The following is a 72,089-nucleotide window of genomic DNA, read 5'->3' as shown; positions in this document are numbered from 1 at the left end:
AAATTGAGATTGCCCCATCTTTCAAGTGCAATCTAAGAGATTTGCCTCTTCCATGTACTTTTGATTAATCCCTCCAGTCTTATGCCATTCCTACTCCCTAAAATCACTTAACCAATTCCATTGCACATCTTTAATACTTCTATCATTTTAGGATGTATTTTTTATGTAACCTGGGTATTTCTGGGCATGCCCAGGTTGACTAACATGGAAGTCCCCTTTTAAGCATGTCTAGATTGCCCAACATGGCTGCCTCTTCATCCTCCCATATGAGTGGAGATAGTAGACTCCTTTGATTGACTATCTGAATCTTTAAAACTGGTGAAAACTGAATTGTTCGCTCTTTTTTGGCTGTACTTTTCTATCCTTTCTGTCTCACTCTTTTTATTTACTTTTTTATGCTGTGTTTAAGGGGTAGAGATGCCAGTTCATCAACAGCTTGTCAGTATGAATTGAAGGGGAAAAGGGATAGATTTGGTTTCTCCTCCTCACTTTTTTTTCACACTCTGAGAAATGGGCCTGAGGCTGTTTGTTTCTATTCTGTATTGTTTATCTGCAAATTCTTATAAAGGAGGTGATCTTCTTTGGGCTGAGGAATTCAAGACATGGAGCCAGGATTCCAAAGTGGAAAGGTACAGCCAACAAGCCCAGAAGCCCTGAGAAGCCAAGGGGGTCTAAGAACCAAGCCCAAAGGGAATTTCAATTTGGAACAGGGATTATGTTCTTTTCATTCTGAATTGAGCTATGTATCTAGTCCCCTTTTCCTCCCCAGAGACTTAAATGGTTTAGGGAGGAAAGAGGATTATACTTCTTAGATGTCTGGGGAGATAAGTGTGAGCATTTGTGATTATATCATCTGAAATAAATATACACTTGTAAAAGTAATGTGATTGTTAGTGGTTAAATGAAACTGGGGCTCATGGGACCATCCACTCTACTTGGTAGAACAAAAATATGTTGGGGCTGGAGCCAATTACAGAGAGCCTACCTCCCTTTCCCCCCCTTCCCCCCCCTCATTCCCATCTCTATTAAGGGTATAGGTAAGAGAACCCTGGTGGCCAGAGCTGATATGTAACATAGCTGCCCCTTCAGGGAGAGGAGACATGGTAGTATCTGTTACATTGCTATATGTGTTGAAATTTTGTCATTTTTTTCAGTATCTATTGTTGGAGTTCAAGCTTCTTGAATTAAGAATTATTTTCTTTTTCACTTTCATTTCCCCAGCACCTAGCCTTGTCCTTTTAAAAAAGCTGCTGAATTTTCTAATTAATTTTGAACTCTCAGTGTTGATCAAAGAAATTACCAGAGAGACTTGATGAACCTACAAGATAGTGAGCCTTCGTTTGATTTTTAATTTTAGCCTTCCTATAGAAAGTATGGACACATTATTTGGTGCCTATCATCAGTTAGAATGTGACCAGTGTCCTTGGAAGACACCATTAATGAGGTAAGGCACAGAAGAGTCACCTTGGTTTTTCTCTTTTCTTGCAAAAGAGAAACCACGTGGCCAATTCTCCCGAAATGACGGTTCCTCTGCCTAATAGATGGCAGCAGTTAGATGACAGTGTTAGAGTATGGATACTTCCTAGAGAAACACTGGGAAAGGTACACATACTTTCACTCACAAGGCAGCTATGAAAAGGAGAAACCATGTGATCTGAAGGGTGAGAGTTTAGGAACATCAACCTTCTACTGAGAAATAAGGGTAATCTTCTGAGCAGTAAGCCTCATGGTGAGATCAGAAAATAGTTGACGCACTCCCTGAAGCTGAATGAGTGACGGGGAAAGAAGACAATTTGGTAGAGCAAGGGACATAGATTTTTCACTCTGTTACTCTGAGTCATTCAGATAGTATGGATCCAATAAGAAAGTAGTTGTCTGTTTAGCAATGTCAAGAATGTTGCCTTGTACCTGATATACAATTGTTACTTTTCATGCTTGTTCAGGATCTGAGAGACCTTTTTTATGTACATGTATGTCAGGGATATTCTGGTAAATATATAATAACCAGCTCTCTGGAAAAATATTACACACACCTGGTACACTTTTAGGTTAAATCTGAATTATTAACATTTTCTCTATCAGTTTCTTAAGTCTAGAAAATCAACAAAACAATAAGTCAATCTCTGTTTTGTAGTATTTGCTGAATTTCAAAGTTTAAATGTTTACACTGAAAATTTACCAATCAGTTCTCAGATGGGTTTGAGCTGGCTTCAGCATACCCTTGAGGTACAGACCTAGACATGAGCTATATTCAGACTGCATAAAGCAAACTGAATGGATGCATGATAAGCCAAAAATTTAATGAATTTCAGTGTTATCTCCCCAAACCAGATCCAGCCCTTGTAAGCCCAGAGTTTGGGGCTTTCAAACTTGGGTTACATGTATGTCATTTCAAAGGAAAATAAAGAATTATGAATCATTTTAACCAAATTCACCCAAACATTATTTGATTATATGTGCTTAATATCCGAGAAACTTTACAAAGCACAATATTTTGCACGTAGTAGACACTTAGAAATAACAGTTGGTGAATTTAATTAATATCCAAAAAAAAAAAAATCTTCACATAAACTTTATAGATAATCTTATTTGATACTAGCATTCAACCTTATGACTGAAATAATTTTAAAACTTAGACTTTCTAAACTTTGCATTCTTATAATTTAGACCCAAAGAATTTATCATATGCCCCTAAATTTTTACAAACAAAAATACTCTTGGGTGATAGTGAGCCCTTGCTATATTTATGCTTATGTCTGTCAGGCATATTTGCTATCCAATATTATGTTTTTAGAAAGTGTGATGATCGAGTTAACAAAAACAAAAAGGCTCCTAAAGTAAAAAGGAACTGTGGTTTATTCGTTGTAGGTTCAGAGTTCTTAGGTTTGAATTCTGGCTCTGCTACTGTGTGACCTTAGACAAGTGACTTCTACTCTCTGAGATCCAGCTTCCTCATCAGTGAAATGAGAAGGCTAGACATCTCTGATGTCCTTTATAATTGCCATGATGAAAATCTAGAAAGTTTCTTCTTAAAAGCATTTGCAATGGCACATGTTCTTTATCTTTCATGATATGTACCCATAAAAGAGGTTTTATTTTATTTTATTTTTTAACTTTGGCTTTGGAACTAGGGCACCTTGCAAAGATTTGCAGCTGGCTGTTTCCCTAGCTTAATGAATATTCATCACCCTTGGCAAAGAAAAGGGAGCAGAGGAAACCTTCAGTTCTTTTAATATATAACAGTGTTTGGCCCACCCTTAACGATAGCTCTTTGTTTTTGCATGTCACAGTACACTGATGGGAATTAATGAAAGGAAACTCCCTTGAGAAGGGGAGGAAAAGAGAAGCTAATGGAGGATGAATTGATGAGCCTTCAAGGAGTGTTTTATAAAGTTTAATCTCCAACAAATCTAGGGGTTTTTTATAGAACTTCCTCCTGTTCTGCTAACATATTGGTATTCAATAACATGATTTTTTGTATTAATATTAATGCAACAGCTTAACCAAAATGGCTTTAGGGAGATTTAAAGTGAACCAAAGGAAAAAAAAAAACTTTCAAGAATGGTTTGGAGACACTTGTTAATGACTGGTAGTTAAATACTTTTCTTTGCTAGAAATTTCAACTCAAAGAAATTATGGTACTTATTTAAGAGAGACTCACACATAAATTTCAATAAAGGATAAAGAGTTGAGAAGGAATTTAAAAAAAAAAACAATTGTCATAGCACTCCTTTGCATTCATGTTTTGGTCTCCCACAAGATTTACAATGAGTAACTCTATGGGGGCCGGGGGAGGGTATGTGAGTTCATGTATAGCATGTCCAAAGAACGTCCTAGATCAGAAGAGAACATTAAGAAAGTCTTTTTATAATGTAAAATTATGCACCGTCCAGTTAAAGCCAAGATAATTCAGAAAAATAAATATTGTGCTTCATTTACCTTTCCATGATTTCATTTTAGTTTTCCATTACTTTATTTTCTACCTCTCAGATTATCACTCCATTTTACAGAAATCTTACTTTATATTATGATTTAAACTTTTACAGCATATATAGTGGTCATGGGAAAAAAATGTGCTTCTGCACCACCCACTAGAACTCGGAGTGGTAAGAATTTCAGGTGGGAGACACAATCAGTACATACTCATTGTTCAAATCAAAACATTTTTAACATCAAAAAGTGACAAGAGGAAATGCTTTCTGCATGCTTTATCATCAAAATCAAAGGCATTATTTAAAATTATACAACCATAATGTCGCTACAGCCCATTAATAAATGCTATGAAGTCCTTAAGGTATTATGATAGATAATTATTCAAAGTAAAGGAAAAAATATATACACAGTAGAAGGCTTTGCCACTTTGTAAAGTTGCTAGCTTTTTTTTTTTGAGAACTCAATCAAGGTCTCTAGACTTTCCTGAACATTATAACAACAGCCTATTTTTGTTCTGACACTTTATACTGGAGAAAAGCTATTTTTAGAGTGATTCATATCCTGGCATTCATAAACAATGGAATAAAGTCAGCCCTGAAAAAAAAAAATAGAGTATTTCCACTGTGAAAAAAAGAAAAATATATAGAATATGCAGTATCTGTCTAAAAATACATCAGTATGGCAATTGAGTATTTAGGATCCATCATGATAACACTGTTATGCTACTTTGGGAAGATTAAAAAAATCTTTTTAGTCCAATTTTCTGTGATATAAGAAAAATTTCAACTACTTATTTAGGTAATATATGTATACATTATTTACCACTTATGTTGGTGACCATATTATTTCAAAGAAAATATCTTCTTATGTGTTGGATGAGAGTAATACAGTTTTCTATTACATACCCAATTTCTTTCCAATGCACAATAAGAAAATCTTTTTTTTTTCACGTTTCTAAGGGAAAATGGAATTGCTCTGAATTGAGAGGGTCAACAGCTTGCAAACAGATGGGAGAGTCATGCTGTTTGTGAACTTTTGCCCCAAAAAAGCACACAAAAGAAATAACCTTTCTATGGGGACAGTGTTCGTGTTTGCTCTAAAAGGTGGTGTTCTTGTTCAGATGCACATTTTAAATGATTTTTAGAAATAATTTTGAGGTAATGCCAGATCAATATTCCAAAAATAATACTGATTGCACAGAACAGATTTTTGTGTGTCTAGTTTTATCATGACCTGTGCAAATTTTGTATGTTTTTCCTACCTGAAAAAGATTTTTAAAGTAATATTAGTAGCCTCTGTCAATCAGAAATATATTAGGATGAAAGAAAATTTTATTTTTTTATCTTTTCAGAATCAGAACAATCCCTTTCATTCAAAATTAATCTCCAATTTGCTTTTAAATATATATACATATGTATATATATATATATATATGTAATGCTAGAGCTAAAAAAATATTGTGTGCAACAATAATATTTAAAAAGAAAGTTGTGCTCTATTTTGGAAAAATTTTAATGGAAATGTTTATATCTCCCCAATGTCCAATCATAAAGTGGTAGAAAATATATAGAGGAGAAAAAAAATGTTAATGTTCAAAGAACCATGAGACTAACAACCTGATTTTATGTCACTGTTTAAAAAAAATACTTGAAGGATTTTGTTTTGCAGCATTGGCTGATTATAAATTTTAATGCCTTCATCCAGATTATAATGAAAGATAGTATGTATCTTCCAGCAATTTAAAAAATTGAAAACAATTTTTATCACTTAAAAGCAATCTCAGAATAAGAGACCACAGTGATTATATTTTCTAGTAGTCTCTGGAGAGGACTGTATGTTACAACACCAAAGTTCAAAAGAAAAACTTCCCTTGGGGAAGATGTGTTCATTTGTAATATTATATAGTGATCTCTTAAAAAAAAAAATAATGCAGTTGTATCATTTCACAATGGCCACAATAGGTTTGTTTTTGTTACACAATTGTTTTTAAAATATGTGTTAGACTGGGGAACATCTAAATAGGAATGGCCTGTTCAGATGCTCTGTCTGTGTCTGGCGTTGGTTAAACAGATGTTTTAGCCTTCCAGATGGATGATGAACAAGATACAGGAAATGTTGGATCCGGTAAAATGGTAGATGGAAGTGGACTCATCTCTTTAGGGAACAGGGCCTCAGGTAAAATTTTCTTTAGGAAAAATCCCTCTCTCTCTTCCTAAAAGTATTTATTATTCCCTTATGAAGGCCAGATATTTCCATACACTTTACTTAAAAATCTAAGACAACAGTAATCTGGGCAGAGATATTGAGACATACAAATGCATAAACATTGAGGGAATAATTAAAACATGCAAATATCTCCCTGTTGTAGAAGTGGTTGGAAATACCATTTAATGATATAATAAGACATTATGAAATTTGCAAATGGAATATTATAAACCTTAAAAACATTCTAAAAGGTCAGAGTATTTTTTGTAATTATTTTCTAACTAGTCAGTAAAGTTTCATAGAGTAGATGGGAACTGCAAAGGGGAGGGTGGAGGAATAGGAAACAAGGCTACAACTGACTGGTTTTGAAACCAAGCATAAAAATAAAGTTAGTATTATCCCACAGTGTATTGAGAATTCCTGGTTGTCTCAAAACAATTTGTATCAAAGGACTAGTTTCAGTACTTTCTACACTTTTGAGACCTTCCTTGAGGGATCTAACTCAATGTCCAGATTCTATCCTTGCTGAAGTCACCAGGCTCCACATTCTCTTGCCCCACTGACATTTGTTTATCCTGTATCTTGCTCACTAAGTATAAACTCTCTTGTGATGTCCAAAGTAACCAAACCAGAACTGAATCTGTGCTAATGGGATGATGGAAGAAAGCTCAGATTTTTGGGGCCATTTAAAAAAGTGATGTTCAATTTATTGAATGGAAAGAAGTTACTATTGCAACAGAAATTTCACGTGAGGGAGGTGGGAAAACAGTGTCATTTGTGCACCCTTTAAATCACATAATATAACTAGCCATCTACTTCCTCCCTCCTAACCCCCAAGAATAATAGATAACACTTATATAATAGCTGGCAGTTATGTCATGCTTCAAGATTTACAAACCACTATACATGTTATCTCATTTGAGCTTTACAACAATCCTAGTAAGTAGATATTATTCCCATTTTACAGATGAGGAAACTGAGATAGAAAGATGTTAAGTGACTTATCGAAGCTTACACAGCTAGTACATATCTGAAGTCACATTTGAATTCAGGTCTCTATCCATTGTACCACTTAGAGGAGTCAATTGGAATAACATTTTGTGTAGTCCTTTTTTTTTTACTTTTTTATTGAGGGAGGGGAGGGAATATACAATACCTACTATGTGCCTGGCACTGTGTTAAGCACTTTACACCTTTTATTTCATTTGATCCTCACAACAACCCTGGAATTTAGGGGTATTATTACTCCCATTTACAGATGAGGAAACTGGGATCAATTGTGATTAATTCCCTGGGGTTACACAAGTGTTAGGTGTCTGGGGCTGGATTTGAACTCAAGTCCTCCTGACTCCAGGACTGGTGCTCTATTCACTGCCCCTACAGTTTGTTCTAATGGGAATTGTGTTGCTACTGAATTCACACACCATTTTTTCTGTGCCAGATTATCTGCAATCCAACATGTAAACATTAACACTCACACATGACAATTACACTACTGTCATACATATATGTTGATGCTTATGAGTATCATTACAAGAAACTATAATATAACATGTAGCCTCTTACCTCTACTCATGGTATATTATAGTAGTAATTATAGTAGTATGATTATAGTAGTATTTATATTTTTATAATTATAGTAGTAATGATTATAGTAGTAATCTACTGGTATAATTTCAACCAAGGTTCGGGGGGAGAGTCTTTAATTGGATTAAAAAAATCAACTCTTCTGTTGCTTTAAGAAATTATTCTGCCCACCCCTCCTCCTGATGAGATGGTTCTTCCCAGAACTCCCATTTAAGTGCAGAGTGGCTACACTGAACTTTTTCTACCATATCCATGCACTTTACTTTCATACCCACTCCCTCTTCAGCTTCCTTTTTCCTTGTTGACTCACTAATGACTGACTTAGAACACCTGAATAGACATTTTCTTATACACAAACTCAGAAAAGCACACTCAACTCAACATTCATAGCACATGACATGTAGCAGGTTTTAAGGTAAAATAAACAATATGAGGTCACACATAATTGGAAAAGAGTACTTAGGAAAGAGTACAAAATTATGTGCATATTATAAAGAAGCATTTTTCTGTGTCTCTCCTTTGAGCTTGAGTTGAGCCTCCAATAGCTTGCTGTTATGACAAAATGCTAGAGAACTTCTTTAAAGAAAAAAGACAGGAGCACATTCCCATACCAGAACAGAAAAGCCCTTGGGGGTCATCTAGTCAAATTGGTACACCATTTAGGATACAGGCTTTCCAATTCCCATGCTGTCCATCTACTACATTCTTGAACAACACTTGCAACAGAAGCTCATTCTGCTATGACACGTCTATTGTAGTCTGGCTGAGCCATTTTTTTTAGCCATTGGCTAACAGTGTTTTGACTGTAATTTTTTCACCCCGATAATGGTCTACATTTTCTCCCATTAGCACCTCATGCATACCTCCAGAGCCAAGATCTCCATTCAGCAAACTAAAGAGCATTTTTTTTTTCCTCAGAGCTGACTGAAGAATTTAGCCCAGGAGCTCCAGGCAAGAAAGTGGCCCACTCAGAATTAACACATGGTTCTGGCTTGTTCAGCACTTTTTCTTATCTAATTTAAAACTATACACAAAGTCTTCACACTTAGATGAAAGATAAAAAAATATCCTTTGGAAAAAAAAAAAAACTAGGCAACCATTTAATTATTTAATTTGTTTGTTTATTTGACTTTTCAATTCTCTGTACTTCAAGCTTGAATAACTATGGAACTTACTCATTGTAAGAGGGCAGCAAATTTTTTTAAGACATTTGAAGGATTCTCATCTCAGTTTTGGACACTGTATACAGAATTTAAAACACTATTTAATAAGATTCAAGAAATGCTTACTTTTAAAATGCTTACTCTAGCTATGGAGCTAGAGAGTCCAGCACTCTTCCTGCATCCTGTGACTCATCTCTGTTTCCTAGCAGCCCAAGGCTCAGCTCTGTGAAGCCCCTCTGAGTTTCCCAAGCTTCCTGGGAGTTTCTTATGCTTCAGATCCTCTTAAGGGAGAAGAACACAGGTGTTTCCTTAACTGCACCCCACCCCTCAACTTAGATAACAGTCCTTTTAGACAATCTAAAGGGAATTTACTGTAAAGCACTACAAGGAAACTTAAAAAGGAGTTGCAAAAAGGGAAGAGTAAAAGTGGGTGGGAAGTTTAATAGCAGATGAGCAGCTAAACACAGTGCACAATTGACAAAGGTTATTATAGTTTAATTCTGAACCTCAATATAAACTATAGGACATTTTGTACTGTTCTCCTGGACCTGGACCTGGGTGGAGCTGGGGTCAGGACCTTTATGGGCTGCCACTGAGTGGGTGCCACTGGACTGATTGATGACATGATGACATCATGGCTTTTCAAAAAAGATATACCAACCATATGACTAATTCTCCACAGCAATGCCAATACCAAACATGTAGTTTTTAACCTATTTTTTGACAATGAAATATTCATAAAGTTCTATCTTGTGGTCATTTTAATTTGTAGGTTTGGGGTTTATAGAAAGTTTTTTTTAAGCAATTGGGGTTAAGTAACTTGCTCAAGGTTACACTGCCAGTTATTTCTGGGTGTGGTGCTAAGTATCAGAGCCCAGATTCGATCCCAGGTCATCCCAACTCTGGGGCTGGTGTTCTTACTCACTGCTCCACCTGGCTGCCCCTAAGCAATTGGGGTTAAGTAATTTGCTCAAGGTTACACAGCCAGGTGTTTCTGGGTGGGTGCTAAGTGTCTGAGCCCAGATTCAATCCCAGGTCATCCTGACTCTGGGGCCGGTGCTCTTACTCACTGCTCCACCTGGCCACCCCCTTATAGAAATTTTTAAAAAATATATTTTAAGTCAGAGATTCTTAACCTTTTTTGTATTATGGATCCCTTTGGCAGTCCAATGAGACCTACATATCTCTTCTAAGAGGATGTTTTTAAATTGCATAAAACAAAATGCATAAGATTGCAGAGGAAATAAATTTGATTGTTAAATAGTTATCAAAATTTTTGTTAGAGAGTTCAAGGATCCATGGAAAGTTAATAACTTCTGCTTTAGGTGATTATTGACAAGTTCTAATTCTCTCATTCCTATTCATAACTTTTGACTATTTGAAAATGAATCTTAATATTAGAATTTGTGTCAGTGATTTATAGATTGCAAATATCATGATATTTTTAGATATATTCACAGCCCTTCAGAATGCCTTACCATAATTCATTGTGGTACAGAACTGACCCTGGGTTCTCAAAGCCTATGCCAGAGGAACAAAACCCTGGAAACTTTACTGTGATAGAACCCTGAGTACAATCACAGCAATAAAATGAGACTATTATCTAAGGATCAAAAAAGCCAAAGATATAACAGCATTACTAGTAGGTTATGGTGGGGAAGTACTGGTGGGAAAGTGGAAAATGGGAGGGGAGGAGAGAAGTGCTAGGAATCATAGTTTTTACACTATCCATAGATATTAATTAGAGCTATTATAAATATAGAATCCTTTTCTGGTGACATTGAAGTGACATACTTTTCAAAGCATTAAATTCCATCAATATTGACATTCTTTGTAACCAATAAAAGCAGGAGAGAAATGAAAGTTGCTATTAAATTAAAGGATGTATCATGGATTCTTCCTGGAAATGTAATGAAAGGAGTTGGATTTAATATATGGCAAAAAGCAATGACACTTCATTTCATAAGCCACTGTTTATCTCATCTTGTGGGGCTGATGATGAGCATAAGCCTATATACATCATAAATAAGATAATGGTAGTCATGTGCCAACATCTGTTGCAGAGGATGAAGAGGAAGGAAATATCTTCAAAGGATTTGACAAAATTCTCCCAAAATGCCAAAATACTTGGTGATTCCAATTCAAAGCTAGGCACCAAAGACAAGGCTAAAGAGAGTATGTTGGGATATAGGTCTCAGGTTCCAAAAGCAAAAAATTCTCAAAGACCTGAACACTATTCAGATGCCTCATGCCTATATGCAATGAAAAAATCAGATAAGATGGATCAAGGTAAAAATAAAAATGAAATTAACTAAATTTTAGCAGTTTGTTGATTGTGAATTAGAGAAAAAGATATTTAATTCTGAAAGGGAAAAAAGTAGATTTTAATTTTTTCCCCCAATAAGTAAGTGATTTTATGCACATATTAGCAGGCATCTAGGTTGCACAAGAGACAGCTAGGTAGCACAGCGGTTAGGGAGATGGACCAAGAGTCAGAAATAAGCATTCAAAACCAGCCTGAAACTTAATAGCTTTGTGACCTTAGGAAAGTCACTTAACCTCTATCCCACATCTGTAAAATGAGGATAGTCATAGCGCTTTACCTCCCAACAGTGTTGTCACGATTAAATGAGATATCTACAAAGGGCATTGCAAACTTGAAGGGCTATGTAAATGCTAACGACCGTAATTATTATCACATGAAATTCCTTCAAATATGGACCTTCAGAGATTAACTTCTAATGCTTAATACCAAGAGAAGCAAACAGAAAGCAAGATCTGCTCATGAATGTTTGTCATGGAAGACGTCCTGTGTAAGGTCCAAATGGAAGCAGAATTCACAGTTGATGGTAACATCCTCCAGGTTTACATGTTTGCAGACTGATTCCATTTTTGATTATTTTCTGCTAGTTAGTAGCACTATATTCCCAGTGATCAGAGAATCAGTGACTTACATTTAGGAGGAGCCACACAGAAAATGCAGTACAATTCTCTCATTTTACACATGGAAAAACGAGATCAAAAACATTTAATTGAGTTTCTCAAAGACATGAAAGTACAAAGTAGCTCATCTAAGTTTAAATCTAGTCTTCTCTACACTATACCATGCTGCCCCATGATGATCCCACACTGATGAATAAAAGTTGACCAAAGTAGTCAAAGAATTAAAGTTGAAGGATTTGTTTTTGTTCTTCAGTCATTTCAGTCATGTCTGACTCTTCATGACCCCATTTAGGGTTTTCTTGGCAAAGGTACAAAAATGGTTTACCATTTCCTTCTCCACATCATTTTATAAATGAGAAACCTGAGGCAAACAGGATTAAGCCACTTCCCCAGGGTAGATCACTCAAAAATTAAAGAAGAGGTGCTTGGTGGGTATGAGTAAGCTGCATATAGCATATTACTCTTGAAGACTGAGTGAGAGAACTATCAACAGAGAAACATGTTATTGGAAAAGTAACTGAGATGATCAGAGAACAAGAAGGAAATATATCTGATTGACAGCCTGCATACTTTATTGGCATATATCTATGTTAAAATATAAAGAAATATCTTTTGTGAAGGAATGATGTGAGGAAAAGAATTGTATAGTATGAAAAGGCATTCATGGATTGTAATTTGCATTGTTGGAGGGAGTATCTCCATCAGTGAAGTGTATCTACATTAAAGTATAGAAGTGGGGTTTTTCCTAGAATATTTATATTATTAATCTCCATAGAAATTTTAATCCATAGTATATTTTATGAATTCATCTACTTTCACACCTGTCATATGTTACTCTCGTTTTTTCAACAGTTTGTAACAAATAATGAAGGAAGAACCAGCCTATTAAGGAGAATTCAGGCAAGAATCTTGCCATCAATGACCAAAAGGACCCCACCCCCCAGCCCTTGCCCCCACTGTGATTGTCACAGGACAGTCTATTTCCTTAACTTTTATAGAGATAGACAATGGAGGCATCCTTCAACTCCTGGGAGGTAATTTCCTCTTGCTATATAACCTGGAAAATTTCAGTCAGCTTTTGTATGAGTCATGGACCCCCTACCTTGTAAATCTCAGCTGGACTAGAATCAGCACCAGGTGCGTTGCCACACAAAAGGAGCCTAATGGCATTCAAAGCCTCTACTTCAGTTGGAACTTCAACTAGGGAGGGAATGACTTCAACCTGAAGCAAATGGTGAATGGCTTCAGCATTGATTGATAATGATCTGTTGAGAACATTATGGAAGTGTTCAGTCCATCTCTCTAGGTCTATATCCTTATCACTAATCAATGTGACTCCATCAGCACTGGGTAGTTGAAAAGCACCACAGGTCTTTGGCCCAGAAATAGCCTTCAGGGCATCATAAAAGTATTTTGGATTATTACTATCAGTATAAAACTGAATTTCATTGACCTCCTTACTGAGCCAAGAATCCTGCACCTCTTTTAGCTTTCCTTGTATTTTACTTTTGATGGAATTAAATGCTTCCTTCTTGGAGATGTATGAACTGTCCCACTAGCAAACCCTATGAGTTCTCCTTTGCCATTTAGTAGCTTCTGAATTTCCCCATCAGTTTCATCAAATTATTCTTGATGTTTGTGAGTATTCTGACCCAGATGAGCAATGCAATGCTATACACCAAGTTTCTGAAAGGTGCCCACTCCTTTTCTGCTCCACTGTTGCCAACCATGCTAACCTAATTGTTAATTCCAGGAAACTGAATTGCTTCCATTTGAATCATCTTGGGAAGGTTCTAAAGATCATCTGGCAGGATGAGATACCAGACACTGAAGTCCTTTCTCAAACTAAACTGCCAATATTCAATCTCTGCTTCAGAGGATGCAACTCCAATGGGCTGGTCATATTGTCCAATTGCAAAACATACACTTGCCTAAAAGACTATTTTATAAAAAAGTCACACTGGCCAAGCATCCACAGGGCAGTCAGAACAAGCATTACAAGGACATTCTCAAGGTATCTCTTAAGAACTTTGGAATTGATTGTGTAACATGGGAGACAGTGGCACAGGACTGCTCAGCATGGCATGTCCACATCAGAGAAGGTGTTGTGCTCTATGAGCAAAGCAGAATTGAAACAGCTCAAAGGAAATGCAGAATGTGCAAATTTAGAGAAAATTCAATCTTAAGTGTTCATAGTGACTACTTGCATCTGACTTGTGAGAGAGCATTCCAAGCTCATACTAGTCTCATCAGCTACAGTCAGACACACTGAAACTTGACTCTAGCATAGTGACTCTAGCATAGATTAATTATAAAAACCAAATTCATTTTGGTCCTCTTCAAGTAGTAGGGAAAACACCCAATGAACAATGATCTTATCTCTACTCCCCCTTAAATGGATTACATTCCTACAGGATCTCAGTTTTGGAACAAATTGAATCTTTCAAGACTTAACTCAGATATTAGATGCTATATGAAGCTTTTCCTGATCTGAAATACTAGTGCCCCCTATGCAAAATTGCCTTTCATTCATATACATATATAGATATTACAAAACCTACTTGTTTATATGCAAGTAATCTTTCCTTTTATAACGAAAAGGAGGGACTGTTGTACTTTTGTCTTTTTACTCCCAATATGTAACATATAGTACACTTAATAAATTCTTATTAATTGAATGATTAATTGATATTTTATATTTCTAAAAAAGAGTAGAGTAGGATTAAAATACAGAAATAAAAAGCATTGAAAGCTCATTTCTATATACAGTCAGAGATGTTGCAATGAATTGAGGCAATTACATAAGACCCTACACTTATAGTATTGGATACTGGTGTATCATATGTTTTCTAAAACCAGCAGACTGTACAGTCACACATTCATACATATTTGTATGTATCCCTGTGCATACAGAGATATGCATGTTTGTGTAGAAATGTGTTTATATATGTTTGTATACTGATGTATGTGTGCATGTATACACGTATATGTGTGCATTTATGTGAAAACAAAGAAAGAAAAATGTGACTTCCTAATGACAAAAACCAAATTCTAATAGCTTCCTTTCTAACTACCTCTCCAGCACCACAGGTACAAATTCACAAGGACTAATAGGTAAAAGAACTAGTAATTTTATAGGAATAAAGTAATCTTTCCTTAAAACACAGGTAGTATATCTAATATTAGAAAGTAGTATTATATGTAATGTAGATAAATTTGAGATCTTTCCAATAAGATCAAGGGTAAAGCAAGGATATCCATTATTACCACTGCTGTTTCATATGGGGTTAAATATACTAATGGTATCAATTATAAAAAGAATGAAATTGAATGAATTACCATGGGGAAACAGGAAGCAAAATTATTTCTGTTTGCAGAAAATATAATGTTTTACTTTTTAAAATCTCTAGAACTAGAGAAGATGGTGGAATAGGTCTGAAAATTCCAAGCTTGGGGCAGTTAGGTGGAGCAGTGAATAGAGCATGGGCCCTGGAGTCAGGGGGACCTAAGTTCAAATCCGGCCTCACACATTTAACACAAAAAACTAGCCATGTGACCTTGGGCAAGTCATTTAACCCCAATTGCCCTATCTTCCCCCCTCGAAAAAGAAAGAAAGAAAGAGAATTCCAAACTCTCAAGATTTTCCCCCATAAAAGAGATGAAATAGGTCCCTGGGGTGAATATTGAGCAGTAAAAATAAATGAGTCAGGGTAGAAAAGGGGCCCTCCTAGGATAATTGGAGGATATCTAAAGAAAATACTCAGGAGAAGTTTGGTCTGTGTGAAGAACAAACACCTCCAAGGTCTGCTTAAACAGCAAACAGCAAGCCCCATGGCTAGCTGAATTGGGAAGTTACCATGACTGCAGGAACTTTTACCTCCAGGATAAAGAAGTGTGTTGGACATCAGAGACAGAGAAGATTGAAGGAATCTCTGCTGACAAGGAATGCCAGACACAACTATGCTGCCCAGCACATGTGCTGTGAGTGCAGAAGCCGTGGAGCACGAGCTCTCCTGGCTGTGAGCACTTACAGGATGCTGAGGTCTTGGTTTCAGTTCCAGGCCAGAGGGGAGGACTAAAGGAGGATCTGAAGACAGAGGCACCATCCCCATACCACAAGAGAAGAGTAGAGGTGATTATAAAAACTAAGCTACTATAATTTTTGTTATTTTATTAATTTCTTTATTTTAGTTTTCACCATTCACTTCCATAAGATTTTGAATTCTAAATTTTCTTCCCATCTCTCCCTTCCCCCCACCCCAAAACAGTGTGCATTCTGATGTGTGTATTCTGACTACCCCTTTCTCCAATATGTCCTCCCATCTATCACCCTCTTCCCCTTCTCATCCCTTTCTCTTCTATTTTCCTGTAGGGCAAGATAGATCTCCATACCTCATTACCTATATATCTTTTCTTCAAGTTGCATGTAAAACAATTTTTAACATTCCTTTTTAAAACTTTGAGTCCCATATTCTCTCCCTTCCTTCCTCCCCACCTACCCTCATTGAGAAGGCAAGTAATTTGACATATTCATGTATAGTCATGTAAAACACTTCCATAAAAGTCACATTGTGAAAGACTGAATATATTTCCCTCTATCCCATCCTGCCTTCCATTTATTCCATTCTCTCCTTTAATCTGCCCCTCCTCAAAAGTGTTTACTTCTGATTAGTCTGTCCCCCAACCTGCTGTCCCTTCTTTTATCCCCCTTCTCTTATTCCCTTCCCAGCTGCTTTCCTGTAAGGTAAGATATATTTCCATATCCAATTGAATGTGTATGTTATTCCCTCTGTGAGCCAAATCTGATTAGAATAAGATTCACTTATTGCCTCTCACCTCCCCCCCCCACCTTTTCCCCTCCATTACAAAAGCTCTTTCTTGCCTCTTTTGTGTGAAATGATTTACTACACTTCACCTCTCTCTCTTTCTTCAAGTACATTCCTCTCAAAACTTAATTTTATTTTTTAGATATCATCCCTTTATATTCAGCTCACCCTATACCCTCTTTCCATTGAAGAATTTACACAATTCTACTTTAATGAATCCCTTATGATTTCTCTTTCCTGTTCACCTTTTCATGTTTCTCTTTATTCTTGTATTTAAAAGGGAAATTTTCTAATTCAGCTCTGGTCTTTTCATCAAGAATGCAAAGTAAAAGCAGGAATTGGCTTGAGCTCTTCCCTCCAACACTTCTAAATACCTGTAAAAAATGACTGTAAACAAATTCTAGAGTGATATAACCCACAAAATTACAGAGTGAAACACATCTCCAGCTGAAGATAGCCTGGCAGGCCAATAGGAAGGGTCTATCACACTGGTTTGGGAGTGGAGTGCAGTCCTGAGGGACAAATCACTGGAAGCTGTGGTGGTTTCCAGACTTCTCAGTCCACAAATGCCAAAAACAAAGTAGAAGGCCAGTGGGGAAACTCTGTAGGACCTATGTGAAAGACAAGTGCAGTCCAGCCTCAGTCCCGGGGCAGTGGAGGTGGTGGCAGTGTTGGCAGTAGCAGCATCAGCAGCAGCTGCTTATGGATCTACAGGCCCACAGATGGTGGGGGAATCAAGTGGCTGATCAGATGGCAATTGCAGGAATCTCTTTGCTGCCAGTGAGCCAGGATTCTCTTGCTTTACCCTGCTTGGATCTGGGTCACAGTCTTGGGTGGTAGTTCTGGAGTGAGAAGGACTACTGGCATGGCAGAGCTTGTGGCATCTGTGGAGAGGGAGTCCTCCTTACAGTTTTGAGGAAGAAAAGAGTGCTTGTGGTCACTCACAGACCAGAACACAGATCAGGAGAGGAATAAACACCTCTCCTTATATCATACCACCTTAGAAGAACTGAAAATGGACAGATGTCTAGAAGTAGCTCTGACAAAAGCTGTGAAAAACCCCTGAAAATTGGGAAAGAGCACTTTCCACTCTGAAAGCAGAATCCTATCTTGGCAAAGAGCTCAATAGTCCAGTAATTGGCTGGGAAAATGAGCAAACAAAGGGGAAAAATCACTATAGAATTTTATCTTGGTGACAAAGAAGATCAGAATACACAACCAAAAGAAGACAACAAAGTCAAAACTCCTGTATCAAAAGCCTCCAAGAAAAATATGAATTGGTCACAGACCATGGAGGAGCTCAAAAAGGATTTTGAAAATGAAGTAAGAGAAGACAAGGAAAAATTGGAAAGAGAAATGAGAATGTTTCAAGAAAATCATGAAAAATGAGTCAACAGCTTCCTAAAGGAAACCCCCCAAAATACTAAAGAAAATAACATCTTTAAAAATAGACTAACCCAAATGACAAAAGATGTTCAAAAAGTAGAGGAGAAGAATGCCTCAAAAAGATGAATTGGCCAAATGGAAAGCAGGTCCAAAAGCACACTGAAGAAAGCAATTCCTTAAAAATTAGAATGAAGCAAATGGAAGCTAATTATTTTATGAGAAATCAAGATATTATAAAACAGAACCAAAAGAATGGAAAAAATAGAAGACAATATGAAATGTCTCATTGGAAAAAATCTGGAAAACAGATCCGGAGAGATAATTTAAAAATTACTGGGCTACCTGGGAGCCATGATAGAAAGAAAAGCCTAGTCATCATCTTTCAAGAAATTGTCAAAGAAAACTGCCCTGATATTCTAGAATCAGAGGGCAAAATCAAAATTGAAAGAATCCACTGATCACACCTTGAAAAATATCCCAAAAAGAAAATTCCTAGGGATATTGTAGCTAAATTCCAGAACTCCCAGGTCAAGGAGAAAATATTACAAGCAGTTAGAAAGAAACAATTAGAGTATTGTGGAAACACAAACAGGATAATACAAGATCTAGCAGCTTCTACATTAAGGGATTGAGGGTTTAGAATATGATATTGCAGTGGTCAAAGGAGCTAGGATTAAAACCAAGCATCACCTATCCAGCAAAACTGAGTATAATACTTCAGGGGAAAATATGAAAATTCAATGAAATAGAGAACTTTCAAGTAAAGATTAGAGCTGAACAGAAAATTTGACTTTCAAATACAAGAATCAAGAGAAGCATGAAAAAGTAAACAAGAAAGAGAAATCATAAGGAATTTATTGAAGTTGAACTGTTTATATTCCTATATGGAAAGACAATATTTGTAACTCATGAGACTTTTCTCAGTATTAGGGTAGTTGAAAGGAATACATATGTATACATGCAACTGGGAAATAAGATATACAGGCAATGGGGTATATAAATCTATCTTGCCCTATATGAAAGTAAGTGGGAATGGGGGAATGGGGAGCATAGAAGGGAAGACAGACTGGGAAAAGAGGGGATCAGTATGCATGCCATCTTTGGGTGGGGGTAGGAGAAAGACAGGGAGAAAATTTGGAGCTCAAAATCTTGTGGAAATGAATGCTGAAAACTAAAAATAAATACATAAATTATGGAGGAAAAAAAAGGTTTGGAATTCCTCTATTTCATTGAAATTCCGTTTTCCCCTGAAGTATTATACTCAGTTTTGCTGGGTAGGTGATTCTTGGTTTTAATCCTAGCTCCTTTGACTTCCAGATTATCATTTTCTAAGCCCTTCAATCCCTTAATGTAGAAGCTGCTAAATCTTGTGTTATCCAATTGTGTTTTCACAATACTTAAATTGTTTTCTTCTGGTTGCTTGCAATATTTTCTCTTTGACCTGGGAACAGCTACTACAATTTTTTTTTTAATTCACAGGCAAAGGAGAAAGAATCTAATCATAGAGAGTCACTATGGGAATAGAAAAGATCAAGGTTCATCTTTGGAGGGGGATAGTGAAGCAAAGAAACCCTCTTCCACCCTAAAGAATAATATTAAATGGTCACCTGTTCAAAAATAATTCATAGAACAATTTTTAAAAATCAAATGAGTTATTGAGGAAATTTTTTTAAATTAAAAATGAAAGGAAATAAGAAGACTATGAAAAGAAAGTCAATCAATTAGAAAAGGGGACCAAAAATCGTAAGGAAGAAAATGACTCCTTGAAAATTAGAATTGGTGAAGGGTAAGCCAGTGAAGTCATAAGAGGTCAAGAAATAATAAAACAGAATAGAAAGAATGAAAAAATAAAAAAGAATGTAAACACCTCATAAGAAAAGCAATTGGTCTGGAGAACAAATCAAGAAGAGAAGAGTAATTGTACTATCTGAGATCTATGATTAAAAAAAGTATCTTGATACGATAATACAAGAAATAATTAAAGAAAATTGTCCTGAAGCGTTAGAACAAGAGGGGAAAGTAGAAATAGAAAAAACCCACTGATCACCACCTGAAAGAGAAATCCATAGGAATATTATAGTCAAATTCTGAAACCCCCAGCTCAAAGATAAAATATTATGAGCAAAAAGGAAAAAAAAAAACAATTTAAATAGACAGTGCCCAATTAAAATCATACAAGACCTGACAGCAGTAGCTACTACAAGACCACAGGTCTTGGAACAATATATATTGGAGAGCCAAAGAACAGGGCTTATAGCTGCAAATACCACACTCACAAAAGTTAACCATTATCCTGAATGAAAAAAAAAAGTGTATATTTACTATCTTGTCAGACTTTCAGGACTTTGTTAAAAGAAAAAATAAAACCTTTACTTAATAGATTTGACATACAAGAGCCAAGAGAAACATAAGGTACACACCAAAGACTAATTACAAGGAGGGAGGTGAGGTGGCACAGTGAATAGAGCATGGCGCTGGAGTCAGGAGGACCTGAGTTCAAATTTGACCTCAGACACTTAACACAAAAAGTAGCCATGTGACCTTGGGCAAGTCACTTAACCCCAATTGCCCTCCAAAAGGCAAAAAAAAAAAAAAGTAGAACATTCAATTTGGGCGACTATGTGGCACAGTGAACAGAACACTGGCCCTGGAGTCAGGAGGACCTGAGTTCAAATCTGGGCTCAGACACTTAACACAAAAGTAGCTACGTGACCTTGGGCAAGTCACTTAATCCCATCTGCCCTCCAAAAAAGTAAAAAAAAAAAGACTAATTACAAGAGACTCAGTAAGGACAGACTGTTTACCTTTTATTCATGTAAAATGCAAAATGTATGTCTAAGATTGTTATTAGTAATTTGGTAACTCATAAGAAAGATTGGGGTAGACCTGAGTATGACATGACTTTAAAAAGTAAAACTGTTGAGAAACAACTGAAAAGAGTAATTATTTTATACAAATGAGGTAAGAGAGGAAGAAAACTGACATAGAATTTGATAGGAGAGGAAGGTTGTTAGTTCTGTAAACCTACTTTAATTAAGAATGGGTTCAAGAGGGAAATGCATATACACACATATACACATATGTATGTATGTGTGTATATATATATATATACGCGTGTGTATATATATGTGTATGTATATATACATATATAAACATACACATATATGAGTTTAAAAGTTTTCTAAATTCAAGGGGAGGCTAGGTGGTGCAGTGAATAGAGCACTGGCCCTGGGGTCAGGAGGACCTGAGTTCAAATCCAGCCTCAGACACAACACAAAAACTAGCTGTGTTACCTTGGGCAAGTCACTTAACCCCAATTGCCTTCCAAAAAGGCAAAAAAAAAAGTTTTCTAAATTCAGAAAGAAATAAAACACTGGTGGATAGAAGGAAGAAGAGGATAAGGGAAGTATTTCTAGAGGGGAGGGTGAGGGAATGGGTTAAACAGGGGTATAGAAGGCTATTTAGATTTATGGGAATGGGAAGATAAGGGAGGGGTCCTGGGGGAGTGGGGTAGATGAAGTAATTGGAGGGCAAAGTAGAGGACAGAACTAAAGTGAAGGCATTTGGAGAGATAGGAAATAAGTGATACATACAAACATAAAAACAAAGATCATTAGTAGAATTTCTTAGAGAAAATATATGTCTATATATGCATGTTTATGTGTATGTATGTGTATGTGTATCTATATATCTCTATCTATATAAAAACATAACTGCATTTAATTGTATCCTTCCAGGAGGCAGAAAGGAAGAGAGAAAAAAAGAACAAAGTAAAAAGTGCACAGCAGAGAATAAAAGAAGATTAACAAGGAAGCAAAGAAAAGATGGACAGATCTCAGCACAATGCATAGTATTTATTATATAGGCTTTCTTGAAATGGATATTTAGGGATGTCTATTTTGAATTTTCTCTTATGTTTTACTATTCACATGATGGTTTTTTTTTATTTTCTCATTTTGTATTTAAGTTTTAATATTTAAGTTTATAATATGTTTCTTTTACTTTTCTTATTCTGCATTTTACTTTCAGTAAATAAAAAAGCAAAAAAAAAATCTCCAGAACTTCAAAGAAAAATTAATTGAAACAAGGAAAAGGGTAAGAGAGCTAGTATTTGTTAAGCACTCACTATGTGCCAGGTACTATCATAAACTCCTTATAAATATTATATTACTTAATCTTTACAATAATCCAGTGAAGTTGATACTGTTATTAACCCTATTTTTTTTAGTTGAGGAAACTGAAACAATTTAAGAACTTCAGCATATTTTGAGAACATAAGGTATAACCATATTTATATCTACAAAACTAAGTAGTAAGAGATGAACAGAGAAATTTCATTTAAAATAACTACAAAATATATAGAATATTTTTGAGAGCCTACCTGATAACAAACACACAGAAAATATATGGATACTACTATGAAACACACTTTGCACAAATAAAGACAGATCTACAAAATAATGGGTGAAATGCTAACTGCTCATAGCTGTAGACCAAGTAAGAATGATACAAATAACCATACTATCTAAAATAATTTACTTATTCCCTACCATTACAGTCTAACTCCTAAAGGATTGCTTTTTAAAGCTAGGAGCAAAATAAAAATTATGAAGTTCATTTGGAAGAACAAAAGGTCAAGAATCTCAAAGGAAGCTATTGCAGGGAAGGGTGGGTAAGATGGTTAGGTTGTACAAGATCTCAAAATATATACTACAAAGCAGGTATCAACAAAATAATTTGATTCTAATTAATAAATACAGTGACAAATCAATGGAACACATTAGGAACACCACACATAGGAGCAAATGAATATAATAGCATACTGTGTAATTAACCCAAGAATCAAGGTTCAGAGGTAAGAGCTCATTATTTGACAGAAATCTGGGGAAGGCTACAAAGCAGTCTGACAGAAACTATGTATAAACAACCAAATGTACTTATGTAGCAAGTTTACACAATATGGCAAGAAAAGTTGCAAATAGAAATATAATATATGCATATGTATATATATATATATATATATATATATATAATTGTAAACATCATAAATAAAACAGAGGAGCAGGAGAGAAAAGTCTATCTTTCAGATCATTATATAGGGAAAGAGAGATTTTCTGAACAAAGGATCAAGAAGGTCACTGAATATAACACAGAGAATTTTAATTAGATAAATAATAAAGAAGGGCTTCCAAATTAAGATTTTCCATAAATCAAACAAATGTAGTTAAAATTAAGTGGGAAAAAATTACTGGAAGAAAAAAATCTTTACAGAAAGTTTATCTGAAATTGACCATTTCTAAAATAGGTAAGTATTTGTTTCAAATTTGTAAGAATGAGTCATTTCTAAATTCATAAATGGGCAAAAGATATGAACAGTTTCCAAAGAATGAAATTCAAGCCATACATAGCCATATGAAAAAAATTTTCCACATTATAAACAATTTGAATAATTTAAATCAAACCAACTCTGATGTTCCACCTCACACATATCAAATTGTAAAGTTTACATAGGAAAATAGAAAATATTGGTTGGGCTGTGGGAAAATGTGAATGTTCATGATCTGTTGGTGAAGTTATGAACTTGTCTATCTATTCTGGAAAGCAATGTGTAACTATGCCCCACAATTTACTATAGTTTGCATATCCTTTGGGGTATTAGGTCTGTACCACCCCTAGAGAGATTTTTTAGAAATAGGAAAATAATGCATACAAAAACATTTATGATTGCCCTTTTTGTGATGGCAAACAACAAGAAATTAAGGGGGTGTTCATCAATTGGGGATTATTCAGAGAAATTATAGTATATTGATATATGGGGAAACTAGTTTGCTATAAGAAATGATGAAGGAATTTTCAGAGAAACTTGGAAAGACTTGGAAGAACTGATGCAGAATAAAGGGAGCAGGAATAGAACAATTTATACAACAGCAACATTGTAAAAACAACTTTGAAAGACATAAAAATTTTGATGAATGCAAAGGTAAACCATGATTCCAGGTGACCCACAATAAAACATGCAACCCATCTCCTAACAGATAGGTGAAGGATTCATTGTGTAGATTGAAACTGTTTTGGACATGACCAATGTAGAAATTACTTTACAATTACAGTTGTTTCAAGGACTTTATTATGAGGGATATGGGATATGAGAGAGAGAAATAGTTTTTTATTCATTGAATGATATATACCTTAATTAAAATATTTTATATTAATATATTTTCACATAGTTAAAATACTTTATATTATTGCTAAAAATGCTAGCCATCATCTGAGCCTTCAGTGGGTTATAATCTCTCTGCTGGTGGAAAGTCTTGTCTCCATGTGAAAGGCTGCTGACTGATCTGTTTGGTGGTTGCTGAAGGCTGGAGTAACTGGGGCAATTTCTTGAAAAAGCACAATGAAGTTTTCCACACTGCTTGACTCTTCCTTTCACTTGAACAGTTAGAGGCGATTATAGGATTATTAACTGACCCAATTTCACTATTGTTGTATTTTAGAGAAGAGGGAGGCCCAGGGAAAGGGAGAGATGGGAAATGTCTGGTTGGTAGAAGAGTCAGAATAATTTAAGTTCCTTGTGCCTATGGGCACAGTTTGTGGTATCCCAAAATAATTATAATAGTAATATCAAAGATCACTGATCACAGATCTCTCTCTTCTTGTCCCTCTGTTTGTTCCAACAGATTGTCCACCCATCTATGTGGTCTTCTTCTTCCATTTAATCTTTTGAAAACTCTCAAGCACTGATATTTTTTCCATCATGGACAAGTACTTTGCTACTTTGTTTTTATGAATGTCTCTATTGAATGTAGGATAATTACACCTAAAATAGTAGTACTATGAACAGTTAAAGATCATTCATCAAATTTTACCAAATCTTTATTCTTCAGGTTCAATAAAGTCACTTCAATGATCATTACTATACTGGGTGACCATATGGCTAAAGAACTACAGAAATAAAACTGGCCTATTTGTTATTCTCAAGGATTATAAGTCCTACCTCCATATCTTTACAAGACTATTCCCAAGTCTGGAATGTTCCTACTGCCTCTTGGAATCCCAAGTTTTCTTCAAGGCTTAAGATCTACCTTCTTAAGAGGCCTTCCCTGATTCTCCCAATTAATAGTACCCCCTTAAAATCGCTTTGTAAATTTTGTGTACATATCCTATATCTGCTTATACACAGATATATTGTACCCCCTCAGTAAAATATAAGCTCCTTGAGGGCAAGTCTTGTCTTACTTTTCTGTAACTAAAAGCTCATGGCACATAGTAGAAACAGTAAAAGCTTGTTGATTATTGCAAGACAGGTATTTACATACTGTTCACATGTAAAATTCTCTTCCAAGTGTGTGGATAACTTGGAATTGTTCTATGGCTGAAAGTTTCTTTCTCTTGAAGAGCTTCTTTGTTCTTTGATTGATACTCACCACGCTGGTCTATTTTCTATTACAATTTCCCCAAAGTTTCTACCTAAACAACTATGTTTGAACTTCAAGGACTATAGCTCACCAATCAAATGCTTTCACTCATCGGATTATTAGAACCATGCAGTGGGATTGTATTGTGAAACAGCACTGGAAATGAGGGGAAAAGATACAGATTTGAGTCTTCTCTCATCTTTTTATAACTCTTTAAAAACCAATGCAAGATGCTGCTGCAGGCATAGAAGTATGATTTATTAATGTCCAAAGCCTGAAAGTGGTCCAACCATGTAATTATCCCTGACCCGGACTGCATTTTGAGTACTGTAGTCAGGTCTGGGAACTACATTAACAAGTTAAAGTTAGAGACATCCAAAATTGGAATGAGTTGCCTGGAATGTTTGTATGTTCCTTACCATTAGAGGTATTCTGACAGACTGGACAACATCTTGTCATGGATGAAGGAGTAGGGCAATAGATCAGGTGACATTTGGATAAGGATTATAGAAGTAGCTAAATTAAAAAGGACCTCAGAAGTTATTAAGTCTAATCTTCTCATTTTAGAGGTGAGGAAAATGAGGTCTAGAAAGATTAAGTGACTTCCCAGGGTCATTCAACTATTAATTATCTGTGGCAGGATTTAAGTCAACTTTTTTCCTGACTCTGTGTTCCATTCCAGCTCCAAATCTATAATCATATTATTCCACTAGTCATTGAGACTAAAGTACAAAGTTTGGGGAACTCTAGGCACAGACAAGGAAGAAAGTATTATATCTTGTTCCAGGGAATTGGGAAAATATGGCTTCCTCCCTTAGGATAGGTACAATGTATAAAGAAGGTTTTACCCTTCAGGTCGAAAAAGCAAAAACAGAGACTTGACTATCTCAGTTAAGGGGCTTCTTAAATCCAAAGTGAAGGACTGTTAAGGATGGATTCTAAATAACTCAAACACTTATAGTTTTGCTAACTGAACTGAGCTCTGGGATATCCTTCAGAAGGGTTGGATCAGGGAATAAGATAAAGAATTTGGGGTTCAGCCAAAGGGTCTAGAAGAGGGGCTGCAAAGAGATATTAAATCTTCAGACTGGGAGTTGCTGAAAAGATTTTATGGAAGTAATTTTTTTCTCTTAATCTGTTATTATGTTTCCCCTCTCTATTTTTCAATTATAGTTCTAAATGACAAATCTGCTTTAGAACACCTAGGACAGCAGTTGGCTGCTTTGAAGGAACAAACAAAAAGGAAACAGCAGAGTGTTCTGTAGTGAAAAGCACTTGATTAGCAAGTGGGGTCCGTGTTCTTTCAATATATAACTATGTGACCAAGTAAATTTTCTCTCATTGAGATTCAGTTTCCCCATATGTAAATGAGGATAATGATAGCCCATTTTTCACAAGTTGTAAACTTTAAAGCACCATATAAAAATGAACCATTATTATTATAGACATCTATTTTTAGAGACTGGCATATCATCAGTGTAGGCATATCTTCTCATCAGCAGGGAAGGGAATAAGCATTTATATAGCATGTACTACAGTCTGATGCTGTGCTAAGCACTTCACACAAATTATTTCACTTGATTCTCACAACAACCCAATGAAATGGATGCTCTTATAACCTCATTTTGAGGAAACTGAGACCCAAAAGGGGAGGGTAAAATGCCCAGGATCATACAACTAGTAAGTATCTTAGGCCAGATTTGAACTCAGGTCTTCCAGACTCTTGGTGAAACACTCTATCTGCTGGGATAAAGCTATATCATATATGCTCCTTAATCTACTCTACATACTCTTTTTTATAAAGACCTTTTTTGGCCTCTGTTAGATTTTGATTATCAACCAATAATTTTTTCTGACAATTTATAAGAGCTCTTTAAGCCTTGTTTAGGGCCCCTGGTTTCTCATAAGATCTGGCAAAAGAGATGACATTATTTTGGCCTTGATATTACACTTTTGGCATGAATAACAACCTGAGCTCATAGGGTCATGGGACCATCCAGGGAGAGATTACTTCAATTTTCTCTCCAGTCTTCTCATTACTATCATGTAAAGACACAGAGTTCTTAAAACTAGTTTGCTGTCCGAGACCCAGAGGTACTATTCAGTACTTCCGCTTGTTCTACATTCCATTACTTTCCTAACACCTTTAGCAGAATTTTTTTGGGGTCAAGAAATCATGGCAGAACAGTAAAATGTCCAGTGTGAGTTTGAAGAAAAGATTCTGTTAATTGGCAAGGTCTATTCAAGACTGGACTAGAAAACCAGTTATCTGGACAAACTAATAATGCTGGTAGAAAAGACTTCTATCATCTTGTTCTTTTCCTCTTTAAACTAAGACCTCAAAAATCACCAAATTTCAGAGGTATAATTCCCTGTTATATATAAGCAAAGTCTACCTCAAGGAAGTTAAGTGAATTCCCTGACATCACACAGCTGCTAAGTGGAAGAACTAGGATTCAAACTCAGACCTTCTGATGCCAAATCCAATATTCTTCCCAGGAACCTGCAGGCTCAGTAGTAAAAATGGTCCCTAAAAGGGATAGGGGAATGATGTGTGACTTTAGCCACTTAAGGAAAAATGTTTTCTCATGCTCAGCAATCAATGGCTTTTGGTGAGGTTTATTTTTTTTTAATCATGGTTATCATTAGACTTTAAATATGACAGGCTAGGGCTAGGCTGTAGAAACCATCTGGAAAACATAGAAATTTGCCCCACCCAGAGATTCCCACTGTCTTTTAATCTGACCCATGATTACTGCTAACTATCCCCAGCTGTACTGAGTCCATAAAATTCTTAATTCCTCTCTGCACAGCTTTAACTCCTCCCATCTATTTCAGGAGGGCATGGAGTTTAAGATCAAAGACTCATTATAGGACCCAGAAATGACAGAAATCATCACTGATGATAAGAAAGAATTAGGGAAGTTTGGGCTGACACACTGCATGGGATCTTAATTTCATCTTTCTAGATAATCCTTTCCCACCCTGCCCTTGGAGCAAAGGGCCAAAATTTTAGAAAAGCTAAAAAAATTAGGACATCTTTGAAATTTAGTGTACAATGACCAGAGACAGATAACAAAGACATCCTCAGTCTGATCAAGAATAACTGGATACCAGAAGCCCTGAATGAGGAACAGTTTGCCTTATCCTAGCCAGAATTTTATTTACTGGATTAAAGAGTGCAATAGTTTCTCCCACAAGAGTGTATTTTAATATTATTTTAATTGGTTACAACTGTCATTGAAAAAAGAGCCAGACAGCTATGTAACCTCACCAATCTCTCCTATATTTGAGTCTGCGTGTGTCTGTGCGTGTGTGTGAGTACTTTAGTGGCTAAATATGTACATTTTCTTTAATGTGTATTTGTTTTTCTTCTACTCCTATGTTGCCTATTATGTAGGACCAGGGACTCAGCATACACTCTACCATTAAACACTCTCCCACTCTATTCTATTTCACTTCTTGCTTCAAGATCAACAACTACATCAATAATGGCAAAGCTATTTTGAAGGGCATAACTATCCACAATCCCTCTATGGCTAATTCAGAGTTCCTGTGATTCACAATTGCTATCCATAGTTTGGATTTTTAGACCAAAGATCCCTTACACCAATCCGTGTCAGCACTGTCACTCCTATGTGTCTGTAGTCCTTTTTTTAACCTGCCTTTCCATTGTGCTTTCTGAAGTGTCCATTCTTATTATTAACAAATTTTCCTTCATAGTAGACCAGTTCCTCTCAAGCTTTTTCTCCTTAAAATTATGGGAACTGTACTCTTCTCAGAAGATATTGTATCCCTAGGCATACTCTCCAATTCTTGAAGTATCTTCACTCAAGATCCCTGGAACACTGGGTAGAGAGGAAGAGTAGATATTCTTTCTTCTCATTTTACCTCATGGCTGTCTCATTCCCACCATCACTTAACAACATTTCCTATTTTGAGGTTTATTCCAACCAGATATTTCATCTTGTTCAGCCTCTCTGGACACTGGTGGTAGTTATTATGTGTTGTCCTCTTCCTCAAGGAATTCCGTAACTGGTTCAGAATCTTACTCTCCCCAAATCCTGGCTGGAATCAGCGAGGTGGCACCAGGAATAGGGGGCTGGGGCTGGCATCAGGAAGGTTGAGAACCTTCAAGTTCAGAACTCTCTCCACTACACCACTCTATCTCTCCTGGTAAAGCAAATGGCTTTTCTGAAGCACAAAGTTTGTATATTGTCTTTACCACTAGTCTTTTTTTTAAAGTAATGGGTAAGGGATAATTTAAATGCATCAACATTTCTACAAGAGAAACACTTTGAGACTGAGAAGTTATGCCATTTTTATTCAAGTGTAGTTAATTATTGAGTTTCTCTCAGCTAGAAAAAAACATATTATAACCTCAGACTGATTTACAATGAGAGATCATGATGGGCAGACTATTGGCCTGGGAGCCAGAAAGACCCCAATTTAAATCTCATTTCATACATTAACTAATTATGTGACCCTGGGCAAGTCATTTAACTTCTTTCAGTCTAAATTTCCTCATCTATAAAATAGAGATGACAATAATAATATTTGCCTAATTTGATTATTGCAAGGATCAGGTGAGATAACATATGTAAAGGGTTTTAATAAACTTCAAACATCCTTTGTTGTTACTGTCACAGTGTTATTTGTGGTTTGTTGTTCATTTGTCTCAGTCATGTCCAACTCTTCATGACCTCATTTAGGTTTTTTGGTTTTAGTTTGTTTGTTGTTGTTGGCAAAGTTCTGGAGTGGTTTTTCATTTCCTTTTCCAACTCACTTTACTGATGAGGAATTAAGGTAAAGAGGGTTAAGTGGCTTGCACAGGGTCACACAGCTAGTAGGTGTCTGAGGCCAGATTTGAACTCAGGAAGATGGGTCTTCCTGATTCTAAGACAAGTGTTCTATCTACTGCCCCAATTACCTGCCCCATTATTTGTGGTAAAGCATGTCATATTATATTTCCTAATTAATTATGTGAGGAGAAGCACCATGGTATGGTGGCTATAGGGCTGTTCTTGGAGCCTCTTAAATATACTATGCCCCTAGGTAAGTGAATTGAATGTCAGTGCTACATTCAGCTAAGACTCTAAATTGCAGACAAGGTGCCAAACTGAATTGGTGGAGAGTTTCTTCAATGGAGATTTCTCTATTTCAATGAAATCATAATTCCAATCCCTATCCTTAACCCTAATAATAAACTCTAGGAAATACACAAACCTAAAATTATAGTATAAACCACATATGGAAATAGATTTTATTGTATGATTGACTCAAACAAGAATATTTCACATCATTTCTTCAACAATTAATTAGAATCTATTTTTGGATACCAAAAAAAAGAATCTATTTTAGAAGGCACATATTTGAAAGAAATAAAAATTCTTTGATCCTATTTATTTCCTTCCTAAGAACAGTCTGTTTCTTTCTCATTATTTCCTCCAGTTTATGAGAAAAGTTCTAATAATAACAGCACCTACTTTTCAGGGTTATTGAGAGGATCAAAGTAGATAGCTAAATAGAGAAATGGCATTTAGGTGTGCAATGGATAGAGTGCCAGTCCTGGAGTCAGGAAGACTTCTCTTCCTGAGTTCAAATGTGGCCTCAGACTCTTAGTAGCAATGTGACTGTGGGTAAGTCACTTGACTTCTGTTTACCTCAGCTTCCTCAACTGTAAAATAGACACAATAATAGATCCTACCCCCCCAGGGCTGTTGTGAGAATTAAAAGAAACAATCATTGTAAAGCAATTAGTGCACTGCCCAGTACAGAGTAGATTCCTTATTTCCTTTCCTTACCTTCTCTCCTTCCTTCCTTCCAGGAAAATGAGACACTGAGAGTTGACATTTTCTTCAGGACAATTCTACTTTACTGACGATTGTACATCTGATAAACACAAAGCCAAGGAAAAAAAGTACTAATTAAACAAGAATTCCTGAAAGACTTAAAGAAATGGATAAGAATGGTAGAACGAAATTGGAAAAGAAATGAGAATTATGCAAGAAAATTATGAAAATAGAATTAACAGCTTGATAAAAGAAGCACAAAAATACTGATGAAAATGTTACTTTAAAAACAGAATAAACCAAACAGTAAAAGAGATACAAAAATTCAATGAAGGAAAAAAAATCCCTTAAAAATTAGAACTGGAACCAGAAGAACATTGTACACAATTACAGACGCATCATATTTGTAATGACTAACTTTGATAGACTGGACTCTTCTCAGCAATGCAAGGCCATAAGACAACTCCAAAAGACTCATGATGGAAAAAGCTATCTACATCCAGACAAAGAAATACAGTCTGAATGCAGATTGAAGTAAACTATTTGCTCTCTCTCTCTTTTACGTTTTGTTTTGTTTCTTCTTTCTTGTTGCTCATTCCATTGATTATAATTCTTCTTTAAAACTTGACTAATGTTTAATGTGAAGGTATATGTAGAACCTATTTCAGATTGCATGCCACCATGGGGGAAGAGGGGGAAGGAGAGGAGAGGGAGTAAATTTGGAACTCAAAACTTGTGGAACTAAATGTTGTAAAAAAAAAAAAAAGTAAATAAATTAAAAAAAAAATTGAACTGGGCAAGTAGAAGCTAATGCCTCCTTGAGATAGCAAGGAACAGTGATGTCAAAAGAATGAAAAATAGGGGGGGAAGTGTAAAAAATTCACCAGAAAAAAATGGCTGGGAAAACAGATCAAACAGAGATAATTTAAGAATTACTGGACTACCTGAAAGTCATGAGTCAAAAAAAGAAAAAAAAAAGAGAGAGCCTAGACATCATCTTTCAAGAAAATGTCAAGGGAAACTGCCCCCAGTATCTTAGATATAGAGGATAAAATAGAAATTGAAAGAATACACTGATCACCTGCTAAAAGAGATCCTAAAATGAGAACTTCCAGGAAAATTATAACTAAATTCCAGAGCTTCGAGTAAGGAGAAAATATTTCAAGCATCCAGAAAGAAACAATTCAAATATTGGTGTGTCACAGTCAGGATCACACAAGATTTAGCATCTTCTACATTAAAGGATTGGAGGGCTTCAAACACAATATTCTGGAAGGCAAAGGAGCTAGAACTAAAACCAAGAATAACCTACACAGCAAACCTGTATATAATCTTTCAAAGGAAAAAATGGATATTTAATGAGAGGACTTCTAAGCGTTCCTGATAAAAAGATGCAAGCTGAAAATTTGACATTTAAACACAAGATTCAGGAGAAACATAAAAACGCAAACCCAAAAGAGTAATCTTAAGAGATTCAATAAAGTTAAAGAGTTTATATTCCTATATGGTAAGATGATACATGTAACTCCAAAGAAGAATTTTATCATTTGGAGGGCAGTTAGAAGAAGATTACATAGACAGAGGCTATGAATGTGAGTCAATTATGTTGAGATGGTTTCTAAAATAAATAAATAAAGGAGTGAGAATGAGAGACGTACTTGGAGAAGAGGGAAGGAAGAAGTAAAATGGGGAAATTTTTCTGACATAGAAGAGGTCAAAAGGAAGAAGTTTTATACTAGAGAGGGAAATGGGGGTATGGTGAGTACAGCTTGGACTTCACACTTATTGTTTAAAAGTGGAAAGAATACACATGCACACACACATACACACATTTAGTTTGATATACAAATCTATCTTAACCAATACAGAAATAGGAGGGGAGGGGGATAAGAGATATGGGGGAGGGTGAATGATAAAAGAGTGGGCTGATTAAGGAAGGGAACATTCAGAAGCCAAACATAGGATAAAAAGAAAGATAAACTGAAGAAACTGGGAGCAATCACAACTGAATGTGAATAGGATGAGCTCACCCAAAAAATGGAAGCTGAAGCAAAATGGATTACAAACCAGAATCCAACAATGAGCTAACACTTTAATCACAAAGACAACACAATTATAATAAAAAGCTGGAGCATAATCTGTTATGCTTCAACTGAAGTAAAACAAAAATAAGCAGGAGGGATGATCTCAAACAAAGCAAAAGCAAAAATATATCTAATTAAAAGAGAAGATGGGAAACTATAGTTTGCTTAAAGGTAGCATAGACAATGGAGTAATATAAAAAATAAATTAAGGACAAGTTTCTCTGAAAAAGGTCTCATTTCTCAAATATATAGGGAACTGAATCAAAGTTATATATAAATAAAAGGCAATCCCCAATAGATAAATGGTCCAAAAGATTTGAACAAGTAATTTTTGAAGAATTCAAAATTACCTATAGTCATATGAAAAAAAATGCTCTAAATCACTATTGATCACAGAAATAAAATGTAAAACCTCTCTTAAGTTCCACGTCATATCTTTCAGAAATGGCATATGCTGGAAGGGAAGAATGAAAATACATAGACAAATAAACTGTTGGTAGAGATGTGAACTGGTCCAATCATTCTGCAGAACATTTTGGAACTGTGCCCAAAGGGTATAAAGATTTGCATACTCTTTGACCCAGCAAAATCACTAAAAAAGACCTATATGTATGCGTGTGTGTATGTATATGTGTATATATATATATATATATATATATATATATATATATATATCAGCTCTTTTTGAGGTGGTAAAGAATTTAATTGAGGGGATACTCAACTGGTGAATGATGGAACAAGTTGTAGCATATAATTGTAATAGAATACTATTGTGTTATAAGAAATGACAAGGGGAGAGGTTTTAGGGAAAAAACCCATGGCAATGCCCATATGAATTCATGCAAAGTAAAGTAAGAAGAACCAGGAAATTGCAACAGTAACAGCAGTTATTGTTATTGTAACAGTAACAGAATTATAACAGTAACAGCAATATTGTAATGATGACTGATTGCAAAAGCTATAGTTAATCTGCTCAATACAGTGATCCAAGACACTTACTTCAAAGGAGTCATGATGAAAAAAAATATATATTGTCTACCTCCAGATAGAGAACTGATGGACTCTGAATGCAAACTGAAGCACAATTTTCTCACTTTATTCATCTTGCTTTTTATGATATGTTTAATAAGAAAATGTGTTTTGCATGATTACACATGTATAATTTGATATTATTTTGCTTGCTTTTTCATTAAGTGGGAGAGGATTGGGAAGGAGGAAGGGAGTTAATTTAGAACACAAAATTTAAAAAGAAAAGAATGCTTAAAATAATTTTTTTAAAAATGAAAATGCTCAGAGACAGGAGATGGAATTTCTTGTTGGACAAATAGCAGAAAGGCTATTGATAGAATATCAGTAGGGGTGAGATATAAGGCTTAAGAAGACTAGAAATGTGAGGGAGGCAGGCTATAAAGGGATTTGAAAACAGAAGATTTTATATTTGATCCTAGAGATTATAGGGAGTCTTTGGAATTTAACAAATGGGGAGTGGCAGAGTGACATGGTCAAAGTGATGTGAGGAGAAACTTGTGTCAGAGAGACCAACTGCCAGGTCATTGCAATTGTCCAGGGCAAAGGTTATCAGGGACTGCAGCATGGCGGTGGAAATGTCAGAGGAGAAACAGGGTATGGGAAGGTACACGTAAGAAATGTTATGGAGGTAAAAACAGACTTTGGCAACATATTGGCTATAGGAAGTGAGACAGAGTAATAAACAAAGGATGATACCTAAGTTGTGAGCCTAATTAACTGAAAGGATAGTGTTAAACTCAACAGTAATAGATAAATTAGAAAGAAGGGATTGTTTCAGGAAAAAAAAAAAGATGAGTTCAGTTTTGGATGTGTTGAGTTTAAAACATCTGGTTTAAAGAAGTCCAATAGCCAGGTCCAGATGTGAGACTAGAAATCAACAGAGAGGAGAGGACTGGATAAGTAGAATTGAGAATTATCAACTGAATACATGGGAGCTGATGGCTACATCAAGTAAAGCAGTATATAGCAAGAACTCCAATAGAAACAAGGGCCACTAAAAAATACATAAAGATCCCTGTGGGCCATATATTTACTTAGAAAAACATTTGTCTTAACATTTTCTATGTTCTATTGTATTTCATTTAATTTGTTAAAATATTTCCCAATTGTATTTTAATCTGGTTCCATTCTGAGGGACATGTATTTGACACTTCTGGATTCTAGAGGGAAAAGAATAGAGAATCCAGGACAGAAAAATGTGACTTTGATGACTCACAAGGCCTTAGTTGTGCAAAAAAGGCAAGTAATCTGTCTTCTCGCACAAGATTAAGAGCAACCATTTTCAAGCCCCCTTTCCTCTTATTCCAAAAAATATAAGGGTACCTGATCAAAACACAAATGAAAATATATTCCAGTTAAGCTCAATCCATAGCTGATCTGTTCATAGCCATTCCTATGCAAATTACAATTTTTATTGCCCTCTGGATTGCAGCTTCATTATCAAGGCAAGTAAATTAAAAGTAGAAAAGTTGCAGTATACACAGCAGCGTACAGCAGACTACTAAAAATTCTGATTTATATCCGAAGGTCCTATACAGAAGGGGCAGAGTGCCCAGAACTCTGGTTCCTGTTATATCTGGTTATACAGGTTGGCATAATCATTTAAGTGCCATTTAGAATGAACATATTGTTGATAGCTATGCAAATAGTATAATGGCGTTCTATCAAACCACAGAATGTTAACATTAGAGGGAAGCATAAAGATAAAATAGTCCAAATATCCCCATACTATTTTATAAATGAAGAAACTCAGATCCAGGGAAAGAAGTGATTGACATCAGGTTAACTATACTTAAGCCTACTTAATCATCCTTTTCAACCCTCAGTATAACAAAGCTTTGAATGGTGCTGCCAAAATCAATTACATACTTATCTGTATCTTTTAAAGATGACCAAAAGAAATAAATCAGCTATAATGTGGTTGATTAATTTCATGTCTATAGACATGATCTTAGTGGTAGAGAAAAATGAAATTTGGTTTCCTTCATCTATTTTTTTACAACTGCTCTTCAAACTCAGAAAAAAAAAATAGCATGGTTAATGCCAAGTCCCACAGACTGAGAAAAAGGATCTTTCCCACTCAAAGGAATGATTATACATGGTCTCTTTTCATGCCAAAGTTTCTTGTTTCTTGTTTTCCATTTTGTTTTTAGATTGCAGATAATATCTGCTATGCATAGTTTTTTTTTTTCTTGAGGAAGAAGGAACTAATCACTTGTGGATACTACATCAGTAAACAATGGTCATTGATATGGCCAAAAGAATGTTTGACTTGTCATAGCCCTACAGCAAGGGAATAGGCTGGAACTGAGGCATTTGGGTGAAGTCCCTTAAGAAAACAATATTAGGAAAGGGGGAAAATGACCAGGTTTGAGAGTCTAACATTGTAGGGTAAACTCTGAAATGATGAATAATCCTGGTTGGCAAAATTTCACCAGGAGAGGAGAAATGGAGATGGTTTATTATTATTTTATTTATGTTTTAGTAGACTCGCTATGATAGAAAGTACTGGTGACAAGTGCTGATAAGACAGAAAAATACAAAAGTATAAGGTAATCAAAATCTGAAGAAATCAGTTGAAGTTAGTGTTTATGGTATATATATATATATATGTGTGTGTGTGTGTGTGTATTTGATTACTCCATCAAATATAATAAGAGTAACTCATATGAAGCTTAAGTTTTCCTCAGAGCAATACTTTGATTGAAGAAAGACAAGTATTATCATTCCACTTTTGTAGATGAAAGAATTGAAGCTCAGAGAGGCCAAATTTCAAGTTTACACAACTAATGAATAATAAATTTTGGATCTGAACCCATCTATCTTCATTCTGAATCATGTCATTTCCACTACCTACATAGCTAAGAATAACACTTTGTGTCCTCTGGTGGATCTGATCACAGTACTCCTATGATCATAAGGTGGCCCACACCTCTCTAATCATCAATTGCCTATGGAATAAATTCCTAATCCAAGTCTCCCCACATTTTTACTTTGACCTACCTTCCCATCCCCAAACTACTCCTTAATGTAGTCTACATTTCCTAAGCCAAAATTTATGTGCTAAATGCTGGGAACACAAATAGAAAAGTGACAATCACTACTCTCAAAGACTTTATATTCTAATTGAGGAAGGCAACACATAAGAAGGTTCAGTTGAAATGGAAAGACCATTTCCATCAGTTCAGATGGAAAGACTCAGAGGTCCTAAGAGGATGCTGGCATGAAAAATGGCAGAACCCATGACTCTTTATAATAAAATAAGATATCCATGTCAACTATAGCTGCACTCTCCCATATATCTGCTCATCCTGGGGAAGAGATGAATAGGTCGGTCTCACTTGATGCCTGCTCTATCTGGGGGCCCCAAGGAACGACACTGAGATCTTGCCCTCTCCTCTGTTATCTCTAAGAGTTGCCTCGCCTCATTCCCCAAACTGAGTTGGACTTCCTCTCTCTGTCTATCTACTCATTGTGATTCACAAATTGAAGTTCCTCTCTTATCTCAATGACCAATTCAAACATACCTCCTCCATGAACCTCATTCCAGCTGAAAATGGTCTCTTCTTCAGATTTCGTCTGGCAGTAGGCCTGGTCCTCTTCCCCTTTACAATTAACACTCTCCCTGCTATCACATTTATTTATACATGCTTTCTCCTTGCCCATGGTTAGCTTGTATGGTCTCTGAGAAAAAGAATTATCATAGAATCTTTCTTTGTATCCCCCCCCAAACTGACAATGCTTTACAAATGGTAGGCAAATAAATGTTTTTTGATGTGAAATAAATGAAATATTCATGCTTTGTGAATTACCAATGTTATTGTGAATGTTATTTGCTCAGCACTTACTCAGTTCTCAACCCCTTGAAATCTGACTTTTAAACTGCCATTCTATTGAATTTTCATTTCAAGATATGATAATCAATCTGCTGAACTTTTTGAGGCCTTCTCCACCTTGGCCTTTTTGCCATATTTGAAATTATTGACCATTTTCCTCTTTTAAATATTTTTCCTTCTCCATCTTCACCTCCTCATCCCTAATTATTTCTAATACACTGCTCATATGAATAAAGATAATTTCAATATAAAATGCTACTCCACTATCCACCTGTGCTTTACTTTCTTCTAACTTTTGAATAAACATTGCAGTAAAGTGGCCCATCATAAGTCTCAATGATACCTATGAAGTCAAATGTAGTTCTTTGTATGAGTATCTCTAGTGCAACCTTGCTTGTTGCCCATACTTTGTCCATTTGTATATGGATATTTGAGGCAATGATGACTTGCCTTTCTGAGTATTTCTTTTGCCATCTGGCTTCCTACATTGTGGTTAGTCTCTATAGTATCTAGCTTAGGGCTTATGTACATGAATTAAAAGGGCATTTTTTAAGCATTTGCTATCTTCCAGGCACTGTGTGCTAAAATTATGAATACAAAAGTGAAACAGTTCCTGCCCTCGAGTAGCTCAGGAGGAGAGTTTTGCTCTCTTTGAATGCTGCCTCAAAGAGATGGTATAAATTTTACTTAGCATTTTTTTTTTATTTTGTAGGAGTCACATTTTTGACTCATCTCAAACTTATAGTCCACTAAAAACCCCAGATCCTTTTCTGAAGAATCCAGACACCTCTTCTTTTCATTTACTTGTGAAGTTGATTTTTATAAAACTGCATTTACTGGTCCTTATTTGATTCATCTTGGGCAGCTGTTGCCACAGTGGATAGAATGCTAAAACTGGAGTTGGGAAGAATCATCTTCATGAGTTCAAATCCAGTGGTAAGCACTTACTAGTTGTATGACCTCAGGTAAGTCATTTAACCCTGTTTGCCTCGGTTTCCTCGTCTGTAAAATGAGGTGGAGAAGGAAATAGCAAGACACTCCAGTATCTTTGCCAAGGAAACCCCAAATGGAGTCAAAAAGAGTTGGACATGACTCAAATGACTAAACAATAATAATTTGTTTCATCTTAGTAGATTTTTCCCATTGTTGAATCTATCCTGTCAAGTGTGTTTTGAATCATGACTGTCATCTCGTTTGGAGGTATCCAAATGGGGTGCTATAAAGTCTAGCAACACATAAAGCAGAGAGGAACTATCTTTATTCCTGTTCTATGTAAGAAAATTTAAAAAAAACTAGGCTTCACTAATATTTAATAGATAATAATTGAAACTCTCACTTGGGGGTATGTTAGACTGAAACATTACTTAGCACTCTTTAGCAGCTGTGAATAGTGGGAGAAGTGAAATGAAAATTCAGTACAATTCATTGGTAACTCACAAAGGACTGGTAATATTCAAAATTCAGAAAAGGTTCAGGCTATAAAGAGGAAGCCTTTTGCCATATCCAAATAGCTGCAGATAGCACTTTAAGATTTACAAATATGTCATTTAAGCCCCCAAATAACCCCTTAAAGTAGGTGTTATTATTTGCATTTTACAGATGAGGAAAATGAAACTGAGATGTTCAGTGACTTAAGTTCACACAGCTGAGTAAGCTTGAGGTAGTATTTACATTCATGTGTTACTGACTCCAAGTTACTTTGTCCACTGTGCCACCTAGTTGCCAAAAAAAGATAGATAGACAGATATAATATTAGTGCTGATATTTTATTTAAGGTTTTGCAAAGTTCTTAACATATATTATCTCATTTGAAACTGGAGACAAAGTACTAAAAAAAAAAGTCAGGGCTTCCAGTGAGATAATTCCAGAAATCTACTTTTTTTTTCAATTTATTAATTTATTTGTTTTCAGTTTTCAACATTAATTTCCATAAGTTTTAAATTTTCTCCCCTTCCCTCCACCTTCCCTCCCCAAGGAGGCATGCAATCTGATATGGGTTCTACACATACATTCCTATTAAACACATTTTTTTCATTAGTCGTGTTGTATAGAAGAATTATAACTAATGGGAGAAAGTGTGGGAAAGAAAACAAAACAAAACAAACAAAACAAAAGAGTTTAGTCTGCTTCACTCTGCATTCCAACTCCATAGTTCATTCTCGGGATGTGCATGGCATTTTCCATCATGAGTCCTTTGGAAATGTTTTAGGTCCTTGCATTACTGAGAAGGGCTAAATCTATCAAAATCAGTCCTTGCACAGTGTGGCTGTTACTGTATATAATGTTCACCAGGTTCTGCTCACTTCACTCTCCATCAGTTCATATAAATCTCTCCAGGTTTTTCTGAAGTCCACCTGCTCATCCTTTTGTATAGCATAATAGCGTTCCATTTCATTCATATACCACAACTTGTTCAGTCATTCCCAAATTGATGGGTATCTCCTAGATTTACAGTTCTTGACCACCACAAAAAGAGCTGCTATAAATATTTTTTTACATGTGGATCCTTTTCCCCATTATTATGATCTCTTTGGGATACAGCCCTAGAAGTGGTATTACAGGGTCAAAAGGGTATTCACATTTTTATAGCCCTTTGAGTGTAGTTCCAAAATACTGTCCAGAATGGTTAGATAAGCTCACATCTCCACCAACAATGCATTAGTGTTCTAGTTTCTCACATCTCCAACATTTTTCATTTTCCTGTTTCATCATGTTAGCTAATTAAGTTAGGTGTGATGTGGTACATCAGAGTTGTTTTGATTTGCATCTCTAATAAATAGTGATTTAGAGTTTGTTTTTTTCATATGACTGTAGATGGTTTTAATTTCTTCCTCTTAAAGCTACTTGTTCATATCTTTTGACTATCAATTGGGAAAAGTCCTATTTTTTTTTATTTTGGGGAGGGGAGGGCAAATGGAGTTAAGTGACTTGCCCAAAGTCACACAGCTAGTAATTATGTCAATTGTCTGTGGCCAGATTTTAACTCAGGTTCTCCTGACTCCAGGACTGGTGCTCCATTCACTGCTCCACTTAGCTGCCCCTGAAAGTCCTACATTCTTGCAAAATTTGACTCAGTTCTCTATATATTTTAGAAATAATGCCTTTATCAGAGATGTAGTTGTAAAAATTCTTTTCCAGCTTTCTGTTTCCCTCCTTAATTTGGTTACATTGACTTTGTACAAAAATTTCTCAATTTAATGTAATCAAAAGTATCCATTTTGCATTTCACAATATTCTCTATCTCTTGTTTGGTCATAAATTTCTCCATTGTCACTAAATCTGACAGATAAACTATTCCTTGCTCCCCTAATTTGATTATAATATCAACCTTATCCCTAGATCATGTACCCATTTGAACTTTATTCTAGTATGCGGTGTCAGATATTCTTGGTATATGCCTACTTTCTGCCATACTATTTTCCAGTTTTCACAGCAGTTTTTGTCAAACAATGAGTTCTTATCCCAGAAGCTAGGGTCTTTGTATATCAAACAGCAGATTGCTATAATCATTGACTACTGTGTCTTGCATACCTAGCCTATTCCACTGATCTACCCCTCTATTTCTTAGCCAGTACAAGTGGTTTTGATGATTGTTGCTATATAATACAATTTAAGATCTGGTATGGCCAGGCCACCTTCCGTAGCATTTCTTTTCATTAATTATTTTGATATTCTGGACCTTTCATTCTTCCAGATGAATTTTGATATTACTTTTTCTGGCTCTATAAAATAAGATTTTGGTAGTTTGATTGCTATGGCACTGAATAAGTAAATTAATTTAGGTAGAATTGTCATTTTATTATATTAGCTCAGTCTACCCAAAAGCAAATGTTTTTCTAATTATTTAGATCTGACTTTATGTATGTGAAAAGTGTTTTGTAATTGTGTTCATATAATCCCTAGGTTTGTTTTTGGCAAATAGATTCCTAAGTATTTTATGACATCTATCGTAACTTTAAATGGAATTTCTCTTTCTATTTCCTGCTGTTGTGCTTTGTTAGAAATATATAGGAATGTTAAGGATTTATGTGGGTTTATTTTATATCCTGCAACTTTGTTAAAATTATTTATTATTTCAAGTAGTTTTTTACTTGATTCTAGAGGATTCTCTAAGTATAACATCATATCATCTGCAAAGAGTGATAGCTTAGTCTCTTTGGCTATTCAAATTCTTTCAATTTCTTTTTCTTTTCTTATTGCTACAGCTAACATTTCTAGTACCAAACTGAATAACAGGGGTGATAGTGGACATCCTTGTTTCACCCTTGATCTTATTGGAAATGCTTCTAGCTTATCTCCATTACATATAATGCTTGCTGATGGTTTTAGGCAGATGCTACTTATTATTTTTTAAAAAAAGGTTCCATTTATTCTTATGCTTTCCAGTGTTTTCACTGGAAAGTGAAGAAGAAATGGGTATTGTATTTTCTCAAAGCTTTTTTCTGCATCTATTGAGAGAATAATAATATTTTTGTTAGTTTTGTTGTTGATATAGTCAATTTTGCTGATAGTTTTCCTAATATCAAACCAGCCTTCCATTCCTGATATGAATCCTACCTGATCAAAGGGCATTATTCTCATGATAAGTTGCTGTAATCTTTTTGCTAATATTTTATTTAAAAACTTTGCATCTATATTCATTAGGGAAATTGATCTGTAATTTTCTTTCTTCATGTTGACTCTTCCCAGTTTAGGTATCAGTACCATATTTGTATCATAAAAATAATTTGGTAGGACCCCTTCTTCACTAATTTTCTTAAATGGTCTATATAGTATTGAATTAATTGTTCTTTAAATGTTTGATAGAATTCACTTTTAAATCCATTGGCCCTGGAGACTATTTCCTAGGGAGTTCACTGATGGCTTGTTCAATTGCTTTTTCTGAGATGGGGTTCCTTAAGTATTTTACTTCCTCTTCTGTTAATCTGAGAAATTTATATTTTTTGTAAGCGTTCATTTCACTAATATTGTAAAATTTATGGGCATACAATTGGGCAAAATGATTCCTAATTATTGTTTTAATTTCCTCTTCATTGGAGGTGAATTCACCCTTTTCATTTTTGATATTGGTAATTTGGTTTTCTTCTTTCTTTTTTTTAAATCAAATTGACAAAAGGTTTATCAATTTTGTTAGTTTTTTTTTCATAAAACCAGTTCTTAATTTTACTTATTAGTTCAATAGCTTTCTTGATTTCAATTTTATTAATCTCTCCTTTGGTTTTCAGTATTTCTAATTTGGTATTTAATTGGGGATTTTCAAGTTTTTTTTTTCTTTTTCTAGTCTTTTCAGTTGCATGCCCAATTCATTGATCTCCACTTTCATTATTTTCCTCATATAAGCATTCAAAGATGTAAAATTTCCCTTTAGAACTGCTTTTCTTGCATCCCATAAGTTTTGGTATATTGTCTCATTATTGTCATTCTCTTGAATGAAGTTGTCGATTGTTTCTATGATTTACTGTTTGATGCAGTCATTCTTTAGGATTAGATTATTTCATTTCCAATTAGTTTTTAGGTATTCCTAATACAAGGTATTCCCCTTGTCCTTTATTACATATAATTTTTGTTGAATCATGATCTGAAAAGAATGCATTTAATATTTATGCCTTTCTGTACTGGATTGTGAGGTTTTTATGCTGTAGTACATGCTCAATTTTTGTGTATGTGCCATGTACCCACTGAGAAAAAGGTATATTCCTTTCTATCCTCATTCAATTTTCTCTGGAGTTCTATCACCTGTACCTTTTCTTAAATTCTATTCATATCCTTAACTTCTTTCTCATTTATTTTATTTTATCTTTTTTTTTTGCCTTTTGGGGGGGGCAATTGGGGTTAAGTGACTTGACTATGGTGACACAGCTAGTTTTTGTGTTAAGTGTCAGAGTCTGGATTTGAACTCAGGTCCTCCTGACTCCAGGGCCAGTGCTCTATTCACTGCACCACCTAGCTGCCCTTTTTCTCATTTATTTTAAGGTTAGATTTATCCAGTTCATAGGGGGGGAGGTTGAGGCCACCCACAAGTATAGTTTTGTTGTCTATTTATTCCTGTAACTCCCTTAACTTCCCCTCTAAGAATTTGGATGCTATACCATTTGGTGTATAGATGTTTACTAATGATATTACTTCATTGTCTATCATTTAGCAGGATATAGTTTCTTTCCTTATCTCTTTTTATTAGATCTATTTTTGCTTTTGCTTTGAGATTAAGAGTGCTACCCTTGATTTTTTTTTACTTCAGCTGAAGCATAATATATTCTACTCTCTCCTTTTACCTTTTCCTTGTACATATGCCCCTGTTTCAAATGTGTTTCTTTTAAACAACATATTGTAGAATTATGGTTTTTAATCCATTCTGCTATCTTCCTCCATTTTATGGGAGAGTGAATCCCATTCACATTCACAGTTATGATTACTATCTCTCAATCCTATTTCCCCTCCTGTTTATGCTTTTATTTCTCCTTTCTCCCTTCCCCCTCCCAAAAGGTTCTTGCTTTTCACCACTGCCTCCTTGGATCTTCCCTCCCTTCTATCAGCTCCCCTCCCTTTTGTTTCCCTTTTCCCTTACTAATTCTTCCCTCCCTTCTAACTACCCCCTCCCTTTTTTTTCTTCTTTCTCCTCCCTCCTACTGCCTGTAGGGCAAGTTAGATTTCTACACTTAACTGAGTACGTTATTCCCTCCTTGAACCAAATCTGATGAGAGTGAAGCTCAAACAATTCTCATCTCCCTCCCTTCTTTCCCTCTACTACAATATGTTTTTGTGCCTCTTCATGTGACATAATTTACCCTTTTCTTTCTCCTCCTTTCCTATTCGCCCATTACAATCCCTTTGTACCCCTTAATTAGGTTTTTTTTATCATTACATCAGTTCATTTATACCTACACCCTGTATGTATATCCCTTTTAAATATTGTAATAAATATACAATTCTCAAGATTAACAAGTATCATCCTCCCATATAGGGATATAAATAGTTTGCCCTTATTGAATAACAAAGGGGGTTTTTTTTTTTGTCTTTTTTTCCTGTTTACCTTTTTATCTCTCTCTTGAGTCTTGTATTTGAAGATCAGATTTTCTACTGAGCTCTGGCCTTTTCATCAGGAAGTTCTGGAAGTCCCTTATTTTATTGAATGTCCATCTCTTTGCCTAAAAAACTATGCTCAATTTTGCTGGGTAGATGATCCTTTGTTGTAGCTCACACTCCTTTGCCTTATAGAATATCATATTTCAATATCACTGATGTTTTCATGTAGAAGCTACTGGGTCCTGTATTATTTTGATTGTAGTTCCAAGATATTTTAATTGTTTCTTTCTGGTTGTTTGCAGGATTTTCCCCTTAACATGATAATTTTGGAATTTGGCTACAATATTCCTTGGCATTTTCAATTTGGGATCTCTTTCAGGAGATAATCAGTGGATTCTTTTGATGACTATTTTACCCTCTGGTTCTAGGACCTTGTGGCAGTTTTTTTGATGATTTCTAGATACTGTCCAGGCACTTTTTGTCATCATGGCTTTCTGGTAGACTAACAATTCTTAGATGATCTTTCCTGGATCTATTTTCCAGGGCAATTGTTTTTTAAATGAGATATTTTATATTTTATTTTTTTCATTCTTTTTTTTTTTGCTTTTTTTTTGGAGAGGGGAATGTAGGGCAATTGGGGTTAAGTGACTTGACCAAGGTCACACAGCTAGTTTTTTGTGTTGTGTCTGAGGCTGGATTTGAACTCAGGTCCTCTTGACTCCAGGGCTATATTCACTGCGTCACCTAGCCACCCCAATATTTTTTCATTCTTTAGATTTTGTTTGATTGTTTCTTGATGCTTCATAAAGTCATTAGCTTTGGGAAGTCTAGGTGTCACAGTGAGTAAAGCGCCGGCCCAGGACAGTGTGCTGAGAGGTTTGGGAACCACCACTGCCATTGGTGATTCAGTCCACCAGGCCTCACTCCTGTTTCACTATGGTTGGGTCTATGCAGGTACAGCCCATGTGCTCTGGACTCCCCCAGCCCAGTGCAACAGATCCTTCCAGTCAATCTTACGGGTTGTCCTGGGCAAGAAATATGTCGCATTCTGTCTCCTAGTTGATTCTGCCACACTAAAATTTGTTTAGATTCACTTTTTTTCTCATTTATTTTCTCCCAATTACATGTTGAAACAATTTTTTTTAGCATTTTTCTTTTAGAGATTAAGTTCCAAATTTTAAGCCTCCTCTCTCCCTCCCTGAGATGGCAATCAATAAACTATAGGCTATACATGTACAATCATGCAAAACATCTCCACATTAATAATTTTCTACAAGAAGCCTAGAACAAAAGAAAAAATGAAAGTAAAAAATAGCATGCTACAATCTATATTCAAACAATATCATCAGTTCTTTATGTGCAGGTGGATGGCATGCTTCATCATCAGTCCCTTTGGATTGTCTTGGATCATCGCACTGGTAAGAATAGCCAAGTCATTCACAGTTTTTCATCATACAGTATTTTTTTTAAAGCAGTTGGGGTTAAGTAACTTGCCCAAGGTTACATGACCAGTTTTTTTGTGTGGGTGTTAAGTATCTGAGGCCGGAACAGATCCTGGGTCCTCCTGACTCCAGGGCCTGTGCTCTTACCCACTGCACCACCTAGCTGCCCCCATCATACAGTATTGCAATTACTGTGTACAATGTTCTCCTGGCTCTGCTCACTCCACTCTGCATCAGTTCATGTAAATAGTTTCAGGTCCTCCTGAAATTATCCTGCTCATCAATTCCCATAGCACAGTAGTATTCCATCACAATCATAGACCACAGCTTGCTCAGTTATTTCCCAGTTGATGGGCATCTTTTTGGTGTCCAATTCTTAGCCACCACAAAAAGAGTTGCCATAAATATCCCTGTACACATCTATACCTAGCAGTGGTATTGCTAGATCAAAGGGTATTCAGAGTTTGTTTGTTTTTTTAATTTTGATTTTTTTCAACATTTTTATTAATGGCTTGGATAAAAGGATATGTGACATGTTCATCAAATTTTCAGATGCCTCAAAGCTAATTCATTTGTTTGACATTAAGCATTCAAAAATAAATGTCTCTTTTGAAGCTAGAATGTGGGACAGTCTAATAAAATTAAAATTAATAGATACAAATGACAAAAAATAGCTTATCAAAGAATATAACAAAATGTAACAAAAATAGCAACAAAAAATAGTATGCATAGTTTTTTAGTCCTTTGGGCATAGTTTCAGATGGCTCTCTGGAATGTTCAGATCACCCCACAGCTCCATGAACAGTCCATTAGTGTCCCAGTTTTCCCACATCCCCTCCACCATCATCATTTTTTTTTTGGTCATATTAGCTAATCTGATAGTGTAAAGTGAATTGTTTTAATTTGCATTTCTCTAATCAATGCTGGGGTTTTCTCAACTGCCGGAGGTATTAGATGGGTGCCCTCTCTGAAGCCTCCACATGCTCTGGCAAGCTGGTCACACACCCCAGGACCTCGACCCTAGACTGCAATCCAGATCCAAGCAGGTTAAAGCAAGAGTGATTACCCCTCAGACTTGTCTCTTGGTCCCCCTACACTTTGCAGGCCAGGAGCTGAAGCTGCCACGTGATGCTGGTTGGCTGTGCCAGGGGTCTCAGCAGCTTCTCTCCCTGGGGGCAAAAGCCAACACACTCCCACTTACTAGGTCCCAAAGTCCAGACTGCACTGACCTCTCACTTTGTTCTTAACATCTGTGTGTTGATAATTCTGGAAACGGCCACAGCTGCTGCTGATCTAGAGTTTCTCAGGCCTGTGGCTGGTCAGGCTTACCCTGGGGCTAAAACCTCTGGCTCACAGGGGTCTGGGCTTGGCAACCAGAGCACTGCACTGGCCAATTCCTGCCGGACTCCTGGGCTATCCTCAGTGGGAGGCTAGCTTCTCTGTGTCATTTTGTGGGATCTGCAGCAACAAAGTTTGTTCAGAGTCCCCTTTTTACATTGAATGGAGAAGGTGGAAGCTGGAGTAGCTGGGAGGTCCTGCTTCTACTCCTCCATCTTGACTCCCTAGATTCACTTTTTAGAGATATCTGAAAGAATTTGTGGGAGATTTCAGGTGAATCCCTTCTTTCACTCTGCCATCTTGGCTCTGCTTCAATGTATGAATTTTTTTTTAATTGTAAGTTATTTCAGGGGTAAGGGAAGAAAATTTGAGTTTAATAAGATAGAATATAAAATAATACTGTTTAACATACTAATTGCCTCTCCCCTCTGACATATAGTGCGTTCTGGTGATTATATTCTATGAATTATTTTCATTTCAGTTAATTAAAATCAAATATCAAAATTAATTGACAGAACCAGACATTGGCATTGCTATATCTCAAAGAAATCTTATTAATCCAAGATTTTTAAAAATGAAGTATATTTAATCACATTGTTCCTACTAAAATATTCCTCCTAATAATAATATTTTAATGAAAATGAAAAGGGTTTTAAACCAAGAAAATAACTGAAACCCTAAACACAACCTATTTTATAACTACAATTCCAAGTATACAATTACTATAAACATTCGTCATGTTTTATGTATCCACCAAATTGACATGAACTGATGTTACACAATAATGGTTATGCTGTCCTGTACTTTGTGTCTTCTTGGTCATTCAACCAGTTCTGATTCAATCTCCTTGTATTATCACCTATCGCAAATTATCACATATCAAACATATAGACTACAGCAAAACACACTCCCAGTGCAACATGAGCCAAATTAAAATCTAATTGAGAATTGTTCAACAAGATCAACACGGATCCTTATATATGGTTTAGTGCCTCCCCCATTTCTTTTCTATTTTGACACTATTGTCCGAGTTAACATCTCTTCATCCTGACTATATATATATATATATATATATATATATATATATATATATATATAGCATGCCAGATTTTGTCAATTTTATTCTCTAAAATTTAGACATCCTATTATTCCCTAGCAGTAGTCTAGTAACTGTTTAAAAAAAAAGCAAAGAAAGTAAGCATATGATCAACTTTTCTTGATGAAGTCATGCTGTTTCTTTGGTATCACCAATTCCTTTCCTAGATACTCACTTACCTTCCTTTTAATAATGCATTCTAGACTTACATTCAGAATAGACCTTAAGTTCACTGAATACTATAGTTCATAGACTTCATTCTTTTCCCTTTTGGAAAATCGAAACATTTGCCCTTCCCTAATCCTTAGCTACCTCACCTATTTTCCACACCCCTTCAATTACAGTGATTAAGCAACAACAAAATCTGCCATTTCTATCAGTATCCTAGGATATAACACATCTAGATCAGATGACAAGAACTCATACAGGGCATCAAAGTGCTCTCAATCTCTCTTAATTTATGGCATATAAATGGACCTTTCCTTTCAAAGATAATTATCTTTGGCAGAGAAAAAAAGGAAAGGAAAATAAGAATAGGTGAATCCATACCTTCTTTCCATTATTGGCTCTCTTTGCGGCACTCACCCAAAGCAGTGGATCCATTCTTCTCTAATTTATCCTTCTAAAGACTGACAGAATAATCTTCCTAAGTCTATGTAACTATTGAGTTCAGAAGTCTTCAGTAACCCCCTATTACCTGTAATATAAGACATATGTTCCTTACCCTGGTACATAATGACTTCCAGTTATTAAAAGATAGCTTATAATTCTGATTCTGCTATTAAGTAACCATGTAAGCATGGTAAAGTTATTTAATCTCCCTATCCTTCAATTTTTCCATCTGTAAAATTAGGTTGGATTAAAAGGTCTCTGAGATCCTGCCCATGACTCTATGAAAACACAGAGAGGCTCCTGGGTAATGAAGATTCCTATTCAGAATGGCATTTATGTTAGGTCACTTGCAAATTTATAAATTGTTATTTGAATTTTTTGTCCATTTAATCACAGAACATCACATTCTCCTAGAATACAGTGGCCAACTTTTCAATCTGTTTTTTATGTCAACTAGCTTAGCACCATGTATACCATAGCCTACAAGTGCATATATGTCTGTGTATATACACAGACACATATGTATATGTATATATCATTATTTATCTATATATATAGATATCAATATCAATATATCTATCTTTAGACTTACATTTGGTCAATTGTTGCTAAGAAATGGATTTTTACATACTTGAATGGGCTGTTGCTCAAAAATAAAAACAGCAATTACTTCAGGATGATGAAGCTTTCTCTACAAATTTCAAGTCTTAAATTTCAATTACTCTTTTATTTATATACTGTTCTACCATGCCAGCTTCTTTAGCTATTTCACAACAAAATCAAGGTTGGAATTTATTTTTCCTCCTTATAACATTGTCCAAGGCTATTTCACAATAAGACCAAGGTTGGAATTTATTTTTTCTCCTTATAGCATTCTCAGTAGCACTTCATATAAAAAAATCTCATTTATTACTCTTTTGTATTACTTGGAAGGTGGGGACAAGAGTTAGAGTTCTTATTCATGAGCTTTCAGAAATAATAGTAACATATTTATGTAATAATTGATGTGTGTGTTGGGGGGGGGCGTTAAGAGATGGCCTGCTGGATTTCTAGAGATAATTTGAATTTTTTGTTATATGTTAAATACATATACATTTTTTCTTTTTTATTGGCATTACTTTATTTCTGTAAAATGTATTTAATTTCAGCTTTCAATATTTACTTCCATAAGACTTTGAGTTCCAAATTTTCTCTCCAACCTTCCCCACCCAAAATGGCATGTAATCTGGATATAGGTTCTACATATACATTCATAATGATGGAATCCTAATAAAGTTGCCCCCACCCCCAATATTCTAACTTCATTATAGGCCTGGCCCCACTGAACAGCAGGCCCACTGTACCTACCTAACCCCCCTGCCAATAAACTGACTTCTTCATATATGCCTCACTTCTCACTGGAACAAGAGGTGTTAACCATGAACTCTTAGTTCCCATAGAAATAGCAGGCATGTCCATATGATGGGAACCTAGCTACTACTTCTACCTGTTCACTGCCCCCAGACCCATTCCCACAGAAACAGGTTTGTTGTATTCAATCACAATCACATCAGCCATCTAGCCCAAGACAGGACCACATTTCCTAACTATCTGTCTTAACCAGACAGGACCACAATAGCTAGCCAGTTGGAGGAAAGAATGACCAGAATGTTTAACCACCGAACCATAATTGGGACCCCTCCTCCATTCCCTAATCCTTTAACCAACTCCTCCTGCCTTTTTAATATTAATGATACCTCTATTCTATGTAAATTATGGTTATATAATTGACTCTTTACCCTATAAAATCCATCTTGCTTTCTCTAAAGTTGCTGGTTCCTCTTGGAACTTAGCCCACTTAATGAGAGGCAACAATCTCAATAAATGCCTATACTTAGATTAGAGGTGGTCTGACTGAATTCTTTGAGATGGTTCCACCACAACACATCATTATGAAGTTCCTGAACAATGAACTTGGCTTACTGAGAAATGAAATCTCTTATGCAAGTAAGTCATGCTAAACTTTTATTGCTTATTGCAACTACATACAAATAAAAGCAATTGTGTCAAGCCCTAAGCTGTGATTGGTGAGACCTGCCATTTGAGGTAAAAGATGTTGGGACCACAACTAGTTTTATTTTGAGTTTGAATTTAGATATAGTTGTCTACATTAAATCAGTATCAGAGAGAAATGCAACAATCTACTCAGAGGAAGTACTGCTACAGGTGAAGGTCTGCTTTTGGGAAAAACCAAGAGGACAATTTTAGCCTCAGTCTAAAATGGGACCCTCCTGGCTCAGTTTCCCCATTGTCTTCCTTTAAAAAGGAATGTTTTTCACGTGGCTATTCCTGAGTCTGACTGTGAGATGGATTTAAAGTGACTCTTAGCTGAATTCAAACAGAGCTAAGGATGTTTTAATCCTGTCATATCTGCCATGTCCCTGCTTTTTCCTTTTATGACAAACTTCTCTAATTAGAGCCAAGTGGTCAGTAAAAGATAGCAAAAGTACAATGCAGGTATGTGAAATTTTGCTGTTTTCAATCCGAATGTTTAGTCATTCCATATTCCAAAAAACTTGGTAAATTAGTACACAGGTTTGTCATCTGCCTGCCTGCCTGCATAGTCAAGTGAAAGGTTAAATCCCTGGAATAAAACAATTTTTTCTGAATGATATGGGAACAATTAGACAAAGGGAAAAGAAGCTTGTGAAACAAAGGTACAAACACAATGTTAATCATTATCCCATATGCTAAGGCTGGGATACATGTGAGCTACTAAAATGTGTATTAGATCTGAGCTATTAAGCCTAAAATTACAGGAAAGTAGGAGAAAAGGGGATAGAGGGGGAGGAGATGAAAAAAGGAGGGTATAGTAGGGGAGGGCATAATCAGAAACAAATATTTTTGAGGTAGGGTCAAAGGAGAGAATAGAATAAATGAGGGTAGGGGAATAGGATGGAAGGAATATATAGTTGGCATTTCACACTTACTATGGAAGTGTTTTGCATGACTACACATGTATAATTTATATTGGATTGCTTGCCTTCTCTATGAGGGTAGGTGAGGAGGGAGGAAGTGAGAGAATTTGGAACTCAAAGTTTTAAAAATGAATGTTAAAAATTGTTTTTACATGCAACTGGGAAATAAGATATACTGGCAATGGGGTATAGAAATCTATCTTGCCCTACAGGAAAATAGAAGGGAAGGGATAAGAGAAGGGGCCAGGGTTGATAGAAGGAAGGGTATATTGGGGGAAGGGGTAATGAGAGGTAGAATGCATGCCATGTTGGGGTGGAAGAAGGGAGAGATGAGAAAATTTGGAACTCAAAATCTTGTGGAAGTGAATGTTGAAAATTTAAAAATAATTAATTAATAAAAGATTACAACTTCCTAAAGAAAATAAAAACCATAAAGCTATGTTGGCTCATTTTGAATGCTACTTCTATTTTTATTGATCAGAACCTTCCCCTTTAACATGTTTCAGAATTTTGCAGGGAAGAAAAAATAATTGACCTATTGCTTACAGACATTATTCTCCCCTCCCCCTTTTTTTTTAACCTAGAATATTTTCTGTTATCCAATTGATGGCAATTTTGTCATTTTCCATGATTACTTATAACAATTACAGTTGTCATTTCTTTCTCAGTTCTTTCAGTACCCTGTGAAATAGTTCCTCCTGGCCTGGTGACTTGCAGTAATTGATAACAGCTAATCAACCTAGTGTTCCACTATATGACTCGTTTATGTTTTTGGTCCAGATCTGTGAATTCATCCATTTAGTGAACTCCCATAAAGAAATTTGTCTGCTAAAGAAACTTTAGAACTATTCTGCAATTTGTAATCTCATCATAGCCAAAGGGAGTAGAGAGGGAAAAAAGGTAGATACTGAGAGTTTGTGATGTGCCCAGGGTCACACACCCTGAGTCAGACTTGAACTTGGGTCATCTAGACTCTGAATCCTGCTCTCTATGCACTACTATATGCTGCTTGTCCTTTTTTGTTGTTATCTTCTTATTTAACTTGAGATTTAACTCCTTTTCAACCATTTTTCCTTTCCTTCCCATTAGAAGACCATTTTTCTTGACAGAAAAAAGACTAAGCCTAATGTTTCTTTCATATGATAACAGTTCAATTAGTTAAGATGTTGGTCATGTTGTCTCTTCTAAGCTTTTCCTTCTCTAATTTCCTTCTGGAATATTAAAAATATTCCAATTTCCTTTGACCCACCATCCCATGGCAGGAACTGAAGGTGCTTTACTACCCTGCTTAACTTGACTGGTATGATTTCATTGTTAAAATGTTGTGCCAAGAACTAAACATAGGACTCCAGATGTGGCCTGATAACAACAGAACATATTTTCTTCTATGTGTCTCTCAATGCAGCCCAAAATTACATTCCCTTTGTTGGATGATATATCAAATTATTTATTCATTCTGATATTAGAGTCTATTCAAAACCCAAGATCCTTTTTGTTTTTAGATGAACACATTTCTAGTTATATTACTCCCACTTTTTATATTGATTTTTTTTAATCCAAATTTAAGATTTTGCATTTTTCCATCAAATTTTATTTTATTTTACTTAGCATTTTAACCTCTCAGGGTATTTTCTTTGATCCTGTCTCTGTCACCCATCATTTTAACTATCTCTCCTATCTCTGTATCATTTAAAAACCTTACAACTATGCCAACAATGTCTCTTTAAGTCTTTAATAAAAATATTAAATAGCACTGAACAAAGCATAGACACCAGGGACACTACATTAAAGACCTTCTAATTTAAATCTGAACCATCATTCTTTTGGTCTATCTAGCCAACCAGTTTTAAATTGATCTAAAATTATATAATTTAGATATCTAGTCCATCTAACCCTCTCCCTTCAAGAATAGAAGGATAAACTTGGTCAAATGCTTTGATAACATTCAGATAAATAATATACATTATCAGTCAATGAACAAGCATTTATTTCATTCCAGGCAATGTTCTAAGCACTGGGAACAGAAAAAAGGATAAAAGAAATCCCTTAATCTAATAGTAGAGTAACTCTTTCAAAAAGGGGGGGGGTGTTGAAATGGCATGACTTGTTCTACTTGATGTTCTTGTTGGCCTTTTGTGATCACACCTCCATTTTTTAGATACTCACTAATTCTTTTTAGATATAATGGATCTTTATTAGTCTGACCTTCCAGTTCTTGTAATAATTACATATTACCCCAACCCCAATTATTGTTTTGTTAACTCTGTGTAATATTTACACTCAAATACCTATTTAGTGATTCTGAGTTTTAAAGCTGAAAGATCAAATTTGGGAATCAAATATCCCTACTGGTAAGTGCTAGAGATTAGTATCTGGGCATATTTGTATATCAAAGGTTTACTTTCTGTTTTTATGATGGCATCACTCAAAAATGTTGGAGAGTAAAAAGTATATTTTTTTAAGCTTCAAATGTTGTTCCTAGTATAGCTGGATAGAACTCTGTGGAAGTCTGATTTCTCATTGTGACATGGAATGAACCTGGATTCTTGAAGGCACGCCAGTGAAACACAATGTCTGGCAGATTCCACCATCCTGAAAAGGCTAAGAAAATGGTCCTAACACCAACCTATGCCTCCTGAGAACCAGTCTAACTAAATACACAGATACACATTACCTCTTGGTAATGAATTATTTGGCCATGGCAATCTATGAAACAAAATGAGACAGACCTGACTTTCTCTTTACATTCTTCATGAGTTTTCTATCGGAAATTTGCTAGATAGGGAGAGGAAATGCAGGGACCTGGTAGTGATCTTCCTCAAAATGTTAACCTAAGCATATTTCTGGGAGGGAATTGTCACAGTGGGAGATTAAAAACCAAGGGATGGAAATGTGGTTGTTGTTTTAAAATCATAACTGGACACCCTAAGGAATACCCCAGGTAGAGATTAAAGAAATAGAGCTTATAGTGGGTCAATCAGGTATGTCTCCCTATTCACTTGGAGGCTCACCCACTCTGTCTTTGTTGTCTGGGTTTGAAGGGTCATAGCCTCCTGGATGCCAGAGAAACCATAAATAGCTTAGCCAAAGAAGAAAATAAGAATGTTGCAGCAAGGTACTAAGCAGAAACACCAAGGGGACAGCAAGTAGCCATTCCTGGAAAAAGACTAAAATAGTTTCTGAAATTGAACCTCCTCTGATTGTCTATATAATTGGAGTACCAGGAAGTGGAATGGATACTAATAAAACCATTCTTTGCCACCACTGACTTTACTAGAACCAAAAAGTTATCATTAGTTAAATCCAATGAAGTTTCCAAGGGTTCTTTGTCCCTGTGTTTTCAACATTTTCATCAATATTTTGAACTATGACAAAATAAGATCCAAAAGAGATCTTTGAAACTATAGTTTTAAAATGAGTTTCTGGAAATGGGACTCAGCTGAGTAATCTCCCAAGGAGAGGAGGAAGGAAGTTTTTCCTTCAGATAATTACTAGAGAATGGAGAAGCCAAGGTTTTTAATCTTGTATTTTTTTCATTTTAAGTTTATGCAAAAAAATTAATCTCTAATGTGAGTATATTATCCTATTGGACATTTAGAATTGGGTTTTAATGGGATATGAAAAAAGTGACATGTTAACTGCATTAACTATTTTGTGGTAATAATTTCATATTTTAAACCTTAGAGTTATCTAAGAACACCAGCAGTCACTAGGAAGTAGGGAGTGCCTTCCAGCACATGTGCAGAAATCTTGGTTAATGGCTTGAATTTCCACATGTGTGACCAAGGCTTGGGTCTGATAGACCAAGCTCAGAGCACTGTCTTGTGGCTTATACCGAGATTGCACTCTGAGAAACCAGATCATGCAATGGAAGGGACATTGATATTGATGCTTACAAGATCCTGTGCAAAGGAAGCTTCAGAATCCAAAGAAAAGTAACTGTAGCACAAGCAAACTGCATGACCATATGGAGACACTCAGCTTAAAAAGAAATAAGTATATAAATGGCTTTCAACTTTGTGTAGCTCCCTCCTACTACTTCTTTCACGATAGTGGAAGAGTAGAGGGAAAGGATGTGAGGGGGAAGTCACACAATATCAAAACTGTGTTTAAAGACTATGTGTAAGAAAGAAGTATTAATGTTCAAATTATGATTACCTTGATCAGTGACCAAAGAATATGTTACCAAATTATGGGAGGAATGGAGTCGTATCAGTCTTGCCATTCCAACTATAAATGATATCAGAAGACAAAATTAAGTCCCATTTAATAGAAGAACGATTGGTAGGTTCCCTCTGAAGAGAAAAACAAAAGAGTCGATTGATTTGGTTTCATAGTAGGGCAAGGAATGATGACCTCAGATTTCATGATAAACCTTCTTTAAAAAGACCATAGTCAACATAATTACTGTTTGTCAGACACTATCTGCTGCAGAAGAAGAAAAGATAAGAACTGGATGAAATGGACCAAAGCAAATCAGCATGTTCTGTAGTGCTTGACAAATACAAATGCAAAAGGTGGGGAGGATGGCAAAATATATGTTGGAAAATGTTAATCAGGCATAAGAAACAAAAGAGGCACCAAACTTGCAGATCACACCAAAGACTCAGACCTAGATGAGATGAATACTTCCTCCAAGAAAAACAAGTTTAAAAGCAGCAAATAATGCTATAAAATTTAAATTGCTTATCTTAGGAAACAAATGATTACAGATATGCAAGTTGTTTCTGAATCAGCTATTGATAGACAGATTATTAACTTTTTAGGTCAATGATTAAAAATCAGAACCAAGTTAAAAGAAATAAAGACAATAATATCTGTTATTCAATTAAAATAGTTCCAACCTGTCCTATTTAAACAAGCTATTAGTAAACAAGATGGTGACTAGACATTTCCTCTGATCCCCATGACCTCTCAAACCTCTCCAAAACAGAAATTAAGCACCAAAGAGTAAAACAAAAACCAAAAAAAATATACGTTGCCTGTCTCCATGGTCAAGGTCTCCATAGTCAAGGACACCCAGAATGCAAAAGAAGGCAAATAAAAAATATCCCAGGAACTGATGCTCAACAACCCAAAGTCCACTCAGCACCTCTCTACCACCTGTTATGCTACCAGCAATAAGTCTTCACTATCAGACTAAAGGACACGACAGAGCTTTACATCAAATCTTTGTACCCTGGCACCCATTTCCTCTTTCCAGTGCTGTGGAAATCATGGGTCCAGGCTGCTGAAGTTTGGTTGGGCTTCCACAGTCAGCCTGGGGCTGCAATCCAAAGCACCAGTACTACAAAGTTTGCACTGCAAATGCCAGGGAAAGCAGTCTCTGAACTGCCAGTGATAGGCCAGAGAACTAAGGAACAGAGGGAGTGGAACAGGTCACAGGTCACCAGAATGAAATACCAGTGTAAATGTTAGGGTGGGAAGGGGAAAAAAACTGAAAATACCAAAGATTTCAGGAAGAAAAGTCAGAGGCCTTGAACATAAACAGAAAAATTAATTGTCACAACTGTAACAACAGAAAGAAATATAGCCTCAAGATCAAGTAAACAAGCATCTATGAATAAATAATGCAAAATGAAAGAAAAGGATCCAATGTTTGATAAGACTGAGGATCCTGTGGAATGGGAGAACATGAAACCACAACAGTCTATATTCCTAGGTGGTTTAAAAGAGAAATGAGAATTATAAGTGCAGAATTCATGTCTTGCACAGCAAAAATAATGAACAGAATAGAAATACTTAAATCTGTAACATCAATCTTCACCAAAGAAATAAAAAAGAATAATAGATTGGGAAAGCAAATACATAGAAGTGAAGGCTAACCTAGAAGAATAGGAGCAAAAGGCAAAAACATTAAAATAAATCATGCTCACAATGAAAGCAAAACATACTGAATTCAGACAGGATGCACAGAGATAGAAGATCATGGATTTCCCAGAAGAAAATGAAAGAACAAAAATCTTTAGCACTGTAATGAAGAAAATAATAGAAAAGTACTGCATAGAATTTCTAAATATAGAAAATGAAATTCTAATTGAAAGAATTCATAGATTATCTTCAGGAAGAAAAAAACAAGACTGAAAGATTTAAGACATAAAACAATTAATATTTAACAATTCAATTTAGAAACAATAAATTCTGTAAGTCATCAGGAGAAAGACTTTCAAATACCAAGGAAAAGATATTTCAACATCACAAGATTATTCTGCACCCATTAGAAAAAGGAAGAGGCAATAAAATAATTTATTCTGCAGACCAACCGAGGTCGGGACACTGCCCAGGATGATATATCCTGGAAATCTTTTTTTACTCAGACAGGAAAAAAGATGGATATTCAATAACAAAGAAGAGTCTGAAATATTTTTGAAAGAAAACCAGAACTAAAGAGTTTATTTCTTTAACACCTCAAACTGCAGGAAAACAGGAGGAGTAAATATACACAGCTGGCAATGATAGTAACAGCAAAGGAATGACAACAGAGAGATCAATAAGAAAGCTCATTCTAAATGCACACCAGGAGCAAGTGAAGATGGAAATCTGGTAGAAGGAACCATGAAGAGGGAAACAGGGGGCATTATGGACAGAACCTGGTGGCAGCCAGCTAAAGGTCAATTGTTGTTTCGGGGAGACTACACTACAACATGGGAAGGTATATAGAGCAATGCAGGGAAATAGGGAGATACAAATTTTGGAACACAATTTGGACTTATGCAAATAAAGTGACTAAATATCCATACCCTTTGAACCAGAGCCTCTATAACTGAGGTTATGCCCCAAGGAATCCATAGAAAGGAAAAAGTCCCAATATACTCCAAAATATCTATAGCAGAACTTTTTTGGTGATAGCTAAGAACTGAATAAAGCAGATGACAATTGAGAAATGGCTAAAAAACTGTGGCACACCAATGTAATGGGGGCAGTACTTTGCTGGAAGAAATTAGGTTTATGAATAATATATAGAAGAATGGAAAGATCTATATGAACTGATACAGAGTGAAGCTAGCAGAACCTAAAATACAATATATACAAAGAAATGGAAATGAAAAGGACAATCACCCCCCCCAAAAAAAAGTAAATGTAACAAAATTATACAGATCAAGTGGGACTCAAGGAAGAGATATGAGAAGACTCCCCTAACCTAAACCTTTGTGGAGATGAAAGGTTCACAAGTGTTGCATTTTGCATATCTTCAGACCTTGTTAATGTATTGTTCAGTTGTGGTAACTTTTTTGTCCTCTCCAAAATATATTACTTAACATATAAGATGGCTCTGTGGGAGTAGAGAAGAATGCATGACATGAAAAACAGGAAGTATGAATATCAAACTTATCAAAAGATAAAAATTAAAACCCAAGATATTAGCACCTAAAAAGCAGAAATGATAAAAAGTAGATATGATATAAATTGTCACATTTCCTAAGGAAACTGATGGAAGTCTATTGCCACAAAGAAGAAAGCAAAACAGCTTAGAAAACACCTTAACCAGTAAATAAGTGACCTCTTGCTAAATGGAGAGCTATGGAAATCAAGGGCAATACCAGTTTAGAATCCAAACTCATTTATGAAATATTACATAAGTGAATGTTTGAACAACCTAAGAAGTATCACCTTATAAAAATGGCCAGAAACCATAAAGGAAAAGCTCTTAACCAAAAGATTGTAATGATATCTAGTCAGATAAGTCCAAGAACATTTCAGAATGAAACTGGGAGGACAACAAAAATCAAAAATGGAATACCTCTGTTGAGATCACTTTCCTTCATTAACAAACATAACCAATGAATTTGAACTTCAGCATAACAGTCTCTTGTGTGTAATGTGAGTAAATACAAATGGCACTAAAAAGAAAGGAAATATGAAAGTAAGCAGCTGGATCAAATTAAGTATTCACAGAGGAAGTCCATGCTAGAGGCTTTATAATATGATTTTATTAGGGGATAGATTTTCAAGATATCTAGGAGAGGAGAGAATACTAAAGATTCTGAGAAAAATTATGAATTTTTATTAACAAAAAGTAGTTGAGAAACTATCAAGATGTCACTGACCCAAATGCCTACTTTCCCATCTCCCCTAAATCCTTATGAGGATACAATACATGTACATGGAGTGTACCCTTGCTGAGAAGATATACAGTCATTCACAAATCATATCCTATAGAAAACCTTTAGAGACCAAAAAAAATTGAAGAAATAAAAAAGACTTCTGTCTTTATTGTTTCTTAACTCTAAGAAAGCATTCAAATCAGTAGAGCTAAATACCATCTTAAAGTTAATAAGAGGGCTTGAATGATCATATTAACTTATTGTAAATTCCTTGAAGGATAACAAGTAAATGTGACTGATGACTTTTTATTATTATCAAAGTATAAAAGAGGAAGATGTATGCTCATTGGCATGAAAGAGGTTCATCATATATTGCAAATGGAAGCAAAGTTCCATATAGATTTATTTTCAATGTTTTTGGTGTTGTTGACCCCTTTGGCAGTCAGGTGAAGCCAATGTACCCTTTTTGAGAATAATGATTGCTGTTGGTTTTTTTTTTAATTCATAACTGAAGGAAACACTAAATTTCAGTAATGGGTGAATGACAATAAAGATGTATTATCTTTCCAGGCAAGTTCATAGAATTCTTGAAATCTGAATGGATTACCAAGCTAAAAATATTTGCTATAGATAGAAAAATTCTTCATATAATCTAATTTACAGATGATCTGGTAATTTTGTAAGTTTTTGGTCAGTTGTTCAGTTGTGTCCAACTCTTCATGATCTTATGAACTATACTGTCCATGGGGTTTTCTTGGCAAAGATACTGGAGTTGTTTACTATGTCCTTTTCCAGTGGATTGAGGCAAGCAGAGGTTACGTGACTTTCCCAGTGTCGCACAGCTAGTGAATGTCTGAACTAGATTTTAACTCAGGTCTTCCTGACTCAATGGCTAGTGTTCTATCTGCAGAAGAACCTAAATGCCTCCTTTGTGAAGTCCCATTTTATTTCAAGACATCCTCAGTGATATTTATTCCTAAAAAGAATTTGGCCTAACTATTCACACAGGAAAGTCTATTATATATTTTGACAGACAACTCATAGACCTGATCTAACTTTACACATATTTTATACAGATAAACAGATTGACAATGTTCTGGGCCCAGAAGGAAATCAGGGAGAAAAGGTGAGTAAATTATATTTGGGAAAATATACAATGTTTTTTATGCATCCCAAGATTCTTCATAAAAAAAGTACATGTTTTTGACACTGATTTTTTTTTTTGTTTTACTATATGGCTTTAGATCATTTTATGTCTTAGTCTCTAGAGAATTAAAGTCATGGGTGACCCAAAGGGTAATGTAAAATGGCATCATTTTGACTTTATCTGCCAGTTTTGATTCTTTTGATCACCATACTATCTCTTCCAAGATGCTTCTTCCTTTATTTCCATGATACCACTATCTCCTAATTCTTTTTGCAACTATCTGAGTATTCTTCATCAGCCTCTTTTGCTGAAGCATCATCCAGATTCTGCCCCCTAATAGTAGCTTCCTCTTAAAGCCTCTGTCCCAGGCCTTTTTTTCTTCTTTCTCTAATATATTATTTTTTCTTGCTGATCCATCACTGCTTCTTGATATAGTTGTCATCCAATGCATACGACTATCAGATGTATATATTGAAGCTCTTGCCTCTTTCCTGAGCTATAGTTCTGCATTTCCAAATACCTATGAAATATCTTCCAGCTACATGCCCTTTTAGGTATCTCAAAATCAATATCTCAAATTCACAGCAAAAATCATCAATTTTCCTTGTAAATACATCACTCCTCCAAACTTCATCATTTCAATTGAAGGTGCAACTATTCTGGTTAACCAAGAGTTACAACCTAGGAGATATCTGTGATTTTTCTTTCTCCATTAACCCTTATGTTGAACTAGTTTTCATCTTACTGATTTTGCCTCTGCCTCTTTTCTCATATCTGCACATTTTTATCCACTTACATAGCCACCAACATAGTTCAGGTCCTCCTTGACTTTGCCTGGACTATTGAAATAGCTTCATAATCAGTGTTCATGCCTCCAATGTTTCCCATCTTCAATCTTTCTTCCACAAAGTTGCTAAAAATCTTCCTAAATCCTAAGTCTGACCATGTAACTACTTAGCTCAAGATCCTTCACTGACTTTCAAAAATCTCTGACATAAAATACAAAAATCATTGCCTGGACATTGACGTCCCTTTGCTACCTGCCTGAAGCCTACCTTTCCAGGTTAATTGCACTACATTCCCCTTTGTGCATTCTACATTCTAACCAAATCAGCCTATGTCTGAGCCCTTGAACTTGGCACTCAATGTCCTAATTTAATATCTTTGTACAAATCTGCACCTCTTGACCCTCATGATTTGAATATGCTTTATCTTTACCTCTTCCTCTTTGAATATGTAATCATCATTATGGCTAGGTTTTGTCCTATCTCCTAAGGGAACTTTTCTTGATCTCCTTTGTTGTTACTAATGTATTACATATCCCCCAAATCATATACATACATTGTTCTACATATGGTAAATATTTAATAAAATCCTGTTTGACCACATTGGATTCTGTGCTAGTCACAAAAATAATCTTTTTTTTTTTTTTTTGCTTTTTTCCTGGAGGGCAATTTTGGGGTTAAGTGACTTACACAAGGTCACATGGCTAGTTTTTGTGTTAAGTGTCTGAGGCCAGATTTGAACTCAGGTCCTCCTGACTCCAAGGCTAGTGCTCTATTCACTGCACCACCTAGCCACCCCAGATGGCCAAGAATATTACAAGAAAGGAAAGCAAGGAAGAATTGTATCTGTGTCACAGAAGGTAATATCCACAATGTTTAAATCCCAGATACATCCCAAGCACTGAAATAAGATGAATAAAGGAATTAGGGGTAAATTCCAACTTCTCTTGATTTTTGGCAAATCATTACCCATCTGACTCTTTACACATGCTGGGTAAATTATCCTGAACAATTCAAATTGGGGTTTTGATATGTGATAACTTTGCTCTTTCTTAATTGCTTACAAAATATCATACTGATCAATGGAACTCTAGAATTGTCAGTATTGTTTCTAGGTGAGTTGAATTTGAAATCTCTTTGGGAAGGAATCCTGTGAATTCTATCAATCCTGTGAATTTTTTCAATCCATATTTTCAGTTGATCTTACCATGAAAATGTTATGCAATTTAGAAAATGCTGGTTAGAGCTCTTCTTTTTTTACATTCTTCCTTTGGAAGAAAATTTGTTCCATATATAATAAAATTTTCCTAGCAGCACCCTTATATTAGCCAAGCTAAAAATAATGTGGGTGTCCCCAGTTTGACAAATATCTGAATAAATTATGATATATTAATGTGATAGAATGATATTTCAGAAATAAAAAAACTGGCAAATATGTAATAGCCCAATAAATAGGAGAGAACTTATATGAACTAATACAAAATGAAAATTAAATACGCAGAATCAGGAGAAAAAAATTGGATACAAAGCTACCATAAGGCAGATAAAAACATTTTGAACTGAAGCCAAATTCAGGTTAATTTTTTTTTTGGCTTTTTGGAGGGGGAAAGGTAGGGCAATTGGGGTTAAGTGGCTTGCCCAAAGTCATATAGCTAGTTTTTGTGTTGTGTCTGTGGCTGGATTTGAACTCAGGTCCTCCTAACTCTAGGGCCGGTGCTCTATTCACTGTGCTACCTAGCCACCCCCATATTCAGGTTAATTTCAATGACCACCTTGAAATGGGATAAAACATCCATCCTTCTTATGGTAGAGAGATTAGACAATAGACTGTTGGATGCTTTTTTTCTTTAATTTTGCTTAGCTCTTTGTTATAAGGGAGGGTTCAATAAAAGTGTATATCAGCAATTATCAGTGATGTAAATAATAAAAGGCATAAATACAACTTGATCAATTTCTCTCAGCACTGTCTTCTACTTTTATCATCTTTGCCTATGAAAGTCAAATCTTTTTCCAGTTGAGATGTACTGATTATCAGAAAATTATCATTTCTGACTATTACTTTCTAGCATAAGAAATTTCTCATCAGGTCCATGTTTATATTCAAGTTTAGCATATCTTTTGTGTATTGTTTATTTTTGTAACTTTCAAAAATCTCTGACATAAAATACAAAAATCATTGTCTGAACATTGACGTCCCTTTGCTACCTGCCTATTTTAATTGTTCTGTTTTAATAATGATAGACTTTTTAAAAATGTCAGATCTTTCTGTATTGACATTGAAACTTTTTTGTTTCCTTCAAGGTGCTTTTTATTCAAATTGATATTTCCTGTGATATTTTAACCAGTTTTAATTTGTAGCATTTTGTTGACAATAATAAATTGTGTTTTATTTTGTTAATTATGCTAAAGGATATCTTAAGTTCATAGTATTTGTTCATTTTGATGGAGATTTTTTCACTTTTCTTCATGACTTTTCTTTAAGGCATTATTCTCATTTGATATTTTTTTGCTTTCCCTCCTTTTTCCCTTCTCCTCCCCCATATTAATTATTCATTTATCTATTGAGGTTTCTAGCTCCATTCTTTTGTTAGGAAGTGGGAGGGAATGAAGAACTGAGTCTTTTGACAAGCTTTCTTTCTACTGCATGGCAGGAACTTTCAAAGAAAACCTTCATAATTGTCCAATAATTGAAAAGTTTCCTATACAGGTAATGAGTTCACTATACCTAGGAAATATGCAAAGGATTGGTAACCAATTGGCAGGAATTGGCAAAAGAGATTTAGCCATAAAATTACATTACTGCTAAGGCACAGGGATTTTCTGTGTCTATGGAGTGTTTTTTTTTTTTACCACAAATCAAAAATTTTAGGAAATCCTGGATAGCATTAATTTTCCTTAAGTAAAATAAATGTCTTTATGGACACTACAGATGAAACCATGAGAAAGGATACAACTGTTAAAAGAGAGAATACATAGAAAAACAGGGAACCCAGTCTAGAATCCTTGAATTTGCCTTATTTTTTATAGGAGGAAAAAGAAGATAAGGAACAATGGAGAAAGATAAGGAGGGAGTAGAAAATGTGGTTGGAAATTTCAGAGACTTATCAGATAAGGCATATCAGTATTTCTTGTCTTTAATGCTATAACCAAATTAATTCGTTTTATTGTCCACTGCAAAGATGAGATTGGAAAAAGGTCATGTGGAGGAGGATTAATGCAGAATTTGTATAATTATAAACACAGCTTCACTATTAACAGACACAGGTATTAAAATTCAATAGATTCTATCAGTCTGTTGAGTATTTATTCAAAGAAAACTCATATTGTATAAGCTTTGAAATACAGTGAGCAAATCTAAATACTCATCCAAAGAATTAAACTGATTGTAGACTCTTATGGTATAAAGTGTGATAGTTATAGTCAATCTTGGAGTTGTGGGAAATGGCATAAATTGAACTCAAAACTCTGTTGGGAACAAGCCTCTTCACATGAATGATTACTGATTTTCCAAGTTTGACCTTTCCTCTTAAACTTTGTTATGAACAGATATATGATAACAACACAGTGTGGAAGTGCTGTTGATAACATGTTCAGTGGTGTGACTACAAAAATAAGGATCACTTCTCCTCCTCTAAAATTATTTTATTCAGTGAAGACAAATTTTGCCTATGGTTAATTTCTATTTTAAGCATTCTTTACTGCACTTGTAAATAGCTGTTGAGAAAAGGTGTTAAATTTGTATTGCTGGTAATTTTGAATAAGTGACAAAAGAAACACAATGTTTTAAGGACAAAAATAACCTTTAGATTTCCTCAGAAAGAATAGGATTACTAGAACCAGTTAGAGGTTTAGTGATATACTTAAATAACTATAATAGCTATTTATATTGAAATTTAAGATTTTTAAAGTACTGTATATTTATATATGGATGTGTATACATATGTGTATATCTCTGTGTATTTGTATAGCTATACATATATACATACATATTATATATATATATATATATAAAACTTCATCTCAGTCTTACAAAAATTTTCTAAGGTAGTTGTTATAATTAGACCAATTAGAAAAATAAGACTGGGAACTTTAGTGACTTGCATAGGGTAACACAGCTAGCAAATGCCTGGTTTTAACAATTCCAATTCCAATTCTTCATTGGAGAGCAATGAAAACATCACAAATTTAGAACAGGAAGGGAACTCAAATGCCATTTAATCCAACTTCCTCATTCTATTGATGAAGAAAACAAGGCCCAGGTGAGATTTAATTAGACTATTCAGGTCACACAGATAGAGAGTGAAAGGGAGCTCCGAATCAGTTAGGATAGAAAATTCATTCCAAAGGTATAATTCAAGGTATGAAGCTGTAAGTTCAGCTAGGTAGCTAGAAATCTCCTTGTAGGGTAAAAATTGCAGGACAAAAATAAGAGATGGAAGAAAATATGAAATGCAGACTGGATAATTCTGAATACATTAAATTGAAAAGTTTTTTGTACAAACAAAGCCAATACAACCAAGATTAGTAGGGAAACAACTGAGAAATAATTTTTACAACCAGTATCTCTTATAAAGGCATTTCTAAAATATATAGAGAGAACTGAATCAAATTTATAAGAATAGAAATCATTCCCCCATTGATAAATGATCAAATGATATGCTTTCAGTTTTCAAAGGAAGAAATTAGAGATATCTAGAGTCTTATGAAAAAAAATACTCTAAATCCTATTGAATAGAGAAATACAAATCAAAACAACTCATAGGTACTACATCACACTTGTCAGATTGGCTAACATGAGAAAACAGGAAAACTATAAATGCTGGAGGAGATGTGGGAAAATTGGAACACTAATGCATTGTTTGTAGATTTGTGAACTGATCCAACCATTTTGGAGAGCAATTTGGAACTATGGTCAAAGAGTGTATCAGCAATGCCATATTCACAATGCCTATGGAAATTACAGATATGCTGATGTAATTATCCATCACAAAATACATCAGGCTTGCTATATGGGGGAATAAGCTAGAAAATTTATTAAAATACCAAAAGACTGAGTCTCAAAACCAGAAAGTAAAAGCCATCAGTTATGAAATTGGCACAGGTAGATAAAGTAGAAAGCACCCACATTCTCAAGCCTTTAAAACAGAACAGGCTACCTCAGGCAAAGGTCCTCCTCTCCCCACTCACAGCAACCACCCAGCATCCAGGAAGCCTGCTCCCAGCAGCTCCGGCCCCTGGCAGTCCTCAGCAGGAGTCCTTAGCAGAAATTCTGGCTGACTCAAAAAGGGCTTCGCGCTGCCGCTGCCACTGCCTCTGCTAGCCACCGCAGGAACTCTAGCTTGGCTTCCACTTCCTCTTGCTCCGCCCCTTCCTGCTACATCAGCAAGTCCAATGGGGCATGGAAGATCTTTAAATCCCATAACCCTTACAAAAAATTATAAAATATGCACAATATTCTCTTTGACCCAGCAATATTCTAGGGCTGTATGCAAAAGAGATCATGAAAATGGAAAAAGGACCCTCATGTAAAAAAATATTTATAGCAGCTCTTTTTGTGATGGTGAAGAATTGGAAATGGAGGGAATACCCATCAATTAGGGAATGGCTGAACAGGTTATGGTATGTGAATATAATGCAATACTACTGTGCTATAAGAAATGATGATCAGGCAGACTTCAGAAAAACCTGGAAAGACTGATATGAACTGATTCTGAGTGACAGGAGCAGAACCAGGAGAATATTGTACACAGTTACAGCCATATTGTGTGATGACTAACTTTGATAGACTTGGCTCTCCTCAGCAATACAAGGTACTAGGACAACTCCAAGGGGCTCATGATGGAAAGTGTTATCCACATCCAGAGAAAAAATTACAGTCTGAATGCAGATTGAAGCATACTATTTGCTCTCTCTTTTTTGTTTTGTTTTGTTTCTTCTTTCTTGTGGATCATTCCATTGGTTAGAATTTTCCTTTACAATATGACTAATGTGAAAATATATTTAATATGAAAATGTTTATATGTTAAGCCTATGTTATATTGCATGCTGTCTTGGGGAGGGGGAGAGGGAGGGGATATGAGGTGGAAGAAAATTTAAAACCCAAAAGCTTATGGAACTTAATGTACATTTAAAAAATAATAATAAATTAATAAAAAATTACATATCAAAAGGTATAAATTACACAGTCATCTAAAATTTCAACTCATATAAGGTACAAATTCCAGTAAAATATGACTCCATTCATCTTGGACTGGAAATGATTGTGGGTGTTACTAGTAGAATTTAGGCCCTGGAAGCTAATGAAGCTGGGAAAATATTGAGCATATACCTAATAACAAACTGTGTAAGTGTTGGTTTTTGTTTTGTTTTGTTTTGTTTTGTTATTGTTCAAGCACTACTCTTGCTGAATTGAATGAGGCTCATCATGAGAAGGTTGCACACTGAATGAGTTAAAACAGTTGCCCACAGCAAACCCTAAGAGATTAAACAGTGTTAGTTACAATTAGAACTAAGGGAGAGGAGATTCTCATTTAATGAAATCTGAGATCAAAGTACAAAGTGTAACAATCAAGTATTGAGGCGCATTTTTAAAAAATAGGACAAATATGCCATAATGTATAAATTCAAACAAGTGTTTTCATAGAATCACAGAATGTCTGAGTAGAAGGGCATTTCAGCAGCCATCTGGTTCAATCCGCACCTGAATAAAAATCCTCTCTGCTTCACACCAAACATGTAGTCATCTTCCCTTTCCTTAAAGACTTCTAGTCATCAACTACATGTCTTTCATTGGAAGCTTGGTAGTTATTCAGATGCTGCTATCATTATCCAATGAATTTGTGCATTTTCATCATTTTTGGAAATAACTGTCAGACCAAGGCCATGAGTCACACATGTATGTCAGTCTCAGTACTATAGTGACCTATTCCATTCCAAATAAGCAATGAGATATTATTCCTTGATCCTTCTCTATGGTATTTAACAAGCACAGCTCTAAATAACATTTGGTTATATCCAGAGAAGCAAATCCACCCTCAAAAAATGAAAATTCGGCATCATTGATGATAAAGATTAAGGTTATTCAAAAGAATGGGCCTTCTGAAAGCAATTTCAGAAAAGGACTTCCAAAAATGCGTTGAGAAATGGTGACATTGGTAAAATATATGTCTTGCCTCTGAAGGTTACCACTTTCAAGATAATGAATAGTCTACTCCTTTTATAAAAACAAAATTTCTTTTTGATATCATTGATATAACATCTGTATTCTACCATTATACTAACACTATATAATTCCTCCCTCAGTATTTCAATTTATTAGTTGAATTAAACCTTTGTAGTCTTATAAACTGTTTGGGGGTGAGAATGTAATTGCTCCCCATGGGATTTATACTTACAGTATAATACAAACCATTCATTTACCAAAATGTCTAGTAAAAGTATCGAATAAAACAAATGTATTACATTCTCACTATTGTTGTTAGAAATTACATCACTAAAACTCCAGGAAAGGAACTTACAGAATAATAAGATAAGTGTCAAGGTCCCCAAATTCTTTATGTGAAAGAAAAAGTAGAATGGGCTGTTTTGATTTTTTTTCAAGGAACCAGGAGAGCTGAGCTTTGCAGTATCATAAGGAAACAAATGGAGACAAAGATAAGAAAACTCAACGTGAAAGCAAGAGGGAGAAGCAGAATAAAACAATGCAGACTATTTAACAGGAGGAAACATGTGTAGTTTTAGAAGATGATTAGGAAAAATTAGAGGCTCTCCACATATCTGAACTGAGCCCTGACACTTTAAAGAATATGACAAAATGGGAGCAACAACTTCCAACATGAGACAAGTTATTGAGATGCCTACCGGCTCTTGTCATAGTATGAGAGTGCATTCTAAAAGTGATTGAAACAGGAAATGTTTGGAATGTACCAAACTCATGGGGCGGGTATCTATTCACTCAACAAGGCTACCATATCGTTCAGATCCTTTTCACACATTCTGAATTTCAACTCCCTGTTATACATTTTCCCTAATCTCTTCCAGTCTGAATATTATTTCAAAAATAAAAATAGAAAGATAATGAAAGTTGAAGACTTAATTCTTCCTTCTCTTGGTCCTCTAGTATCATTGTCCCTCGCTTTTAGAGCAAGTAATTTCTTCTTCTTCTCCTCCTCCTCATTCTTCTTCTTCGCTTTTTGGAGGGGAGAAGGTAGGGCAATTGGGGTTAAGTGCCCAAGGCACTTAAGTCACATGGCTAGTTTTGTGTTAAGTGTCTATGTCACATTCGAACTCAGGTCCTCCTGACTTCAGAGCAAGTGCTCTATTAACTGCTCCACTGCGCCACCTAACTATCCCCAAGTAATTACTTCTTAAATATGTTCTTGTTCCCTTTGAAATGTTTTTGTTGATTAGTCTCTTATTCTCAACCTCAGCTTATTCTAACCTCTAGAACTTGATACTATTCACTGTGTTGTCATAATAAAGCAAAATCTCAATCTAGAACCATAGGATATGCCTTATTTTTATAGAAAGGGAGAGAAGGAACAATTTAGAAAGGTAAGTGGGGAGCAAAAATCATGACTGGAATTTTCAGAAACCTAAGAGCTAATGCATATTAATATTTCTTGTCCTTAATACCATACCCAAATTTATTTAATTTTATTGTCCATCACAAAGATGATATTGGAAAAAAGTGGGGCAAAGGGCTCCCTATTGATTCTCACCCTAATATTTTTATTATCTTTCTTATCTCTAATTTATGGATTTCTTCACATAAAAGAAGACTTTCTAATTACCCTTTTATCTATTCTTTTCCATTTGCATGAGATCTACCTGAGATATAGTAGACTGATGAGTCATATCCCATTAAACCTCAGGGAAAACCGTTAAGTCACAATTACTTCTCTGCACAAAGATTGCTACCTTAGTTTGTTCATTAACCATACTGTGCCCATTGTGTGTGTGTATGTGTGTGTGTGTGTGTGTGAGTGTGTGTAGGCATCTCATGGTACGACTTTTATTACTGCTATGCTTATTTGACATAGTTTTCTGTGGTTTCTTGATCCTGTCTATTGAAAAAGAAATTATCCTCTATACTAAAATTATTCTTCCATTGTTGTATTTGCTTTTTTTTTTGGTAGTATCTGACATGTATAGGGTCATCTTTCTCCCTCACACTTCATTTTCACTTTTAAACCTAGATCTGCTCAAATACCCTGACCCTAAGTTCCTCAAATTACTTATTTCCCATGACATACTCTTCCACCCTGCTTCACTCACATACATACACACACACACACACACATACACACACACACACATCTCTCCAGGTGTAAAAATTCTAAATTCTCTTTATCTTGTCATAATCTATTGGCTTCCAATCTCTCCCACTGCCTTACCTTTCATCCATACTATGACTGAGAATCCCTCAATTCTCTTCCAAGGC

This window comes from Petaurus breviceps, unplaced genomic scaffold (assembly GCF_028583685.1).
Source record: "Petaurus breviceps papuanus isolate PSGF00001 unplaced genomic scaffold, PetGlider_PUasm1.0 90638, whole genome shotgun sequence".
In the NCBI taxonomy this organism is placed as follows: domain Eukaryota; kingdom Metazoa; phylum Chordata; class Mammalia; order Diprotodontia; family Petauridae; genus Petaurus; species Petaurus breviceps.
This window is presented reverse-complemented; position numbering follows the sequence as displayed.